General features: G+C 42.2%; 3 protein-coding genes across 3 annotated transcripts; 2 read left to right on the plus strand and 1 right to left on the minus strand.

Moving 5' to 3' along the window:
- The first annotated feature begins 10966 nt into the window (after nucleotides 1-10966).
- Nucleotides 10967-16311, plus strand: LOC108705340 (respirasome Complex Assembly Factor 1). Its single transcript, XM_041578582.1, has 5 exons — nucleotides 10967-11245; nucleotides 13468-13597; nucleotides 14649-14778; nucleotides 15453-15503; nucleotides 15608-16311. The coding sequence occupies exons 1-4, from the start codon at nucleotides 11203-11205 to the stop codon at nucleotides 15492-15494; spliced, it is 345 nt and encodes a 114-aa protein (XP_041434516.1). The 5' UTR covers nucleotides 10967-11202; the 3' UTR covers nucleotides 15495-15503; nucleotides 15608-16311.
- A 12486-nt stretch (nucleotides 16312-28797) lies between these two features.
- Nucleotides 28798-50276, plus strand: ggt7.S (gamma-glutamyltransferase 7 S homeolog). The gene is made up of 15 exons (XM_018242189.2): nucleotides 28798-29009; nucleotides 37836-38062; nucleotides 39027-39178; nucleotides 39415-39532; nucleotides 39617-39684; nucleotides 39774-39847; nucleotides 41681-41874; nucleotides 42714-42801; nucleotides 43064-43191; nucleotides 44750-44838; nucleotides 45232-45384; nucleotides 45733-45850; nucleotides 46279-46416; nucleotides 47117-47216; nucleotides 48542-50276. Exons 1-15 carry the CDS (start codon nucleotides 28853-28855, stop codon nucleotides 48703-48705), a joined length of 1968 nt encoding a protein of 655 aa, XP_018097678.1. The 5' UTR covers nucleotides 28798-28852; the 3' UTR covers nucleotides 48706-50276.
- Nucleotides 50277-58835: 8559 nt separating this feature from the next.
- On the minus strand, nucleotides 58836-70188 carry rab5if.S (RAB5 interacting factor S homeolog). Its single transcript, NM_001091883.1, is given in 4 exon segments — nucleotides 58836-59574; nucleotides 59970-60099; nucleotides 67484-67587; nucleotides 69951-70188. Coding segments are annotated over 4 exon segments (384 nt in total). The 5' UTR covers nucleotides 70059-70188; the 3' UTR covers nucleotides 58836-59532.
- Between the last annotated feature and the right edge of the window lie 1502 nt (nucleotides 70189-71690).

Raw genomic sequence — 71690 nt, forward strand, 5'->3', positions numbered from 1 at the left:
ACACTCACATGCTCAGTGGGCTCTGAGCAGCTGTTGAGAAGCTAAGCTTAGGGCTCGTCACTAATTATCCAGCAGAAAATGAGGTTGGTCTGTAATATAAGCTGATGCTACAGGGCTGATTATTAACCCTTTAAGTGCCAGCAGAATTTCACATTTTGGTTACGCGAAATGCCAGCCGTTTTTGAAACATTTTGTGCTCTCTCACTTTAGGGGCATTTTCTGAGGGGAAACCTATAGTTTACCTAGGAAAACTATACATTGTTTTTTTCGGTAGAAACTGAGCTTTCTAAATCTGCCTGAGTTTTCATGTATTTCCACCTGTGCAAAAAAATTTATAGTGCTAAATACCAAAAAAAAAAGAAAAATTACCATTTTTCATCGTATATCAATTTATACCAGAAAAATATTTCATTTTACGGATGAAAATCCAACTGATTTGGAAAGCCTTATGTCTCTCGAACGTGCCAATACCAGATATGTATAGTTTTAGGGAGATTTAGGACTTCTGTACCTCAAAAACTCCCGGCAGTATATTGCCGAATTTTGAAAGCACTAAGGCAGAAAACGGCATGCTTTAGATTCCAAGGCAAAAACTCCTGAAACCGTAGGTTTACCCCAGAAAACCATACATTTTTGAAAAGTACACATTCTGCCGATTACAAAATGGGTAACTATGTCTCTCTACTCCCAACTACCAAACATAAAAGCTTGTCTGAACATAGCGGTTTTTCAAAAAAAAATTCAAAATTCTGAAAAATCATTTCAAAGGTTTTATTTTGCTGCTCCGCATATCCCAAACTATATTAGGTACCAAGAAAAAGCACCTGAAATATGATTGCCAGGGGTCCACTGAACAGTTTGATACCCATTATGCATAGGTTTACCAAAGTATCTGGCATTTAGAGACACCAATATGAAGTTAGCACATCCAAATTGATCAGGACTTTACTTCAGCTACTGAGAAATCAACACATTGACTGCATTTTTTGTGGGGTAAAAACACAGAAATATATGTTTACCCCCCAAACCCATATATTTTTGGAAAGTACACATTCTACCGAATCTAAAATGGGTACCCATGCCTTTCTGCTCCAAACTACTGAGTCGCAAGGCTTTCCCAAAATTGTCGGTTTTGGTGAAATATGTGAAAATTGCCTCAAACCTTCAACTTCCCAGCACCATATCACCCATGTATCATTATGCACTAAGAAAAAGCACCCTAAATATGATTGCCATGGTTCCTCTGAACATTTTGGTGGCCATTGTTCATGGGTTTACCAAAGTATCTGGCATTTAGAGGCCCCAAAATGAAGTTAGCGCATACAAACAGTCCCGTGGGTAACTTCAGCTAATGAAAAATCAACACATTGACTGCATTTTTGTGGGGTAAAAACACAGAAATATATGTTTACCCCCAAAACCCATATATTTTTGGAAAGTACACATTCTACCGAATCTAAAATGGGTACCCATGCCTTTCTGCTCCAAACTACTGAGTCGCAAGGCTTTCCCACAATTGTCAGTTTTGGTGAAATATGTGAAAATTGCCACAAACCTTCAACTTCTCAGCACCATATCACCCATGTATCGTTATGCACCAAGAAAAAGCACCCTAAATATGATTGCCAGGGTTCCTCCAAACAGTTTGGTGGCCATTGTTCATAGGTTTACCAAAGTATCTGGCATTTAGAGGCCCCAAAATGAAGTTAGCGCATACAAACAGTCCCGTGGGTAACTTCAGCTAATGAAAAATCAACACATTGACTGCATTTTTGTGGGGTAAAAACACAGAAATATATGTTTACCCCCAAAACCCATATATTTTTGGAAAGTACACATTCTACCGAATCTAAAATGGGTACCCATGCCTTTCTGCTCCAAACTACTGAGTCGCAAGGCTTTCCCACAATTGTCGGTTTTGGTGAAATATCTGAAAATTGCCTCAAAGCTTCAACTTCTCAGCACCATATCGCCCATGTATCGTTACGCACCAAGATAAAGCACCCTAAATATGATTGCCAGGGTTCCTCCAAACAGTTTGGTGGCCATTGTTCCTAGGTTTACCAAAGTATCTGGCATTTAGAGGCCCCAAAATGAAGTTAGCGCATACAAACAGTCCAGTGGGTAACTTCAGCTAATGAAAAATCAACACATTGACTGCATTTTTGTGGGGTAAAAACACAGAAATATATGTTTACCCCCAAAACCCATATATTTTTGGAAAGTACACATTCTACCGAATCTAAAATGGGTACCCATGCCTTTCTGCTCCAAACTACTGAGTCGCAAGGCTTTCCCACAATTGTCGGTTTTGGTGAAATATCTGAAAATTGCCTCAAAGCTTCAACTTCTCAGCACCATATCGCCCATGTATCGTTACGCACCAAGATAAAGCACCCTAAATATGATTGCCAGGGTTCCTCCAAACAGTTTGGTGGCCATTGTTCCTAGGTTTACCAAAGTATCTGGCATTTAGAGGCCCCAAAATGAAGTTAGCGCATACAAACAGTCCCGTGGGTAACTTCAGCTAATGAAAAATCAACACATTGACTGCATTTTTGTGGGGTAAAAACACAGAAATATATGTTTACCCCCCAAACCCATATATTTTTGGAAAGTGCACATTCTACCGAATCTAAAATGGGTACCCATGCCTTTCTGCTCCAAACTACTGAGTCGCAAGGCTTTCCCACAATTGTCGGTTTTGGTGAAATATCTGAAAATTACCTCGAAGCTTCAACTTCTCAGCACCATATCACCCATGTATCGTTACGCACCAAGAAAAAGCACCCTAAATATGATTGCCAGGGTTCCTCCAAACAGTTTGGTGGACATTGTTCATAGGTTTACCAAAGTATCTGGCATTTAGAGGCCTCAAAATGAAGTTAGCGCAGACAAATAGTCCTGTAGGTAACTTCATCTAATGAGAAATCAACACATTGACTGCATTTTTGTGGGGTAAAAACACAGAAATATATGTTTACCCCCCAAACCCATATATTTTTGGAAAGTACACATTCTACTGAATCTAAAATGGGTACCCATGCCTTTCTGCTCCAAACTACTGAGTCGCAAGGCTTTCCCAAAGTTGTCGGTTTTGGTGAAATATCTGAAAATTGCCTCAAAGCTTCAACTTCCCAGCACTATATCACCCATGTATCATTACGTACTAAGAAAAAGCACCCTAACTATGATTGCCAGGGTTCCTCTGAACATTTTGGTGGCCATTGTTCATAAGTTTACCAAAGTATCTGGCATTTAGAGGCCCCAAAATGAAGTTAGCGCATACAAACAGTTCCGTGGGTAACTTCAGCTAATGAAAAATCAACACATTGACTGCATTTTTGTGGGGTAAAAACACAGAAATATATGTTTGCCCCCCAAAACCCATATAGTTTTGGAAAGTACACATTCTACCGAATCTAAAATGGGTACCCATGCCTTTCTGCTCCAAACTACTGAGTCGCAAGGCTTTCCCACAATTGTCGGTTTTGGTGAAATATCTGAAAATTGCCTCAAAGCTTCAACTTCTCAGCACCATATCACCCATGTATCGTTATGCACCAAGAAAAAGCACCCTAAATATGATTGCCAGGGTTCCTCCGAACAGTTTGGTGGCCATTGTTCATAGGTTTACCAAAGTATCTGGCATTTAGAGGCCTCAAAATGAAGTTAGTGCATACAAATAGTCCTGTGGGTAACTTCAGCTAATGAAAGATCAACACATTAACTGCATTTTTGTGGGGTAAAAACACAGAAATATATGTTTACCCCCCAAACCCATACATTTTTGGAAAGTACACATTCTACAGAATCTAAAATGGGTACCCATGCCTTATTGCTCCAAACTACTGAGTCGCAAGGCTTTCCCAAAGTTGTCGGTTTTGGTGAAATATCTGAAAATTGCCTCAATGCTTCAACTTTCCAGCATCATATCACCCATGTATCATTACGTATCACAAAAAAGCACCCAAATTGTGATTGCCAGGGGTCCTCCAAACAGTTTGGTGCCCACTGTGCATAGGTTTACCAAAGTATATGGCATTTAGAGGCCCCAAAATGAAGTTAGCACATACAAATTGTCCTGTGGGTAACTTCAGCTAATGAAAAATCAGCACATTGTCTGCATTTTTGTGGGGTAAAAACACAGAAATATATGTTTACCCCCCAAACCCATACATTTTTGGAAAGTACACATTCTACAGAATCTAAAATGGGTACCCATGCTTTTCTGCTCCAAACTACTGAGTCGCAAGGCTTTGCCAAATTTGGCGGTTTTGGTGAAATATCTGAAAATTGCCTCAAAGCTTCAACTTTCCAGCATCGTATTGTCCATGTATCATTACCAGCATAAAGCATCCTAAATATAAACATACGGGTCTACTAAATAGTTTGATGCCCAATGTGCATAGATATACCAAACTATGTGGCGCACAGAGACCCCCAAATGACAATATGTATAGACATTTTCACGGCTGACGCGCTGGCTGCTGCAACATAACCACCCGGTGTGTGTATTATGCGACATTAGACCACCTAACAGTACAGAGACCCCAGAAAACCATATATTTTCAGAAAGTACACATTCTGACGAATCCAATATGGGTAAATAAGTGTTTCTACTACAAACTGCCAAACTGCAAAGCAATGCTGAACATAACGGTTTTTATCAAATTTCTGAAAATCGTCACAAAGCTTGAATTTTACCCCATTATATGCCCCACATTTCGTAACTTATCAGCATAAAACATCCTAAATATGAACGCCAGGGGTCTACTGAACACTTTGATGCCCAATATGCATAGATATACCAAACTATGTGGCGCACAGAGACCCCCAAATGACAATACTGTATATACATTTTCACGGCTGACGCGCTGGCTGCTGCAATATAAGCACCTGGTGTGTGTATTATGCGACATTAGACCCCCCCTAACAGTACAGAGACCACAGAAAACCATATATTTTCAGAAAGTACACATTCTGACGAATCCAATATGGGTAAATAAGTGTTTCTACTACAAACTGCCAAACTGCAAAGCAATGCTGAACATAACGGTTTTTATCAAATTTCTGAAAATCGTCACAAAGCTTGAATTTTACTCCATTATATGCTCCACGTTTCGTAACGTATCAGCATAAAGCATCCTAAATATAAACATACGGGTCTACTAAATAGTTTGATGCCCAATGTGCATAGATATACCAAACTATGTGGCGCACAGAGACCCCCAAATGACAATATGTATAGACATTTTCACGGCTGACGCGCTGGCTGCTGCAACATAACCACCCGGTGTGTGTATTATGCGACATTAGACCACCTAACAGTACAGAGACCCCAGAAAACCATATATTTTCAGAAAGTACACATTCTGACGAATCCAATATGGGTAAATAAGTGTTTCTACTACAAACTGCCAAACTGCAAAGCAATGCTGAACATAACGGTTTTTATCAAATTTCTGAAAATCGTCACAAAGCTTGAATTTTACCCCATTATATGCCCCACATTTCGTAACTTATCAGCATAAAACATCCTAAATATGAACGCCAGGGGTCTACTGAACACTTTGATGCCCAATATGCATAGATATACCAAACTATGTGGCGCACAGAGACCCCCAAATGACAATACTGTATATACATTTTCACGGCTGACGCGCTGGCTGCTGCAATATAAGCACCTGGTGTGTGTATTATGCGACATTAGACCCCCCCTAACAGTACAGAGACCACAGAAAACCATATATTTTCAGAAAGTACACATTCTGACGAATCCAATATGGGTAAATAAGTGTTTCTACTACAAACTGCCAAACTGCAAAGCAATGCTGAACATAACGGTTTTTATCAAATTTCTGAAAATCGTCACAAAGCTTGAATTTTACTCCATTATATGCTCCACGTTTCGTAACGTATCAGCATAAAACATCCTAAATATGAACGCCAGGGGTCTACTGAACACTTTGATGCCCAATATGCATAGATATACCAAACTATGTGGCGCACAGAGACCCCCAAATGACAATAGTGTATATACATTTTCACGGCTGACGCGCTGGCTGCTGCAATATAAGCACCTGGTGTGTGTATTATGCGACATTAGACCCCCCTAACAGTACAGAGACCCCAGAAAACCAGATATTTTCAGAAAGTACACATTCTGACGAATCCAATATGGGTAAATAAGTGTTTCTACTACAAACTGCCAAACTGCAAAGCAATGCTGAACATAACGGTTTTTATCAAATTTCTGAAAATCGCCACAAAGCTTGAATTTTACCCCATTATATGCTCCACGTTTCGTAACGTATCAGCATAAAACATCCTAAATATGAACGCCAGGGGTCTACTGAACACTTTGATGCCCAATATGCATAGATATACCAAACTATGTGGCGCATAGAGACCCCCAAATGACAATAGTGTATATACATTTTCACGGCTGACGCGCTGGCTGCTGCAATATAAGCACCTGGTGTGTGTATTATGCGACATTAGACCCCCCTAACAGTACAGAGACCCCAGAAAACCAGATATTTTCAGAAAGTACACATTCTGACGAATCCAATATGGGTAAATAAGTGTTTCTACTACAAACTGCCAAACTGCAAAGCAATGCTGAACATAACGGTTTTTATCAAATTTCTGAAAATCGTCACAAAGCTTGAATTTTACCCCATTATATGCTCCACGTTTCGTAACGTATCAGCATAAAACATCCTAAATATGAACGCCAGGGGTCTACTGAACACTTTGATGCCCAATATGCATAGATATACCAAACTATGTGGCGCACAGAGACCCCCAAATGACAATAGTGTATATACATTTTCACGGCTGACGCGCTGGCTGCTGCAATATAAGCACCTGGTGTGTGTATTATGCGATATTAGACCCCCCTAACAGTACAGAGACCCCAGAAAACCATATATTTTCAGAAAGTACACATTCTGACGAATCCAATATGGGTAAATAAGTGTTTCTACTACAAACTGCCAAACTGCAAAGCAATGCTGAACATAACGGTTTTTATCAAATTTCTGAAAATCGTCACAAAGCTTGAATTTTACCCCATTATATGCTCCACGTTTCGTAACGTATCAGCATAAAACATCCTAAATATGAACGCCAGAGGTCTACTGAACACTTTGATGCTCAATATGCATAGATATACCAAACTATGTGGCGCACAGAGACCACCAAATGACAATAGTGTATATACATTTTCACAGCTGACGCGCTGGCTGCTGCAATATAAGCGCCTGGTGTGTGTATTATGCGACATTAGACCCCCCTAACAGTACAGAGACCCCAGAAAACCATATATTTTCAGAAAGTACACATTCTGACGAATCCAATATGGGTAAATAAGTGTTTCTACTACAAACTGCCAAACTGCAAAGCAATGCTGAACATAACGGTTTTTATCAAATTTCTGAAAATCGTCAGAAAGCTTGAATTTTACCCCATTATATGCCCCACATTTCGTAACGTATCAGCATAAAACATCCTAAATATGAACGCCAGGGGTCTACTGAACACTTTGATGCTCAATATGCATAGATATACCAAACTATGTGGCGCACAGAGACCACCAAATGACAATAGTGTATATACATTTTCACAGCTGACACGCTGGCTGCTGCAATATGAGCACCTGGTGTGTGTATTATGCGACATTAGACCCCCCTAACAGTACAGAGACCCCAGAAAACCATATATTTTCAGAAAGTACACATTCTGACGAATCCAATATGGGTAAATAAGTGTTTCTACTACAAACTGCCAAACTGCAAAGCAATGCTGAACATAACGGTTTTTATCAAATTTCTGAAAATCGTCACAAAGCTTGAATTTTACCCCATTATATGCCCCACATTTCGTAACGTATCAGCATAAAACATCCTAAATATGAACGCCAGGGGTCTACTGAACACTTTGATGCCCAATATGCATAGATATACCAAACTATGTGGCGCACAGAGACCCCCAAATGGATATATAGTAGATAAAATTTACAAGGCAAAACAAAATAAGGCAGTAAAGAGTGAAATGAAAAAAAATCCAATAAAACCACAAAAATCAATGTTTTTTTTCCAGAATAGTGTTATCGGCCATCAGAATCACAGTTTGAATATTTTAGCTGGGCCAAACAGGTTATAGGGCTAGAAACAAGTGAACACAACATATGCAGAGCTGAAAATGCAATAAAATGGCTAAAAATTCAATAAAATGGCTAAAAATGCACCAAAATACCCAAAATTGCAATATAATCACCGAAATAACATACAAAAGATATTGCACAGTACGGTTAGCGAATACGCTATTCGTAATGGCAATAAAACATTTTTTTCAGCAAAAAAAAGAGACGATGCGATAAGAAAAAAAAAAAAAAGCCACAATGCCATGTATGTGCGTGTGCGTGTGTACAAATGGTAAATTACATGTTATGTGCGCGTGTGTGCGTGTGCACGTGTGTGTAAGTGCAGTGAGTGTAAGTGACCCCCCCAATCCCCAAAAATGTATGTGTAAGTGTGTGTAAGTGTGAATCTAAGTGTGTATTACTGTAATAAGTGTGTGTTGGTGTGTTTGTGTGTGTAATTGTTGCACTAACCTGAAAAAGTCGCTGAAGACTGTTGCACACGATGTGGAGGGGTCCCAGGAAGACATCTGCGACGATCTGCGTGTCTCTGTGCTGTGGGGGCGGAGCTGGATGGTGCAGTGCAGGCTGCAGCAGCAGGACACGTAAGGAACACGTGCCTGCTGCTGTTTTTGGGCCCCTGGGCGATCGCGCCCCAGGGGCCACTCGATCCCCTGCTCTGCTCGTTGCCTAGGGGCAGGGGATCGAAGCGGAACGGAGCGAGCGGCTCTAACAGCCGCTCCTCCGCTCCAGAACCCGGAAGTGCTGCAGAACGTAGAATCTACGTTCTGTGGCATTTCAAGTTACTTTTCCACAGAACGTAGATTCTACGTTCTGTGGCTCTTAAAGGGTTAAATTCTGATGATAGTTGCACTGGTTTCTGTGCTGCCATGTAGTAATTATCTGTATTAATTACTAATCAGCCGTATATTGTGACATTTCTATTCTATGTGTACTGTATATTGTGAGTGGGTCCCTAAGCTCAGCACAGTGACAGCAGCACAGAGCATGTGCAGTGAATCAGCAGAAAAGAAGATTGTGAGCTACTGGGGCATCTTTGGAGATACAGATCTTTACTGCTAAAGGGCTGGGGTTGCCTTGGGCTGGTACAGAAGCACAAAACATAATGTACAACATTTCTAGCTACTTCTTTAGTTAAGCTCTTTAGTTACTTTGTGTTATGCGCCCTCCTAAAGACATCTACCTGTACCACTACCTGCACCTGTGTGCAAATGCAAAGCTGAACAGTGGGGTTGGAGGCTGCCATTTTTGGTGGGTCACTTCCTGTCACATGTGCCAAAGTGGATTACTAAGTAGAAGAATGCTCACTGGGTGCAGGAAGAAGGAGCTAAACATATTGTCAGTTTTCCAGGTGCCCCATCATGTGACTTGTGCTGATAAACTTCAGTCATTCTTTACTGCTGTACAGCAAGTTGGAGTGATGTCACCCCCAGAAGCCCATCAGCAGGACAATGGGAAGGTAACCAGATAAAAGCTGCCTTTTAGATATATCAACAACACTCAATAGTAAAAACCTATTGACTCCTTCAATTACATTGAGTAGGAGAAACAATAGCCTTCCTGAAAGCAGTTCCATACTGAAGTGCTGGCACTTTCTAAAAGCACATGAGCAGGGCCGCTCCTGCCATGAGACATGGTGAGAACCTTGCCTCAGGTGGCAGCAAGCGGGCAGATACGAGGGGCAGCAAAAAGCCGCCTCTTGTAATTTTAAGAGCCAAATTTCCGGGTTTTAACCTGGAAATTCGGTTACGATAATACAGAAACCTGTATTGTGCTCAATGCACTAGCGATTCTGCCCCCCTTTGACCCGCTCCGACGCTGCTTTTTAAGCACGCATCGGGAGAGGGGGGCGGCATTTGGGCTGCTGTCTCAGGTGGCAGCAGCCCCATAATCGCCCCTGCTGCCAACACAATACCTCCCAACTGTCCTGCGAAAACCCGATTTTGACAGCTCAGCCCGCAGTCCCGGGTTTGTTACTGAAATTTCCCCACTTTCTATTTGCTCTCCTGCACTGAACAGCCAGAAAATATATATCCGCCCCTTTTAGCGTCACGGCTGCCCCATTTTGGTGCCCGCCCCCCACTGGCCAGTAAAATTTTTTAATAAAGGTGGCAACCCTAATGCCTATACACCATACCTCCCAACTGTCCTGTTTTCAGCAGGACAGTCCCACTTTTGACAGCGACTTTCTATGCTCTGAACAGCAAGAAAAAGTAACAACGTTTCTAACTTAATTGGCTTTTGGCAGAGAGCCCAGAACATCCACAGCTGCAGATGAGATACTTTTGTAACAATATTGAGATAAGCAAATAAGTAATTGTAACAATATAAGATAACAGGTCCCATGGGAGAAGTTAGACTCATAGCTTAAAGGGCAATGCACCTTCATTATCAAAACTGTAATAACTGGAAAAAAACACAGAAATATGTTCAAACTTTCACAACCTGCCAAATGTTGTAAAATGAACATGGTAAGTAGGGGGTGTGGGCACAAAATGGGCGTGGTCAAAAATGTTGTCGCTCTTTTTTATTTCCAAAATGTTGAGAGGTAGGAGTCACACCAATATTGCAACTAAGAAAAAATACAATTGTTGGGTTAGGAATCAAATGTGACACGGTAGAATGAATTATCTGTGATGTAAATAGTGTAATTTAGTAATAGAAACTCCATTATAAAATCATGACAGAATCCTTTTAAAGCTTTATCTGCTCTAGCGCATAGACCCTGCTACTCTCCTCCTACTACAGCGTGTCCCCTCGCACGTGACGCATACGTCTCCTCCTCGCGCATTACTTATACGTTTACGCCTTCTTTGACGCTGACGTAGGATGCGCCGCGACGCTTTGACAGCGCGTTTGAGGTCACTTCCGGAGCGTGCTTGTGCTATAGTCAGCTAAGTAGCTGCTTGTGATTTCTCAGCTCTTAGGCACGGGCAACCCACCCTCACATAGGTTCCCTCCATCAGCAGGATGAGCGGCAAACGGAAAGAAGAGCAGCCCGTGTCCAACGGGGGAGTGAAGGTGAAGGGACCCATATGGAGCAAAGCCCTGCGGGGAGACTCTATATGGGAGGACAAGGTAATGGCACAAGACGTGTAGGAGCGCAGATCCCATGGTTGGACAAGGACTTCGTCTCCCAGAAGCTTTCTAGGTCGCAGGATGTGGGAGTTGTAGTTGAATGATTTCTGCTGGCCTGGTTATTAACAGTATGGGTCGTTGTAACCAGGAGAGCCATGAGAATAATGTCACCGGGAGATTCACATTTACACTGTAGTCGGTGGGAATCCCTCGCTTTACTGCAGTGTTGTGACTATTGCCTTTGCGCTGCCTGGTTGGGACGAGTCACTATAAGCGAATTCAGGACAATGCACTTTGTTTATCACTGTGACTGTTCCCAGGACACGTTTCATGTTCACAGGCCTTAAATAAGCCAGTGTTTTAGATCTGACGTTACTGTATGTGCCATTGATTATTCACTACAGTGTTGTGGTGCCCACACTATATCCGTGTAGCTTCTGCTCTTGTGTTGCATTACACTTTATGTTCTATTTAAATGAACCCATTTCCCTTACTGATTCATATAGAGGGGATCTATTTATAGCACACGATCTACCCTATAGGCTCTCCTACCTCAACCTCACAGAAAGAAAATCTTCAGTGCTGTAGATACAATTACTGGGATATCATTTGTAGCTAATATAGTAATTCCATATTAGTAATTTACTATTGCAGCTCCTTGAAATCTTCTTAGTGCAGATTAAGGATTAGTGTGGCTGTGAATGCTGACTGTGTGTGTGGGGCCAGCCTTGTATGTAACACCTGTGCTGACACTAGGCTAGACATTTACAGTTCTCCAATCCCCTATACTTATCCTGCCTTATTTAAAGGGCAAGTCAACCCCAAAATAAAAATATGCCTAATAAAAGAAACCATAATTCTTAGCAACTTTCCATTATACATTCATTAAAAATGGTCAGTGCTTTTAAAGTTATATGTCAAAATGTTTGCTATTTAAAGTAGCATTTGCTTAACTCCTGGTTGTTACTTTTTAAACAATGTTGCAAAACTTTTGGTTCCCCAGCATAGTCAGGTCAGTTAATCAGCTGCCTTGTTTTACATTGTATCGACAGTCTTAGCCATCAAGGCAGAGAATAGAAAGGGACAGACAAACACTGCTTTCCATAGCAATATTTTTACAAATAAATTAAAGGAAAAGAAAAGGTTAAAACTAAGTAAGCCTTATCAGAAAGATCCATCTAAATACACCAGTAAACCCTCAAAGTAATGCTGCTCTGAGTTCTTTGTCAAAATAAACACTGCATTTCTTTCTTTTTATTGTGTACACATGGGCTTCTGTATCAGATTTCCTGTTTTCAGATTAAACCTCCTTGCCCCGGGCGTTCGCATGCTCAGTTTGCTCCTCTTCTCTCCCCCCCCCCTTCTCTGCTGTAATCTGTGCCCAGAGCTATAAGTGAGCAGGGAGAGACTCAGGCGGTAAGTGATTGACACCAAGCAGCTGCTTTCCTAAACAAACAGAGAGCTTCTAGAGCTTTTTACTCAGGTATAGTAAAACATTCTACAGAATAAATATAGCATTTTAGCTTGCATTAATGCAGCTAATCTATTGGCAATAAAATGCCTCCATAGCTTTCCTTCTCCTTTAAAAACCATAGAAAATGTGTAATGAATGTATATTGCAAAGTTGCTTAGGATCATTTTCTTCTATTGGGCAAATTTTTATTTTGGGGTTAACTTGCCCTTTAAGCATTTGATCAGGATTGTCTGGCCTAGGGATCACCAGTTGCAATTCCAATACACATCCTGGAAAGCTGTAGACTATGATTTCCAATTGTAGATACAAAGAGTTAATTGCTGCCTCTGCTTTTGTGTATGAGTAAGACCTGTGTCTGCATCAGTAGTAGATACTGTAGTTTCCTCCTATGCTTCAAACACATACAGGCAGGTTCATTGGCTCTTGTTAAAATCACCCATAGGGAATGTGATATGGACCTTAGATTGTAATTCCACAGGGGTGCGGATTGAAGGGAATGATGTATAATCTCTGTGAAGCGCTGCAGTACTTTAAGTAGTAGTGTTTCAGTTCTATTGAACTGCATCTCCCGTCACTTATTGTTTTAGCTTGCAGTGATTGTGGGTCTTAAAGGACCGGTAGCACCAACATTTTTTTATATTTTTATTACTTTAAAACACAAATTTTTTGATGTTACTGTTTCTTTAATTGGATACTGTCGTCATTTTTTTGAATCCCTTTAAAATTGTGGTTTTACCTTTTATTGTAGGGGATGTCAAACCCATTTTCTACCAGTCTGAGTTCCTGGATGTGATCTACTGGTTCAGACAGATTTTGCCCATCATTTTGGGGGTGATATGGGGTGTTGTCCCTTTGAAGGGTTTTATTGGAATAATTATGTAAGTATTATATGTGCTTTATTAGTATTATAATTTCTTTCCAGAACCCTCCAATATAATGTGACAGGTATTCTCTATAGTCTTATCCCTGTGGTATAATAAATACATTTCTGATGTTATACAAGTAGACAGGTCAGCTCTTTAGCAGTCAGGAGGCCATAAAAACCATTGGAGGACCACTTAATGGCCTTGAGCCTTTTATTATTAGAAGGCAGGTGACAATATATAGTTTGAAAACATGGTATTGGAAATGGTAATTGTTACACCCCTTTAAAATGTAGGTTATTTTTCTATAAAGGTTTCTTTAAATAAGAAAAACAATTCATATTTGTGTTTGTTATATCTGTGGTAACTTGGTAACTGCTGATTTTTCTGCTATTGTGTTATTAAATATGATACATAGATTTCTATAAAACAGACTACAGTGGCTATTTAGCCAATTAAATATATATATATATATATATAAGTGGCAGTGGCAGGAAACTTATACTTATATACGAGTTCAATCAAAAGGACTTGTTCTGAACATAGATATGTCATAATTTAACAATAGACAGTAGGTTATTGAAGATTAAGGTGTAAAAGCTTACCAGCAGTATTTAACCTTCTTTGCTACTGCTGGAAGATCATAGTTCCCAGCATTCCATACAGCAGAGTTGGTGAGAGATGCTGGGAGTTTTATTGGTTTGATATATATTTATATATTCCAAGGCTACTGCACACACTTGTAGTTCAGCTACATACCCTGGTGCTCCCAGAAGTTCCAAAATATAGTTAAGTAAATGCTGGTGCACACAGGGATTTTTTTCTTCAGAGTCTGTTTTTTTTTTAATCAACGTTTCGATCCACCGCTGGGACCTTTATCAAGGTTAAAGATCTTGATAAAGGTCCCAGCTGTGGTTCAAAACGTTGATTAAATAAAAACAGACTCTGAAGAAACTCATGTATAAGTTTCCTGCCACTGACACTAATGAAACCTAATGAAAATTAGATACAGGTTTGGTTGACTCTTTCTTTCAGAATTTCTCATATTTCTGCTTTTCTTCCACAGTTTTTGCCTGATCAATGCCGGCGCACTCTACTTGTATTTTAGCAGCTTCCAGCAAATAGATGAGGAAGAGTATGGAGGAACATGGGAGCTAACAAAGGAAGGATTTATGACGTCATTTGCACTCTTTATGGTACCTATAAACATTTCTGCTGATCACTGTAGTACATGTATATGTTGCTATGTATAACCTATTGGTCAATACTTTATATACTACTGTACGTATACCTACTGTATATACTAAGGCACCCCCCAAAGTTATTCAGCTTTCCTCTGTTGCCTTATATTCTATCCATTAGGCAGCAGCAGTACATGAAGTCATTCTGTAAAGAAACAGAGGGAAAGGACAACTGCATGTTGGGAATGTTAAACATTTAAATATAATCTTGCATTTATACTTAAAGTCTCTAACATAAAAAAAAAATGAAAACATTTTTTTGTAGATAATGGAAAAAAAACCATCAAGACACATTTAACTTTAAATTATTAAGAAATAACTTACTGATACTCGATTACTCCTTACTGATACTCGATTACTCCTCCAAGGTTATCTCATATAAAAGGCAGGGAGGAGAAATCAAGCGCCGCACGATGGAGCATCGCCCTGTCACCTTTTCTGAAGACGAGCGCAAGCAGAATATCGATAAGTTATTTCTTAATAAAGACTTTGCTAAATGTGTCTTGGTGTTTTTTTTTTCGTTATGTACAAAGTAGCCATGGAGGGGGTGTTTTATATATTTTTTTTTTTTTCTGTGCAACATCACGGTTCTGCTTCTAACACTCTTGTCATTTGTTTTCCTTTTCCAGGTGGGCTGGATCATTTTCTACACAGCAATTCACTTTGATTGATGATGATTTATATATATATATATATATATATATATATATATATATATATATATATATATATATATATATATATATATATATATATATATATATATATATTATATATATATATATATATATATATATATATATATATATATTTATTTATTTTTTAACATAATGAAGCCTAAGGGGGAAAATGGAGGAGTGGGACTGTCTTTTTAACTGCAGCACAGAACTGAACCTTTATGGGAACTATGGCTGGTAACTAATCCACTGATTGGACCCCAGTTAGATTGGACACCCTAACATGAGACCTTGATCACCATGGCTGGTAACTAATCCACTGATTGGACCCCAGTTAGATTGGACACCCTAACATGAGACCTTGATCACCAGTCTCTCTCGTCTTCCTTGTAATTGTCGTACTTGTCTGGGAGCAAGCGGCAAACCCGATATCCTACAAATAATTCTGCTGCTACATCCATACTGGACCAACAATATAACTTCACTACACCTCAGCCTTGGCACGGCAGCTATATTGGAAATGGACAGCAGAAAAGGGCTCTGCTAATTCTTCTAATTGCTTGAAATGATCTTCTGTGCTTTATGGTGAGAGGATGGCTGCATTTTCTGTTCCAACCTACCACACACTCTAACCCGTTTGCTGTAGAATTATCTACAGCCATTAACTATGAGTGATGCAGCTGCCCTCCCAGCATGGAAGGAGTGAACTTGGACCTGACTTGTTTCTCACTTCAAGCTACACAGTATTTAAACAAAAGTCGTATTTAAGCTGATGTGAATGTGTTTTACAATTATAGTTCCGATTTATTGAGTCATCTTCTCTTCTTCATGCACAGAACTTGGAGTTCAACTTTATACAGGTTATTTATAATATTGATAATATCTATAATGATAATAATGATATCTTCTGGGCTAAGTAGATGGCTGTTCAGACAGACGGACGTCATCACTCATTATGTGTCCTATTACTGTGCCTTTTTTACACACCTTTCTATGGGACTTTCCTTTCTAAGATGGACCACAAGGGAACTTAATCACCCAGTTAAACACAGATTCAGATTTAAATGCAGCATGCAGAGATAATTGTCTTACAAGAAACACATCTTTCATGTGGTGAATTAATAACCCTGGAAAACAATCTGATGGGCTGGAGCTACTATTCAGCTTTTTTAACTTGCACAGCAGGCACCTCCATTGTAGTTTAAAAAACTACATGCTTTCAGCCCCTTACTATTCAAGGAGAAGGAAAGCTACATGGGGCATTTTATTGTCAATAGATTAGCTGCAATCGTGTAAGGTAGAATGCTATATTTATTCTGTAGAATGTTTTGCCATACCTGAGTAAACAGCTCTAGAAGCTCTCTGTTTAGGATAGCAGCTGCAGTATTAGTGGTGTAACATCACTTCCTGCCTGAGTCTCTCCCTGCTCACTCATAGCTCTGGGCTCAGATTACAGCAGAGAAGGGAGGGAAGAGGAGCAAACTGAGCATGCTCAAGCCCTAGCCATAGAGGTTTAAACTGAAGGCAGGAAGTCTGATACAGAAGCCCATGTGTACACAATAAAGGAAAGAAATGCAGTGTTTACTTTGACAGAGGACTCAGAACAGCACTACTTTGAGGGTTTACTGGTATATTTAGGTGGACCTTTCTGATAAGGCTTAAGGTGGCCATACGCGGAGAGATCCGCTCGTTTGGCAACGTCACCAAACCAGCGGATCTATCTCCGATATGCCCCCCTTGAGGTGGGCAATATTGGGCTGGTCCAATCATGGGCCCTAGGGCCCAATGATCGGATCCTAACGATTGGGAAAGGGCGGTCAGATCGCGGGACTGCATCAACGAACAGATGCGGCCACGATCCAACGAGATTTTTTGTCGCATCTCAATCGGGGAAGCCCGTCGGGGGGGCCCCATACACGGGCCAATAAGCTGCTGACTTGGTCTGTCGGCAGCTTTTATCGGCCCATGTATGGCCACCTTTACTTAGCTTTAACCTTTCCTTCTCCTATAAATGTGATCCATGGGGTAGGTTTATTGTTGTACACTGTTGCGTCAATGAATCTCATGCATTGTTTGTTTGTGCAGAAGATTTTAATGCAGTACTCCATGTCCAATTGGATAGACTTGGCAATCGTCCTCCGGGTACTCCCTGCACCTCCATTTTTGTCTTGAGATGGCTCTAAGCGTGGCTTAAGGATGCTAGCTACTTACTCAGACCATGCCCCACTCTTAACTACTTGGTACACTCAAATACCTACTGAAAGCAAGAGATGGTCCCCAAATCCAACTACACATATACCCTATACATTATGATAAAAGGCAAAATTTATTCAAAAAGACAAGCTAAAACTAACCCCTAGAAAATTAGTCAGAAGAAGTGCCCCTGTATCACATTACCAAAATCAACAATCCTAACATCTCAAGTTCATCCACTCTAATTCACATATATGTTCTAATGTCACAGTAGAAGGTGTTATGCACAGTATAAGGTTGTGTCTCATGGATGAAACTTGATATCCTATATACACAATATAAAATTCACAGCTGTTTGTATGAAGCAGGCCAAAATTGGAAAAGTTTTCCGTATTACACTATTGAAAATGTGCATTAGGGGGCAGCAATGGTTTATTTTGCTTTGCTTAAAGGAACAGTAACCAAAAAAATTAAAATGCTTTAAAGTAATTAAAATATAACGCAGTGTTGCTCTGCACTGGTAAAACTGGTGTGTTTGTTTTGGAAAAACTATAGGTTTATATAAACAAGCTGCTGTGTAGCCATGGGGGCAGCCATTCAAAGCTGAAAAGAGGAAAAGGCACAGGTTACACAGCAGATAAGCTGTTTAGTCTACAATGGGATTCTTCAGAACTTATCTGTTATCTACTGTGTGTCCTGTGCTTGATTGGCTGCCCCCACAGCTACACAGCAGCTTGTTTATATAAACTATAGTTGTGTTTCTGAACTAAACACACCAGATTTACCAGTGCAGGGCAACAGTACATGATATTGTCATTAATTTTAAACACTTTCAATTTTTGATGCCTACACCTTTATGCTCATCAGTAGTTGAAATATTCTTAACCGTTAGGGTAATTGTACATGTATTGATTCTATGCTTTTTGATGCCCAGGCAATTCATAGCTTGTTCTTGCTGTAATGTCATTCCATATTCCTGCATTCACTATTCCAGACATTTGCCAGTGAGAATCAGGGACAATTAATGTTTTTTTTTTTTTTTTTGCACCCTTCACCTGCCTCAGCAGCAAAATGCCCATTAGGGTAAAACTACACAGGAGATTTTTATCAGATTATGTGGGTCAGATTGTATCTGATCACCCAATAGCACACATCAGCACAAAATGTGATCCTGCTATAGCTAGAATGGACAGTCAGATCAGATAAAGCCAAATTGTGCAGTTTGTTCATGCATCTACTGTACAGCAATTTATTTCAATGGAAAAAAAGACAGTCAGACGCCATCAGAATTTATGTCGTTGGATTAAGATGCAGCATACAAGGTTCCCATCCGACCGTTGCGTTGAATGAAAACATTTCCATGTAGTTTACACATCAGATTTTTGTATCAGTCCCACTATATACTGCACCCAACTTGTCGGATGTGTTTTGTGTCGATCTGACACCATCCTACAAGACTTCTCTTAAGGCTAACCTTCACGAGTGCATTTGTCGGATGGTGTCAGAACGACAAAATGCATCTGGCCCCATCTAAAGGTGGCCATATATGGGCAGATCAAAGCTGACGATATCGGTCCTTTAGACCAATTTGGCCTCTTATCTGCCCATATGTGGGGGTTCCGGCCGGGTCCTCCCGAACAATGTCATGCCGGAAATCGGCCAGATATGGGTCTTTAAAGTTTTATTTTTTCCACGTTCCAGGACCGCATCGGCTAGTTGATGCAGTCCTGCGACCCATTGGTGTCCATTCGTAGCATTGTAATCCGAAGGGCCGAACGTTCAGATTCACCTATCGCCCAGCCATTAGTGGGCATATCTGTTTAAGATCCGCTCATTTGGTGACCTCTCCAAATGAGCCACCTTAAAATAAAAACATTCTTTGTAAGGATACACGTAACCCCTACACCCTAACCCTAAAAAGCTAAATAACGTAAAAAACACAAATAATAAAATATTAAAACCAACTGCAAATTGTCTTATAATATCAGTCTCTACATCATACTAAAAGTTACTGGATATACAATATAATAAATAAACATTTAACCCCAAATTAGCCCCCCCAATGGGTGTGGATTTAAGTCCCATTAGGAATACCACTGCACAGTGTGGGGACCAATGGTCTAGATTACTGGGGTAGAAAACACGAGAAACAATTTAAGACCAAGTGATCAGCAGAGGGGGTTAGCTACTTATACGGGTATCTGGCAGAGAGCGCATTGGCTTCTTGAGGAAATGACTAGTCTGAGTCACGAAACGCGTCAAGCCATGCTCTCACCCTGCCTGCTTTTCATTTCAGACATTTGCGTAATGGAAGACAATGCTTCTTCTACACAGGTGGGCAGGGTGGATTGCATGAGCGCTGTTTTAAGCAATATGGATTTGAGAGAGAGGCAGGCTGCTGATATATTTTCGGACACTAATGAGGGCATTTCTCTGTTTCCTGGCTTCTGAGGATTCATTAGATTTATGCAAACAGCTGGAGCGCAATATGATAAAGGAAATGCGTTTGTGGTGGGACATATCCACACTAGAAAATTATATAAAAGTCGGCCGCATACCTAGGGGCCTCCGCATTAAGAAATTTCCAGCTTTTTCTGATGTATCTCGCCAGTTTGTTGAGTCGTGGAATAATGTACTATCCTCATGTTCATTCAAACTGATGGAACTTATTGTAGATTTTCACTCCAAACAACACAAGCTAGTTCAAATGAACATTAAGGAAATACAATCAAATTTACTCCAATGAGCTGAATCGTATTTATGATTGGAACTACCGCAGTACCTTCCAATCTTCTTCCAACAAATATCGTCCAAGGAATGTCACACGCACAAATAAAAAATCTGACAGGAAAGTGCGTTTCAAGGACACTGACCCCCAGATAGTGGGGTGTCATCCTCATCTTTTTTATACACAGAGGGGGATTTGTCTCAAGGCGAGGCCGAGGGTGCTATATGAGGGAAAACCCAGAAACGCACCCAATTCAACAGAGAACGAGTGAAGACGAGGAGCCAATTGGATACCGACGATCCACGAGATGTGGAGTGGGCACGGAGAGAAAATGTGAACAAGGAGAACACCAGACGGGTATAGTCTCTGATGGATCAGGGGCAGTGGCTAAGGAGGGACCACTATTTCATGTGAATAACGTTATTAATCTTTCCAGTCATCAACTTACGGAGGTGGAATCTAGAGTACTGAACCTGGGCTTGAACTTTGTTCCTGACAGGGGCATGCAAACATTTGACACTTTTGTAGATATTAATAAATTTATCCGCAGACATTTTGAATCTCAGTCCCATGAAACCGATATGAATGTAGACTTTGATGGTAGTAATTATGCTTCTGATTCTCATAATGAGTATGATTCAAATACTATTGAGTTTGAGGAAGGGGGCACACTGTCTTTTGCATATGATCCATCCATGTTTATTTTTGAGGATATATGTGCTATTACTATGCTACAGGATCTACAAGAAGAACATTTTAGTGGAGATGAATTGTTTAGACCCATTAAACATACAGGCCTGAAAGATAAATCTGATTTTTATCCCATAGAAAGTAGGGGTCCATATATAGAGCTATTCCAAATATTGGTTACTGCAGATCTATGTAGATTAAAAACATCTGGCCGTAGGGATAGGGCTAGAAATAACCTCAGCAACCAGGAACGACAGGCGTTGTCTGATTTGGCTAAACTAACTAGACTAACAAGTCTATAATAATCAAGAATGCAGACAAGGGGGGTTCTGTGGTGGTGTTGAATGCGGACTACTATCTGTCAGAATCTCTACGACAACTTCACGATGACACCACTTATCGTGCTTTGGACCGTGACCCCACTAGGGAGTTTCAGAGTAGATTTATACATTTGTTAGATTGGGCGAGATTTAATCATATCATTGATGAGAATGAGTTTACATACCTTAACAGATTGAGTCCCCGCATACCAATTTTCCATTGGCTACCTAAGGTCCATAAAAGTTTAATCGAGGTACGGGGCAGACCAATTGTTTCAGGTATTGGATCCCTCAATGAACCCCTTTTGGAATATGTGGATCGTTTGTTATTACCTATTGTAACCTCATTACCCAGTTATTTGAGAGACAGCATAGACTGCATCAATAAAATCCAGGGGACATTTTGGCATAATACCTACATTTGGGTCACTTAAGATGTAACCGCTCTATATTCCTCTATTGACCATGATAAGGGTTTGTCGCCCATTTATTTTTGGCTCAAACAATCTCGTTTGTATGATGACCTGCAGAATGAGTTCCTGGTTCAAGTGTTGGAATATTTGTTAAGTACCAACTACTTCATGTTCAATTCCATCTTTTATTTACAGAAGCGGGGTGCGGCTATGGGGGCACGGTTTGCACCATCATACGCCAACCTCTTTATGGGCTTATGGGAGCGTATACATATATACGATGTCAAAAATCCTTTCCGCACGCATATCGTCAAATATTTTAGATATATTGACGATTTGATCTTGATATGGGATGGGGATCCCAGTACAGTGCATGCTTTCGCTAGTTACTGTAATGATACCGGCTGGGGTATTAACTTCACCATGGAAATGAACTTACTGTCAATCCCCTATTTGGATATTGTCTTCATTGTGAAAGGGGACTATATACATACTGAGCTACTGTATATCGTAAACCCATAACCAGGAACACCCTTTTACATGCTAGTAGCAGTCATCCTAAACATGTTATAAGAGGGATACCCACTGGACAGTTTTTACGTCTGAGACGGATCTGTACCACTTGGGACTCCTTTAACAAGGAGGCGATGTCCCTTTGGGATCGTTTCTTGGTGAGGGGTTATGCCCAAACAGACATCAAAAAGGCATATGATAGGGCGGTGGGTGCGAACCGTAATGATTTATTGACCAACAAAGCCAGACGTACTTGTTCCAATACCCATACAGGGCAATATACAGCGATTCACACTGGATCACGATATCCCCGTGTAATTACTACTTACTCACCTGATACCCCCCACCTCCAAAAGATAATACGTAAACATTGGAGTGTCTTGAGGCAGGATCCAGTTTTGAAAAAACTTATACCTACCCAACCAGGTTTTATATTTAGGAAAGGAAAAAGCCTAGGTTCACAATTATCACCTAGCTTCTATTCAGAGGCTAGTAACAAGTCTAATTGGCTGAGTGTCAAGGGATGTTTTAAGTGCGGGAGGCCACGTTGTCATTCATGTGGTTTTATGAGGCCCTCGAAGGAATTCACCTCCAGGTCAGGCACCCGTTCTTATAAGATTAATTTTTTTGCTAATTGTGGCGCAAAGCATGTGGTCTATCTCATTACATGCAGGTGTGGTATACAGTATATTGGTAAGACCATTAGACCGGTCAGGAAACGGATCTCTGAGCACTTAAGATGTGTTTCCAAGTACGATAAGAGATCAGCAGTGGCAAAACATTTATTAGAGAAACATGATGGTAATACATGCATCTCTTTTTAAATCATTGATCTAGTAAACCCAGGTGCTAGAAAAGGAGATATGGAGAAACGACTCCTCAAGAGGGAGGCTTACTGGATTTATACTCTAGATACTATTATGACTAGCGGTCTGAATAGGGAATGGGAAGTCAGTCTCTTTGTAGATTGATTGAGTTATATGATCTGACAACTTTCCATTTTTTATGGCCATTTCCTTTTTATGGCCATTTCCTCTCTTTCTCTCTGGAGACTGTATTCTAGGTGTGGATACATCAGTACAATTATATATATATATATATGTATTATTTTCTATCTATTATAGTTATTATCATGTATTTTGTATACTGTATCGTTTACTCATATGTATCCTCAATGTTACAGTCTCTTCCGAATTGCATTCTATCATTATATATATTAAGCATCCAAAGAAAACTGTAGCACACCGATCTTTTCTTTGGATGTTCGAGTTATTTGGACCTTGAGCAGGAGGTCCTGTGGACTGTTTAGCACCCGGCACCCGAGAGGGTAATTACGTTCAGGTGAGCACTCTAATTCTGTGTATATATATTAAGCACACAAGAGTATATATTGTGTATACGGTCCTCATTATATTATGTATATCAATCTATATTAACCAATGATAACTTTGTATATTAGGGTGTAAAGTAAGTAATTTTTAAGGGCCGTATTCACAGATTTCATATTTATATTTATATTCACTTATGATGGGTGACAGTAGTGACTGTGTGTTTTTAGGTATTCGTTTTTGTAGCATTTAACTTAAATTTAATTACTATATGACTTCATTTTTATTAATTTCCCTAAGTGATCAGCAGAGGGGGTTAGCTACTTATACGGGTATCTGGCAGAGAGCGCGTTGGCTTCTTGAGGAAGTGACTAGTCTGAGTCACGAAACGCGTCAAGCCATGCTCTCACCCTGCCTGCTTTTCATTTGTATTTGCACCATGTTTTTACTGCAATATTTGGAATAAAATTGGAAACTTTTTAAACAGTATTGGCCTATGGATCCAGTGTCTTTGGTAGCCTGTCAGTGTGCTTTCCTATTTGTTGCTTAAGACCAATTGGAAAGCTAATGAGATGTAACCGAGATGTAACGATCTGAAATAGAAGCCGTCCATGTTTGTGTTGAGTGATCTCCATAGATCTGTGGTTATGGATAGAATAGATAAACCATCCTAAACTGTTGGACACTGGAAGAGGTTAAGGTAATGGCTCATAATGTGGAATTTAGAAGAGAATAAAATGTAACTGGCGAGCCCTCTAATTAATCTGGGTGCAGTTTTACAATTTGGTGATCATATTACTGTTGACCTGCGTTTTACCCGACCATAAGAAATCTCTTGTGTAAATTCTGATTCTCTCCTTACAGATTATAAAATTAAGTCTGTTTTTTATTTATCACTTAGTACTTAAAATTCCTGAGCAATATATATATGCCCTTCATCACCCTATTGTCTCATTTACATACTATATACCAATTAATTCCATTGGCCCGTCCATTGCTCCACTGCATGTACCATATGGCAAGAGCCACTTTCCTCACTTTTCACTTCATATTTTTTTTTTATTTCTCCCTCTTTCTTTTCTCTCTTCTCCCTCCCTTCTATTGTGTCCCTCAACCCCTCACTGCCATCTCTTCTTTTCTCTCAATATTTTCAGGAGGGGGTCAAGGGTTGAGGTGGACAGAACATCTTCTACCTATGGCTGCTGTCCACAGGATTAGATACAGCAGCCCTGTGCATTAATAGTACAACCTTTTTTGCCCTTTAAGGGCACACAATGGCTGATCAACAATCAATTTACTCACCTTCAGAATTAAAGCCGCACCTTGTGTATCTGAAATAAGGCTGGAACTGTATACAGCCAGGATTTCCCTTAATTAAGTTTTAGAAACTTTGCACCTTTTTCTGGCTGTTCAGTACAGGCGATCCAAGAGCAAGTCAGTGCATTTCATAAACAAACCCGGGACTGTGGGCTGAGCTGTCAAAATCGTGACTGTGCCCATACAGTTGGAAGGTATGCAGTCCCCCTCCAGGTTGGCCCCACCACCATGTTGGATCCTAGGTTTACGTCTGGTTTGCAGCATACTACACCCTTATTCTGTAACACTTAACGGAAGCTCCCACCATGATGTCTAAATACAGTACAAGAACAGAAAGAAATATTCTGTGCACACAACAAGCCTTTACCTGATGATATCCTTTTTTGTAAAAAAATACAAAAAGGACAAAATAATGCTTGTGAGAGTCCCACCAAATTCTGTCTTAATACTCCTCCCCCCAACCTCAGGGTCCCCAAAACAGAAACACACCATCTCCTCCTGTGCCCATAACTCACCTCAGTATGATCTGTTAGCACATGGCATGGTCCTGTGCAACTACACTTAGCGGCTGCTTGCCCTGTGCTCCTCTAGATTTCTGACCCTGTACAGACGTCATATGCTAAACGCATCTGCTGCTTGCATCAGTTTGGAAGTAATGTTCCACTAATGATGCCAACAAATTATTGTGTAATTAATAGACTAAATAGTGGATCATCTGGTCAGATAAAGTCATTGTGTCTAACGATGAATTACACAAACAGAGTAGGATATACAGGAACACATTTTACAACCCCGTGTGAAGGTTTGTATTAACAATTGCCAGCCATCACTGTAATGTGAGTATATATAGTGAATAAAGTACCCCCTCTTGTAAAATATAAGGATATTATAAGTTACAGAGGAGTTTCATGACCATATAAAAACACGAGGCCGAAGGCCGAGTGTTTTTATACAGGTCATGGAACTCCGAGGTAACTTCTAATATCCTCATATTTTACAACTCGGGGTACTTTATTTATTATAATACACAAATTTCAATGAGTCATGTGACAGAAATGACATCAGAACTCACCGTTTATAACTGATGACATAAGAACTCACAGTTTATAAGGATATAATTTACAGGATATTCATGGCTTTTGTGTATTATATACAAATATGCCTGCGAGCAGTGTGTGTATAAACACAGCCACACTCATTACACATAGCGGTGACATGTCTACACACATACACCAATTATCTGTCTGTATGACTAGTTATCAAGCCCCTGCCCCATCCCACAATGGAGAAGTATATACACAAAAATTGGCAGTTACGACTGCAATTACAATGTACAAAGTCAAATCAAGTGCAAATTAACATTTTTCCCCCCCACAATGCAGCATTCCCCCCATAATTTAGGCCTAATTGCAACCAGCAACACAGTAGCTGTCCCCCCATATGTACACTACAGGTACTAAAACAAAGAAAATATGGTAAAAAATATAGTCGCTCCTATTCATAGGTATTATTTACAAATATAGAGAGAAGGAATGTTCCATTCATACATACCCTCATCTGTTGTCTAAGGAAAAATAGCAGTAACCCCTGAGGCTAGAGTGTTAGTAACTCCTCTTCTTGCTATGAACAGTTAAGTTACAGATTGTTTTCCCAATTACATGCACCTTTGTAGAGGATAGCACATTTTTTACTTTATTTTGCGAGTCTGTTTTTCTGAACTTCTAACCTATTTTATTGTTGTTTTTGCTCAAACAATACAATTTCCAAACTAGCAGCTTAGGTAAGGACATGCCATACTAAATAATCATTTATATTTATGCCTGCTTTATTTTTGGGGCACATGGTAAATCAGAAAAATCAAGTCCAAATTGAATTAACGTTTTTACCAATACCAGAGTGTATACCCACTGCTACTATAGGCACCACCTCTCCCTACTATACCTGCTATCCCACAGCCACAGTCCATTCCCAGAGACTATTATCCCACTGTTACTATAGGCACCATCTCTCCCTACTATACCTGCTATCCCACAGTCACAGTCCATTCCCAGAGACTATTATCCCACTGTTACTATAGGCACCACCTCTCCCTACTATACCTGCTATCCCACAGCCACAGTCCATTCCCAGAGACTATTATCCCACTGTTACTATAGACACCATCTCTCCCTACTATACCTGCTATCCCACAGTCACAGTCCATTCCCAGAGACTATTATCCCACTGTTACTATAGACACCATCTCTCCCTACTATACCTGCTATCCCACAGCCACACTCCCTTCCCAGAGACTATTATCCCACTGTTACTATAGGCACCATCTCCCCCTACTATACCTGCTATCCCACAGTCACACTCCCTTCCCAGAGACTATTATCCCACTGTTACTATAGACACCATCTCTCCCTACTATACCTGCTATCCCACAGTCACACTCCCTTCCCAGAGACTATTATCCCACTGCTACTATAGACACCATCTCTCCCTACTATACCTGCTATCCCACAGTCACAGTCCCTTCCCAGAGACTATTATCCCACTGTTACTATAGACACCATCTCTCCCTACTATACCTGCTATCCCACAGTCACAGTCCATTCCCAGAGACTATTATCCCACTGTTACTATAGACAACATCTCTCCCTACTATACCTGCTATCCCACAGCCACACTCCCTTCCCAGAGACTATTATCCCACTGTTACTATAGGCACCATCTCCCCCTACTATACCTGCTATCCCACAGTCACACTCCCTTCCCAGAGACTATTATCCCACTGTTACTATAGACACCATCTCTCCCTACTATACCTGCTATCCCACAGTCACACTCCCTTCCCAGAGACTATTATCCCACTGCTACTATAGACACCATCTCTCCCTACTATACCTGCTATCCCACAGTCACAGTCCCTTCCCAGAGACTATTATCCCACTGTTACTATAGGCACCATCTCTCCCTACTATACCTGCTATCCCACAGCCACACTCCCTTCCCAGAGACTATTATCCACTGTTACTATAGGCACCATCTCTCCCTACTATACCTGCTATCCCACAGCCACACTCCCTTCCCAGAGACTATTATCCCACTGTTACTATAGGCACCATCTCTCCCTACTATACCTGCTATCCCACAGCCACACTCCCTTCCCAGAGACTATTATCCCACTGTTACTATAGGCACCATCTCTCCCTACTATACCTGCTATCCCACAGTCACACTCCCTTCCCAGATGTTATTAATCCCATTTCTAGAAGAATATTGTTTTTTGTAATACTTAAGGCTTAAGAAGTCGTGTGACACACAGGATGGCATCATTAACCACTAATTGTAAAGATTTATGTTACAGGATATTTGGATTTGTGTATTGTTAACCATTTGAGGTATATGCCAGAGTTTTTCTTTCCCGCTCATCCTCCCCACTGGATCCCCTTAATCCCCCCCAGGGTTGTTCTCTTTATTTGGGATCCCCACCAATAACATGTCTCCCCCTTACAGCTGTCCTCATAAGCAGCCTACTTAGTGACAGCAAATAAACAACATGCTATTGGTAACATGATGTCAGCCTTTGCACTACTTCTTCTACTACTTCTTCACGCATATTCTAAATATATACATTAACAAAGCTAGATCTGTGACATAATTGGGCTGAGCAGGACCAGGCCAGTGGCATGACTCTATCTATACTATATACTATATACTCCAGCCAGCCTGACTAAATACCGCCTGCCTGTGACGTCACCCCCATTCCCACCCCGGGCATCTCCTAGGCAGAGATCCAAGCCACGCCCCCGTTATTTTTCTGTCCAGCCCCCAAACCGTGTCGGTGACGCCGTAGCCCGGAGAGATGGCGGAGCAGGGTTCGGGGCGCTCCTTGGGTTCCTATTCTCCCGTGGATTATATGAGCATTACCAGTTTCCCTCGCCTTCCCGAGGAGGAGACCGGGGTAGAGCCGGGGCCAAGGGCCGGAGAGGAGGATACATTCCTGGGGGAGCATGACTCGGGTAACCCACCGTATAGCAAACGTGCATGTGTGTGTGGGGAGATGGTGATGGAATGGCGTGGGCTGAGATCCATGTCCGTCTGGGATGTCTGCCATGTGTACCACTCACACTATTATCTGTCCCTGATACCTCTATAATTGGTACTAAACTAGTGCATCTCTCCATCCTCCTGGGTACCACTGTATATCCCTTCATCCTCCCATCCTAGGTACCACTGAATATCCCTTCCATCCTAGGTACCACTTTATATCCCTTCATCCTTCCATCCTAGGTACCACTGTATATCCCTTCATCCTCTCATCTTAGGTACCACTGTATATCCCTTCATCCTCCGATCCTGGGTACCACTGTATATCCCTTCCATCCTAGGTACCACTGTATATCCCCTCATCCTCCCATCCTGGTTACCACTGTATATCCCTTCCATCCTAGGTACCACTGTATATCCCTTCATCCTCCCATCCTAGGTATCACTGTATATCCCTTCATCCTCTCATCTTAGGTACCACTGTATATCCCTTCATCCTCCGATCCTGGGTACCACTGTATATCCCTTCCATCCTAGGTACCACTGTATATCCCATCATCCTCCCATCCTGGTTACCACTGTATATCCCTTCATCCTCCCATCCTGGGTACCACTGTATATCCCTTCCATCCTAGGTACCACTGTATATCCCTTCATCCTCCCATCCTAGGTACCACTGTATATCCCTTCATCCTCTCATCTTAGGTACCACTGTATATCCCTTCATCCTCCGATCCTGGGTACCACTGTATATCCCTTCCATCCTAGGTACCACTGTATATCCCCTCATCCTCCCATCCTGGTTACCACTGTATATCCCTTCCATCCTAGGTACCACTGTATATCCCTTCATCCTCCCATCCTAGGTACCACTGTATATCCCTTCATCCTCTCATCTTAGGTACCACTGTATATCCCTTCATCCTCCGATCCTGGGTACCACTGTATATCCCTTCCATCCTAGGTACCACTGTATATCCCCTCATCCTCCCATCCTGGTTACCACTGTATATCCCTTCATCCTCCCATCCTGGTACCACTGTATATCCCTTCCATCCTAGGTACCACTGTATATCCCCTTCATCCTCCCATCCTAGGTACCACTGTATATCCCTTCATCCTCTCATCTTAGGTACCACTGTATATCCCTTCATCCTCCGATCCTGGGTACCACTGTATATCCCTTCCATCCTAGGTACCACTGTATATCCCCTCATCCTCCAATCCTGGTTACCACTGTATATCCCTTCATCCTCCCATCCTGGGTACCACTGTATATCCCTTCCATCCTAGGTACCACTGAATATCCCTTCATCCTCCCATCCTAGGTACCACTATATATCGCTTCATCCTCGCATCTTAGGTACCACTGTATATCCCTTCATCCTCCGATCCTGGGTACCACTGTATATCCCTTCCATCCTAGGTACCACTGTATATCCCCTCATCCTCCCTTCCTGGTTACCACTGTATATCCCTTCATCCTCCTATCCTGGGTACCATTGTATATCCCTTCCATCCTAGGTACCACTGTATATCCCTTCATCCTCCCATCCTAGGTACCACTCTATATCCCTTCATCCTCTCATCTTAGGTACCACTGTATATCCCTTCATCCTCCGATCCTGGGTACCACTGTATATCCCTTCCATCCTAGGTACCACTGTATATCCCCTCATCCTCCCATCCTGGTTACCACTGTATATCCCTTCATCCTCCCATCCTGGGTACCACTGTATATCCCTTACATCCTACGTACCACTGTATATCCCCTCATCCTCCCATCCTGGTTACCACTGTATATCCCTTCCATCCTAGGTACCACTGTATATCCCTTCATCCTCCCATCCTAGGTACCACTGTATATCCCTTCATCCTCTCATCTTAGGTACCACTGTATATCCCTTCATCCTCCGATCCTGGGTACCACTGTATATCCCTTCCATCCTAGGTACCACTGTATATCCCCTCATCCTCCCATCCTGGTTACCACTGTATATCCCTTCATCCTCCCATCCTGGGTACCACTGTATATCCCTTCCATCCTAGGTACCACTGTATATCCCTTCATCCTCCCATCCTAGGTACCACTGTATATCCCTTCATCCTCTCATCTTAGGTACCACTGTATATCCCTTCATCCTTCGATCCTGGGTACCACTGTATATCCCTTCCATCCTAGGTACCACTGTATATCCCCTCATCCTCCCATCCTGGTTACCACTGTATATCCCTTCATCCTCCCATCCTGGGAACCACTGTATATCCCTTCCATCCTAGGTACCACTGTATATCCCTTCATCCTCCCATCCTAGGTACCACTGTATATCGCTTCATCCTCTTATCTTAGGTACCACTGTATATCCCTTCATCCTCCGATCCTGGGTACCACTGTATATCCCTTCCATCCTAGGTACCACTGTATATCCCCTCATCCTCCCTTCCTGGTTACCACTGTATATCCCTTCATCCTCCTATCCTGGGTACCACTGTATATCCCTTCCATCCTAGGTACCACTGTATATCCCTTCATCCTCCCATCCTAGGTACCACTGTATATCCCTTCATCCTCTCATCTTAGGTACCACTGTATATCCCTTCATCCTCCGATCCTGGGTACCACTGTATATCCCTTCCATCCTAGGTACCACTGTATATCCCCTCATCCTCCCATCCTGGTTACCACTGTATATCCCTTCATCCTCCCATCCTGGGTACCACTGTATATCCCTTCCATCCTAGGTACCACTGTATATCCCTTCATCCTCCCATCCTAGGTACCACTGTATATCGCTTCATCCTCTCATCTTAGGTACCACTGTATATCCCTTCATCCTCTGATCCTGGGTACCACTGTATATCCCTTCCATCCTAGGTACCACTGTATATCCCCTCATCCTCCCTTCCTGGTTACCACTGTATATCCCTTCATCCTCCTATCCTGGGTACCACTGTATATCCCTTCCATCCTAGGTACTACTGTATATCCCTTCATCCTCCCATCCTAGGTACCACTGTATATCCCTTCATCCTCTCATCTTAGGTACCACTGTATATCCCTTCATCCTCCGATCCTGGGTACCACTGTATATCCCTTCCATCCTAGGTACCACTGTATATCCCCTCATCCTCCCATCCTGGTTACCACTGTATATCCCTTCATCCTCCCATCCTGGGTACCACTGTATATCCCTTCCATCCTAGGTACCACTGTATATCCCCTCATCCTCCCATCCTGGTTACCACTGTATATCCCTTCATCCTCCCATCCTGGGTACCACTGTATATCCCTTCCATCCTAGGTACCACTGTATATCCCTTCATCCTCCCATCCTAGGTATCACTGTATATCCCTTCATCCTCTCATCTTAGGTACCAATGTATATCCCTTCATCCTCCGATCCTGGGTACCACTGTATATCCCTTCCATCCTAGGTACCACTGTATATCCCCTCATCCTCCCATCCTGGTTACCACTGTATATCCCTTCATCCTCCCATCCTGGGTACCACTGTATATCCCTTCCATCCTAGGTACCACTGTATATCCCCTCATCCTCCCATCCTGGTTACCACTGTATATCCCTTCATCCTCCCATCCTTGTTACCACTGTATATCCCTTCCATCCTAGGTACCACTGTATATCCCTTCATCCTCCAATCCTAGGTATCACTGTATATCCCTTCATCCTCTCATCTTAGGTACCACTGTATATCCCTTCATCCTCCGATCCTGGGTACCACTGTATATCCCTTCCATCCTAGGTACCACTGTATATCCCCTCATCCTCCCATCCTGGTTACCACTGTATATCCCTTCATCCTCCATCCTGGGTACCACTGTATATCCCTTCCATCCTAGGTACCACTGTATATCCCTTCATCCTCCCATCCTAGGTACCACTGTATATCCCTTCATCCTCTCATCTTAGGTACCACTGTATATCCCTTCATCCTCCGATCCTGGGTACCACTGTATATCCCTTCCATCCTAGGTACCACTGTATATCCCCTCATCCTCCCATCCTGGTTACCACTGTATATCCCTTCATCCTCCCATCCTGGGTACCACTGTATATCCCTTCCATCCTAGGTACCACTGTATATCCCCTCATCCTCCCATCCTGGTTAACACTGTATATCCCTTCATCCTCCCATCCTGGGTACCACTGTATATCCCTTCCATCCTAGGTACCACTGTATATCCCTTCATCCTCCCATCCTAGGTACCACTGTATATCCCTTCATCCTCTCATCTTAGGTACCACTGTATATCCCTTCATCCTCCGATCCTGGGTACCACTGTATATCCCTTCCATCCTAGGTACCACTGTATATACCCTCATCCTCCCATCCTGGTTACCACTGTATATCCCTTCATCCTCCCCTCCTGGGTACCACTGTATATCCCTTCCATCCTAGGTACCACTGTATATCCCCTCATCCTCCCATCCTGGTTACCACTGTATATCCCTTCATCCTCCCATCCTGGGTACCACTGTATATCCCTTCCATCCTAGGTACCACTGTATATCCCTTCATCCTCCCATCCTAGGTATCACTGTATATCCCTTCATCCTCTCATCTTAGGTACCACTGTATATCCCTTCATCCTCCGATCCTGGGTTCCACTGTATATCCCTTCCATCCTAGGTACCACTGTATATCCCCTCATCCTCCCATCCTGGTTACCACTGTATATCCCTTCATCCTCCCATCCTGGGTACCACTGTATATCCCTTCCATCCTAGGTACCACTGTATATCCCTTCATCCTCCCATCCTAGGTACCACTGTATATCCCTTCATCCTCTCATCTTAGGTACCACTGTATATCCCTTCATCCTCCGATCCTGGGTACCACTGTATATCCCTTCCATCCTAGGTACCACTGTATATCCCCTCATCCTCCCATCCTGGTTACCACTGTATATCTCTTCATCCTCCCATCCTGGGTACCACTGTATATCCCTTCCATCCTAGGTACCACTGTATATCCCTTCATCCTCCCATCCTAGGTACCACTGTATATCGCTTCATCCTCTCATCTTAGGTACCACTGTATATCCCTTCATCCTCCGATCCTGGGTACCACTGTATATCCCTTCCATCCTAGGTACCACTGTATATCCCCTCATCCTCCCATCCTGGTTACCACTGTATATCCCTTCATCCTCCCATCCTGGGTACCACTGTATATCCCTTCCATCCTGGGTACCACTGTATATCCCTTCCATCCTAGGTACCACTGTATATCCCCTCATCCTCCCATCCTGGTTACCACTGTATATCCCTTCATCCTCCCATCCTGGGTACCACTGTATATCCCCTCAGCCTCCCATCCTAGGTACCACTGTATATCCCTTCATCCTCCCATCCTAGGTACCACTGTATATCCCCTCAGCCTCCCATCCTAGGTACCACTGTATATCCCTTCATCCTCCCATCCTAGGTACCACTGTATATCCCCTCAGCCTCCCATCCTAGGTACCACTTTATATCCCTTCATCCTTCCATCCTAGGTACCACTGTATATCCCCTCAGACTCCCATCCTAGGTACCACTGTATATCCCTTCATCCTCCCATCCTAGGTACCACTGTATATCCCCTCAGCCTCCCATCCTAGGTACCACTGTATATCCCTTCATCCTTCCATCCTAGGTACCACTGTATATCCCCTCATCCTCCCATCCTGGGTACCACTGTATATCCCTTCCATCCTAGGTACCACTGTATATCCCTTCATCCTCCCATCCTGGGTACCACTGTATATCCCTTCCATCCTAGGTACCACTGTATATCCCCTCATCTTCCCATCCTGGGTACCGCTGTATATCCCTTCTTCCTCCCATCCTAGGTACCACTGTATATCCCTTCATCCTCCCATCCTAGGTACCACTGTATATCCCTTCCATCCTAGGTACCACTGTATATCCCCTCATCTTCCCATCCTGGGTACCGCTGTATATCCCTTCTTCCTCCCATCCTAGGTACCACTGTATATCCCTTCATCCTCCCATCCTAGGTACCACTGTATATCCCCTCATCCTCCCATCCTAGGTACCACTGTATATCCCTTCATCCTTCCATCCTAGGTACCACTGTATATCCCCTCATCCTCCCATCCTGGGTACCACTGTATATCCCTTCCATCCTAGGTACCACTGTATATCCCTTCATCCTCCCATCCTGGGTACCACTGTATATCCCCTCATCCTCCCATCCTAGGTACCACTGTATATCCCCTCATCCTCCCATCCTAGGTACCACTGTATATCCCTTCATCCTCCCATCCTAGGTACCACTGTATATCCCTTCATCCTCCTATCCTAGGTACCACTGTATATCCCTTCATCCTCCCATCCTAGGTACCACTGTATATCCCTTCATCCTCTCATCTTAGGTACCACTGTATATCTCCTCATCCTCCGATCCTAGGTACCACTGTATAACCGTTCATCCTTCCATCCTTGGTACCACTGTATATCCCTTCATCTTCCCATCCTAGGTAACACTGTATATCCCTTCATCTTCCCATCCTGGGTACCACTGTATATCCCTTCATCCTTCCATTCTAGGTACCACTGTATATCCCTTCATCCTTCCATTCTAGGTAACACTGTATATCCCTTCATCTTCCCATCCTGGGTACCACTGTATATCCCCTCATCCTCCAATCCTAGGTACCACTGTACATCTCTTCATCTTCCCATCCTGGGTACCATTGTATATCCCTTCCATCCTAGGTACCACTGTATATCCCTTCATCCTCCAATCCTGGGTACCACTGTATATCCCTTCCATCCTAGGTACCACTGTATATCCCTTCATCCTCCCATCCTAGGTACCACTGTATATCCCCTCATCCTCCCATCCTAGGTTCCACTGTATATCCCCTCATACTCCCATCCTAGGTACCACTGTATATCCCTTCATCCTCCCATCCTAGGTACCACTGTATATCCCTTCATCCTCCTATCCTAGGTACCACTGTATATCCCTTCATCCTCCCATCCTAGGTACCACTGTATATCCCTTCATCCTCTCATCTTAGGTACCACTGTATATCCCCTCATCCTCCGATCCTAGGTACCACTGTATATCCGTTCATCCTTCCATCCTTGGTACCACTGTATATCCCTTCATCTTCCCATCCTAGGTAACACTGTATATCCCTTCATCTTCCCATCCTGGGTACCACTATATATCCCTTCATCCTTCCATTCTAGGTACCACTGTATATCCCTTCATCTTCCCATCCTAGGTAACACTGTATATCCCTTCATCTTCCCATCCTAGGTACCACTGTATATCCCCTCATCCTCCAATCCTAGGTACCACTGTATATCGCTTCATCTTCCCATCCTAGGTACCATTGTATATACCTTCATCTTCCCAAACCTAGGTACTAATGTATATCCCTTCATCCACCCATCCCAGGTACCACCAGTCCCGGACTGGCAATCTGCGGGTTCTGGCAAGTGCCAGAGGGGCTGCTATAAGGTACCATAGAAAGTCAGTATTTAGTGGTCTTGTGTGAGCTGATTGGGCCTCTGTGTACCTTAAATGTTAGGGCCTATTTTAATTCTCAGTCTGGACCTGGGTTCCACTGTATATCCCTTAATCCTCCCATCCTGGGTACCACTGTATATCCCTTTATCATCTCATCCTCCCTCCTTGGTACCAGTGAATGCTTTTATCCAGTTGTCCCACTTTTCCCTCCATACTTCTACAACCCAGGGTACCAGTGTGTCTTTCCATCCCAAGTACCAGAGATATCCCCTTAACCTGGGTAACAGTGTAATCCTCTGTATGCAGGTAAAACCTATCTTGGGTGGCAAAGTGTACCTACATGTTGTATGCACTAGTGTATTCCATTCTGCATAGTAGTTCCTACACTTTCATTCTATTGTCATGATATATAGAGCTAGTCCCAGTAACACATCAATATATCAGGTGCCCTGAATGTTCTCTGTCACTCCATACACCTCTATATATCTCTATATAACTGTGTGGGCACCACAATTATGTCTGCACTCATGATCTTACATCCTCATAGATATATGTACATGGTATGTCATCTAAATTATATTAGTTAAAAATTTATTTTATTGGACATTTTTGTATTAACCAAAGAATGTGATGTTTATAGTATGTTAAAACCCTTTGTATAGACTTTTACAATATAGTAAATCTTTATATTCTTATACACTTATCTGAGTGAGATAAGATATAATGTGTACCCCTGATCTGTGTATAATCTAGATACACACTGTACCAAACACTTTGAATATAATATGGGATTTTCAGATGTGGCTAGACTGATTATTGGGGATTAAAAGCAGCATTTTGGCACACATAGTAGAACAGGGAAAACTGATACTCCCCTGTGCTCCATTGTTAGTCTTGGGATTTAAGGCTTTCAGTTTTAATCTGACAGACAAAGTGGTCATGTACAGAAGCACCTGTGGCTGGGAACGGTTCATATGCACTGGCTGGCTACAACTTGCTTTGGATAGAAGACTTGGGTTTATTGGTTTTCTGTAATAGATTAGGGTCTTTGCCTGCAGAATTGTGCTCCAGATCCTTTGAATGAACCACGTTGGGAAACTAATTCTTAATAATTTGAGCAATGAAAGATATCCATTAGACTAGTGTCTCTTCAGCTGCTGCTGAACTACAACTGCCACCATCCTCTAATGGTCTAAATTTGTTTGTCACCCAGTTAGAGGTGGATTTTTTACTTTTCAAAGTGATTGGAAGTTTATACTAAGCTACTTTTCACTTCTTCCCTCCCAGACCCAGACGCCTTCCTTAAATCAGCTCGCCTACAGCGGCTTCCTTCTTCCTCCTCTGAAATGGGGAGCCAGGATGCTTCACCCCTCCGAGAGACCATCAAGGACCCTTTCAGCTCAGACTGCAGTTGTAGACAGGACGATCTTACAGTTATCATTACTGCCTGCGTGACTTTTGCTCTTGGGGTTACTATAGCGCTTATAATGCAGATCTATTTTGGAGATCCACAGGTGAGAGCACATATAAGGGGGGTTAAAGGGTCTTTAAAGAGATGTATCATGTTTATAGTTATTTATGGATATAATAAATATGTCATGTTAGATTTCTATGTACTTTAAGGGATAATGTATCCCCTACTGTAAATTATAAGGATATTAGAAGTCACTGAGGGGCTATGTGACCATATAAAGGCACAAGGCTGCAGACTGAGTTATACAGGGAACTGTGAGCATCACTCGTGTATTATAAGGGATATTGTACCCCCTACTTTAAATTATAAAGATATTAGAAGTCACTGAGAAGTTCTGTGACCATATAAAGACACAAGGCTGCAGACTGAGTTATACAGGGAACTCTGAGTATCACTCATGTATTATTAGGGATAATGTACCCCCTTCTGTAGATGATAAGGATATTAGAAGTCACTGAGGGGATATGTGACCATATAAAGGCACAAGACTGCAGGCTGAGTTATACAAGGAACTCTGAGTATCAGTCATGTATTAGAAGGGATAATGCACCCCTAATGTAAATAATAAGAATATTAGAAGTCACTGAGGGGATATGTGGCCATATAAAGGCACAAGACTGCAATCTGAGTTATACAGGGAACTCTGAGTATCACTCATGTATTATAAGGGATAATGTACCCCCCTACTGTAAATTATAAGGACATACTTAACCTGCCTGTGAGCCTGTGTACATTCTGCTTTATGTAACTCCTGGCTCCTTACTTTAAGGTTCAGGCAGGGGAGCAGGTCTGCGTCGGTGGGGGCCCATGAGGGTGGGCCCACCAAGTTTTCTCCCCGTGTCACGCTGGCCCAGTCTGACCCTGTCTAAATTTGTATCAGCATGTCCATATGGTCATTCAAGTTTTCATCAGCTTCCTGACCTTTGGGCATTCTGCCAACATGTTATAATAAATCTATATACATATATATATTGGTTATATATATTGGTGCCTTCTTCTTCCAGATCTTCCACCAAGGGGCAGTGGTGAGTGATGCTTCCAGGTGTACTGCTCTGGGCATCGAGGTTTTAGAGAAAAGGGGCAGCTCTGTGGATGCCGCCATAGTGACTACTCTTTGTCTTGGAATTGTTAATCCTCACACTTCTGGTATTGGTGGGTGAGTACAGACAATGATGTTATCTGATGTATTAGCTACAGGGCTGTCTGTGCGGGGATCCCAGGAGTTGCAGTTCAACTACAGCTCTGACCTCCAGGCATAAACCAAAGTATTCTAATATATTTGCTGTTAAATAGTGTGTATAAACATGCCTTTGTTTGCTGTCACAATGTATCAGAGTTGAGTGCTTGTTATGAATGCTAATTTACAATACGAGCTCATTCTGTTAATAACAGTGGCGGAGTGATGCTTATTCATGACATCAGAAACAATGTATCAAATGTTATTGATTTCCGAGAGACAGCTCCATCTGCTATCCATGAAGAGCTGGTGAGACGCTATTGGAAAGAGAGGGTAAGGATCTGTTTGTATGTCGCAGTTTCCCCCATTGTTTGGTCAAGCAAGCCAAGTCTTATGCTTTTATCTGCACTCTTGTAGCCTGGGATTTTGGTTGGAGTTCCTGGAATGCTGAAAGGCCTTTCTAAAGCTCATGAGATGTATGGGAAGTGAGTACATTAATGAGTTTGTCCATTACAGACACTGGCTGCTCACAGCAGAGATCCATTACTGATTCTTATTCATTCTTCTCTCACAGACTTTCCTGGCAGGATGTCATTTCTATGGCAGCTGAAGTGGCACGCGGTGGTTTCAATGTTACCCATGATTTGGGTAAGGAGAATAATTGAGCTTTCAGTTTTTTTTACGGGTGAACTAGCAAAGGTGTTTCAACTTTAACATAACAGAAAAGCAGTATTTTTGGTAGTGGCTTAAAGGGGTGGTTCACCTTTAAGGTAATGTTATAGAATGGCCAATTCTAAGAAACTTTTCAATTGGTCTTCATTATTTATTTTTTATAGTTTTATAATTATTTGCCTTTTTCTTCTGACTCTTTCAAATGGGCGTCACTGACCCATTCTAAAAAAATAAATGCTCTGTAAGGCTACAAATGTATTGTTATTTCTAATTGTTATTACTCATCTTTGTATTCAGGCCTCTCCTATTCAATATTCCAGTCTCTTCTTTAGATCAATGCATGGTTGCTAGGGGAATTTGAACCCTAGCTACCAGATTGCTTAAAATGCCAATTGAATAGTTGCTGATTAAAAAGCTAAATAACTTAAAAACAACAAATAATAGAAAATGAAAACCAATTGCAAATTGTCTCACAATATCACTGTCTCATACTAAAAGTTATCTCAAAGATGAACAACCCTTTTAACTATAGCCCTACAGGCCCTGGAGGTATGTTCAGGGTCATATTAATAGAAAGGCACTTTCTATCAGGGGGATAGTCCTCAGATGCCCATATTGAAAATAAATGGCTAGGGTGGGGTAACCTCTATCACACAAGATCGGCAAGCAGACTGAACCACACAGAAGGGGGGGGGCAGGAATCAGAGGTCTGGTGCCTGGGTACATGTTTTATCAATGCTCTGCTAAGTACTTCTATACTAATACAGCACAGCACAGTCTTATTGGTCAGAAAAGCAAGCCTGTGATATTGGAGTAGAAGGGTGGTGTATTAAAGCAGCTATGGAAACCCCTAGATACATGTTATTTTCCATATGGCTGTATTGTATTTAATGGCAATAGCTGAATGGTAAGATAGAGTGGCAGGCTGTTATGGACGGGGAGACGGTAGTTAAAATAAACCAGTGTTCTGTGCAGTTTCACTCTATGTATGAGAGAGAGTAAGACGAAGGAGAAAGTATTAAAATTTAATACAGGTATGGAAACCCATTATCCAGAATGCTCCGAATTATGGAAAGGCTGTCTCCCCTAGACTCCATTATAATCAAATGATCAAAATTTTAAAAAAATGTATTTCCTTTTTCTCTGTAATAACAAAACAGTACCTTGTACTTGATCCAAACTAAGATATAATTAATCCTTATTGGAAGCAAAACCAGCCTATTGGGTTTATTTAATGTTTACATGATTTTCTAGTAGACTTAAGGTATGAAGATCCAAATAACGGAAAGATCCATTATCCAGAAAACCCCAGGTCCTGAGTATTCTGGATAACAGGTTCCATACCTGTACTTTATTAAAGTATTAACGTTTAGTTTTAGCATGTTAAAGAATGGCTACTTCTAAGCAACTTTTCAATTGGTCTTTATTTTTTTCTTTTGTATAGTTTTGGAATTATTTACCTTCCCCTTCCGACTTTCTCCAGCTTTCAAATGGGGGTTACTGACCCCATCTTAAAAGAAATGCTCTGTAAGGCTACACATTTACTATCATTGCTACTTTTTATTACTCATCTTCCTATTCAGGCCTCTCCTGTTCATGTTTCAGTCTCTTATTCATAGCAAAGCATGGTTGCTAGGGTAATTTGGACCCTAGCAACCAGATTGCCGAAATTGCAAACTGGGGAGATGCTGAATAAAAAAGCTAAATAACTCAAAAACCACAAATAATAAAAAATGAAAACCAATTGCAAGTTGCAACAGTTAATTTAAAGGTGATCAACCTCTTTAATGTGTTCATGGACTTTTTCAGCTAAAGCAATAAACGAGTCAATGGGTCAGACTTTCTCAAATGCCTTCTTGGAGACTTTCCTACCAGACGACAAACCGCTTATGGCTGAAACATTCATCCGGCGGCCTGACTTAGCAGCCATTTTGTATTCTGTAGCAAAAGAAGGGGTAGAAGCTTTCTATAGCAGCAACCTGACTCAGGAAATGGTTTCAGAGGTGAGTGGGACAAAATGTCAGCTCTTTAATTTTCTTCTTATTTCAGTGTATGCATTGTTTCTTCTCCCCCAAATGCTTTATTTTGCTTTCTATAGAAAAAGTAACCATTTGGGATAAAAAAAATGCATTTTCCAGTTGTTTCTTGCACAATATGTACCAGAAATGGCCTTATATTGATATATTAACAGTCTTTGAAAGTCATTGAAGTTTCAGTTAAAGGGGATTTAAACTAAAAACCAATCATGTAAATGGATTTTAATGATTTCTGAGATATTGGAAGTTTTAGACTAATTGTGAGAACTGGAGAGTAGTGATGTACAGGTCGGAAATGTTCTAACCCACCCTAAACGGTTTCTCAACCCTGGCCAACCCTGGAGAAGGTGGGCTCCAGGGTTACTGTCCCACCAATAAAGGTATAAGCTATTGGGAGCCCAACCACAGCTCACAAATGGTCAGTTCTGTGCTCTGTACTGTAGTTGGCAGTTGCGATCAGCACCTGAAGTTGGGGCTCAAAATGGGGCCCAAACCAGATCCTTGGGTTTCAGGCCAGCCATGCATCAGAACTAGAGAGAATGCCTGTTTGCTATCACTGATACTCCTGGAATTTATCTTGATGGTGAGTAAGATAAAGAGAGAGATGAACATGAAAACATGAAAAGCATGACCTCTTATTTGCTATACAACAAAGGCATTCAGGTGTACTGTATTAGAGCCATAATGCATCTCATTCCTAAATTGTAGAGGCTATTTTAAATACTATAATATCTGGAAAGCAGTAATCATGACTTAAGACAAATGCTGTATTTCTGAACTCATCTAATGTAATGTTGTGTCCGCAGGTAAATGCATATGGGGGTGTCATGGCAGAAGAAGATTTCAGCAACTACAGTGTTCTAGTAGAGAAACCAATGGAGACCGTTTACCAAGGTATTCACCATTGTGACAAAACAAATTGGGCCTTAGGTTTAGCGCTGAAGTAAAGACTGCGGCCTACTATTAGTCAGTAACGTACAGTCGCTTATTCTGAATTGATATGGGGCAGGATCAAGAATGCCTATTGGGATTTAGTATAGGTAAATGAGATTTACTGTTTTCATGTATCACATGACTGAAAGGGTTTACAAAAAGCAACAGTTGGGAAATTTGTTACATGGTTCATATTTTGCTGTTTTGTTGTTTCACTCAACAGGCCACCTTGTGTTTGTACCACCAGCTCCAAATGCCGGGCTTGCCCTGATAACTGCCCTCAACATCCTAGAAGGGGCAAATCTGACCAAGCAGACCCCCCGCGCAAGTGCCCTTCACTGGATAGCTGAGGTGACATAAGGGAAGTAGCCTCTAGGGTAGGAAAAGCTATGGGTTTGGGTGGTGGGCGGTAACAAATATGCTGTCAGCCCTTAAAGGAACAGTAACGTCAAAAACTAAAAGTGTTTCAAAGTAATAAAAATATAATGCAGTGGTGCCCTGCACTGGTAAAACTGGTGTGTTTGCTTCAGAAACACTACTATTGTTTATATAAATAAGCTGCTGTGTAGTAATGGGGCAGCCATTCAAAGGAGAAAAGGCTCAGGTTACACAGCAGATAGCAAATAAGCTCTGTCTGTCTAATGGTGTTATCTTTTATCCATTAGTTATCCTGTGCCATTTAGCCGTTTTTCAATTTCCGCCATTGCTACACAGCAGCTTGTTTATATGAACTATAGTAGTGTTTCTGAAGCAAACAGATCAGTTTTACCAGTGCAGGGCAACACTACATGATATTTTCATTACTTTAAAACACTTACATTTTTTGGTGTTACTGTTCCTTTAAAGGAGAACTAAGTAAGCCTTATCAGAAAGGTCCACCTAAATATACCAGTAAACCCTCAGGTAGTGCTGCTCTGAGTCCTCTGTCAAAAGAAACACTGCATTTCTTTCCTTCTATTGTGTACACATGGACTTCTGTACTTCTGTATCAGCCTTACTGTTTTCAGCTTAAACCTCCTTGCCCCGGGCGTGAGCATGCTCAGTTTGCTCCTCTCCCCCCCTCCCTTCTCTGCTGTAATCTGAGCACAGAGCTATGAGTGAGTAGGGAGAGACTCAAGCAGAAAGTGATTCCACACAGAAATGGAGCGCTCAAACCTTGTGCACAATACTTTCGGATCAGGTGCTCAGCAGTGATTAGCCCAACCTGCCAAGGGGATACTATGCATTATCCAGTGACTGCAGCACTCTGATAATTGTAGGGATATTTCAGCGTTGTAATTTTATTGGCTCATTAGCTCATGTAGACAAAAAAGTGGCAATGTTTCGGCCCGTTAACAAGCCTGTAATTCTACACACTGTTCCATGTTATATAGTGAAAAATAAGGGTGGAGAAAGGTTAGGGGGTGGGGGAAGTGCTGGGCGGGAACATCTGTGATAATTAGTGAACGTTTGTAATCATGTTGATATTGTGTCCAAATCTATTGATAAGATATTGATATAAAGTCAACTGCGAATATTCCATAAGTAAATAAAATCCATATAAAAATCTGTGTAAAAAGTTCATATCCATTCTTCAATAAAGTGTCCATATCAAGCAGAAAGTGATGTCACACCAAGCTAATATGGCAGCTGCTATCCTAAAGAACCACATAGAACTAGAGCTGTTTACTCTGGTATGGTAAAGCATTTTACAGAATAAATATAATGTTCTAGTTTGCACTATTGCGGCTAATCTATTGGCAATAATCTGCCTCAGTAGCTTTCCTTCTTTAAAAAACAGACAGTGCTGAACAAGTTTTAGAATGATGTAGGCAGGAATACTGTACTTGCCGTCCTAGGTTACAGATCTCCTAATTTTGGGTATGTTTGAGAGCCAAAGTTAATTTCTCCATGTTTCTGATTTATACAGACCCTCAAAATTGCCCTTGCCACAGCTAGCACTCTGGGAGACCCCACGCATGACCCATCTATGCCCGGTTTTGTAAAGGAGATGTTGAGGTGAGTGTTTATACACAGAGCTGCTGCTGCAGAAATATAGGGGCCCTGTCATGATTGAAAATGAACGTATTTTAGGAATGTTATTATGCAGCTGTTTAACTGTAATTACCAGCATCATCATAATGCCTTTCATCTCATGCTATAATAGTAGGAGAAACGGCTGGGGCTAGAAATACACTAAGAACCTGATTTCGGACCAAACACCTATCTTACCACAAGTTATTAAACAAACCGCTCTATATTTTCCAAGAACAGAATGTCACACTGTGAAATAACCTCTTCATTTTTCTTTCTCTGATGACAGATGAAATTATTTGTGCCCTATTTGACCCTTTTAGTGGTTGCATTCCCTGAATATACTGAAATTCTGAATAATATCTTTTCTTCTCACAGAGAGTCTGAGATCAATTTTCTCCGGCAGCGCATCAATGAGTCCCACGCTGCCCCTGCAGAACATTACATGCCCTTCTACAACCTGGAAACAGGATCTGATTCCAGCCAAGCCTTGGTGGTCGGACCAGATGATTTCATCGTGGCCGTGGTGAGGTGGGTGCACTAGCTTTGTCAGTACACTTTTATTGTGATAATAATGTTATTATATTTGTTTACTGAGGGGTTCCTAAAAAAATATTTTAGGCTTCCTTGCCCTTTAATTTTAAACCAAAGTGTTTATTTGGTTCACACACAAATGGCTTCAGTACTTACCTGAATTCCTGCAGTGTCTCTGCTGTGCTTATCAGTTGTTATATCCTGTTGTAAAGCAACAACAAGAAGTTATAAATATGGCAGCCTCTGTCCCTTGAGACAACAACAATTTCGTATTGGTTAATGGCACATAGGTGTTCTGTTGCATCAATTGTATAACATATGTTACATTGTCTCATTTCTGTTCAGTTCCCTGAATCGTCCTTTTGGCAGTGGTATTATGACATCCTCTGGCATCCTTCTTAACAGCCAAATCCTTGATTTCTTCTGGAGCAACAGAAGCAACAGAACCTCTTTCCCCAGCCCCGTAAGGCCTTTTTTCTTCCTCTTCCGTTGCCTACCCATAGTTTCCTATATTCATTTCATTGTTCATAGTCAGAAAAGTTTCATCGCAGGTTATTTTACATAGGGAGTCTTACACAGATGCTTAATTTATGTCCCATATGTTTAACCCATTAACTTCTTTTAGAAAGCTCATTTGGTTTACCAGTGTACCAGTTAAACCATAATACATGTGAACCTATATAGCGTTAACAGAATAAATTTAAGCATAAATGGGAAAGAAATTGTACTTTGTCATTTGTCACTTTTCACTTTTGAGTTCTGGGATATGTGGATCCCATTAATTGAGTTGCTGCATCAAAGTGATTTTCTGTACCAAGCGCAGAGTTCGCCCATTCCCTATTAATCGTTTTCTGTACTTTGTCATTGCTGTCTTGTATCATTTTTCCGCAGAGTAATACAGTTGAACCAGGGAAAAGGCCTTTGTCCTTCCTGCTTCCCACGGTGGTACGCCCAGCTCATGGTCTGTGTGGGACCTACCTCTCTCTTGGGGGATCAAATGGGGACCATGCATTGACAGGTATTACTCAGGTAAGTTGGGTACAATCTTTTTAAGGCAGAAGAATTATATTTTGTTTGGCCATTGATGATGCAGTTAGAGATGTTATTTGCAGTAGATACAGATCTATGTGAAACTGTCGAATCAGAATGCAACTCTTGTCAATATCCCCTGCCTCCATCACATGTGACACTTTTCCATCACCTGTCACTTGTAGCCTGTAGGTTTCACTGCCAGTAGCCTATAGTTGCCACTGGCTGCTAGCAGCCCATAGATCTCGCTTGTCTAAATGGCTGAAGTTAGCATGTCATTCCTAATATATGATGGAGCCATTTGTGTGGCTGTGTTCCAGCTGTGCTTCTTAAAGGAAAACTATACCTCCCGAACAATGTAGGTCTTTATAACAATATATTCAGTGGTGTAACTAGATATTTCTGGGCCCCACAGCAAATTATTTTTCAGGCCCCCAAAATGTCTAGAGGTTGACCTGTTTTACTAATATTTATTGAAACTGTATATGAATTAGGGCCTCATGGGGCCCCCTACACCTCCTGGGCCCCTCTGCAACCGCAGGGTCTGCATCCTCTATAGTTATGCCCCTGAATATATTGCATAAAAACAAAATCTGTTGCTTAAATATTCATTTTGGGGGTTTTCCTTTAATGACTCTGTATTGCCCTATGTTAATATTGTTACAACAAACTGTCACTTTTTCTGTCACCTCTGCCCCAGGTCCTGCTTAATGTTCTGTCCTTTAACAAGAACCTGAGCGACAGTGTGTCCAATGGGAGGCTGCACCCTGACCTCCAGACCAGTCTTCTGGAAGTGGATGGTAAGTAGCCAGTATGCTCCCCTGTTATAGCTTTTTATAGGGGAGGGATCCCCAAGACCAGGAGTTCACAACGTTTTTTTACCCATGAGCCACATTAGAATGTGGCGGAGTTTGGGAGCAACACAAGCATGAAAAAAAGTCCCTGGATATGCCAAATAAGGACTGTCACGGGAACAGGCAGCCTACAGGGGGCTCTGTTTGGCAGTACACCTGGTTTCTATGAAACCAAAACATGCCTCTAAGCCTGGAATTGAAAAATAAGCACCTGCTTTGAGGCCACTGGGGGCAACATCCAAGGGGTGAGCAAAGTCACCCTTTTTTCTAAATATAACTTTTTATTGAGTTGTTCAAACACGGGAAGTACAGATCATGTGTACTTGAAAGGAAAAGAAGAAGATGCAATAACCATCACAAAAACAGCCATCATCAAATCAAATTATGTACAAAAGCTGAACTGTTAAATAAAGTGTTATAGATTATTTTATGTATATATCAACTGTACCTCTATAAAGAAACACCATCATCGTAAGGAAATGGCAATAGTATGTTGCACTGATCAGCTCATTGGCCAATCTTTGGTAAAGCGCATACAATGGTTTCATAGCATCAACCCTAGTTCGGGTTGCCACCTTCTGTCCTGTGGAACTTCAGGCGGGGGGGCGGAGCCTTGACGTAATAGGGGCAGGTCTGTGATGCGGCGGGTCCGTGACCCGGTCAAGGTGGAGCTATGATGTGATTGGCCGACCGCCTCATCAATCATAGGAAATCCTGCCTGGTTTTCCTAATTTGGAAAGCCAGGCAGGCAGTTTTGACTCGGACAGCCCTTTAAAAAAAACAGGCTGTCCGGATCAAAACCAGACAGGTGGCAACCCTAACCCTAGTCCAGTTTTCATTGGGGCTGAAGCATGTTAAGGTGGCCATACACAATAAAATCTGCTCGTTTGGTGAGGTCACCCATTATTATCTGATCATTGGGCTGAGATACAAAAGATCAGATCAGCCCGATTTGTAGATAACCCAAAATGTAGATTAGATTACTTGATCAGATTATAGTGGGCGATTATGCAGGCCCATTGTGAGAGGACCACATCAACGTGCCAATGTGATCCCTGCCCAATGGGATTTCCAAACCTACACAATAAATACTGTACAGTATCTGGATGATTTGTGGCCACATAGCAGTCAGGGAGGTAGTTTGGAAGGGCCTCAACACTGGCAGATAAGCTGCTGACTCTTTATGGAGGGGCCAAATTGGCAGCCTAAATCTGCCCCTGTATGGACACCTTAACTTCCATCTAACAATATCTTCATCCTTTGCTCCTCAGGAGACTTCTCAGAGAATGATACCCTGGGCCTGGAATCTAAGGGCCATCTCCTAAGGAAGATACCAATTTTGGGCTTAGTTCATGGTTCACGGAGAAGCAACGACCTTATCATTGGGATAAAGGATCCACGCAGCAAAGACGCTGGAGCATCCACTATCTTGTAGATCCTTGCAAGGTGTACGTACCGGCACCATTCTGTAATGCACCTGTTTTTGGGAAGCTCATCTGGCTTATTGGAGGCACTTAATTTAAGGAACAACCCAACATGAATAGGGCTTGAGTCTTCTCTAGCAGAAACATAGTGTGCTAAAGGAATATGTGTTTGATTAATTCTCCTAGGATACAAATCTGTCTAAGGGTAGGACTACACGGACGTTTTCGTGGCGCAATCCGACGCGATGTGGCAAAATGCCGGCGTCAAATCGCATGCAACAGAAATAAGATAAGAGATAGAAATGTCGGATGAAGTCGCAGCGTAGCGTGCAGCGTCTGCATCCAACAGTCGCGTCGTGTCGGATCAATGCTGCGACTTCATCCTCCGACAATGCATTCACTTACCTTATTTCCGTTGCATCCGATTTGACGCTGTTGTTTTGTCACATTGCGTTGGATTGCGCCAAAAACGTCCATGTAGTCCTACTCTAAATGTCACCACCTTGTTCAGATAATGTAGACTTATCTTAATTATGAGAATGGGCTATTCTGTCGGCAGACTTGCAGCTGAAGATGGCTGGATTTATACATCTGATGCATAGCTACACGCTTTTTTGTGTATTAGGTTCACCAGATCATTAATAAAGTCTCTTCAACCTGCAAAACCACTGCCCTTCTACTTTAATCCTAATGCAATGAATAATAAGGTGATCAAGCTCATGTCTAAAAAACCAACACACAGCTTCAAAGGATAGGAGAGATTTTTTTTTCAACCCTCCCATCAATTTTATGCCAAAATAGTTCCATTAGTTATCGATGGAAATTCTATATGCAAGGCAACTAGGTGTGTCCATTTGCAGGCTGAACAAATGGGAAAGGCGTTTTCCATCCTGGGAGTCCTCGGCTATTGCTCAGCTGCATGTTTCAAATTGCCCAGGTTGGTGAGCACTGAGAGATTGTGATTGATATATAATATTTTTCAAACCTTAGTTAAGGGGTTATTTATCAAAATCTGTTTTTTTAAGTAAAAAAAGGTTGACCAAACTAGAATCCACAATTCGACCTTATTTATCAAAAACTCGCTAAAATCAGTTCGGAAAAAACAGAAAAATTGCATAGAAAACCCTGAATTTTTCGGGTTTCATGCCCCAAACGGTATAATTTTTCGTCACCTCGATTGAAACCCACGATTTTTGCCCCGACACTCAGCGCAGACCATGATATCTTTAAATGTTTGGTATTTCCCACATTTCTAGCTTTTGAGACAAAAAGAAAGGAGAAAGTCACCTTTTTCCCTGTATAACCTGTGGGAGGAACCATCGCCGTGCTTTATATTGTACGTGTAGGAAAGTATCTGCATCATGTAGAATATTTTGTGCCAAATGTATACTTGGCATGAGTCCAAAATGTGATCACTATTTGTCTTAAACCTGCTGTGATATTAAACTGGTTTACTCAAAAGATTTCACTCTTGGCCCAGGACAGAGACTGCCAAATTGTTAACATGTGACTCATTTTGCCTTTTAATAGTGGCAAGTCTGTGATTCACAAACTGCATTTGAAAATAAAATTATTTTCCTGATTGGAGGACACTGCTGTCCCTTTTTTTCAGTAGAGATTAGATTTAGTAGATAAATGAAAATGAGTACAACTATGGGATTTTTTATCCAGAAACCCATTATCCAGAAAGCTCTGATTTACAGAAAAGCTATCTCTCACAGACTCCATTTTAATCAATTTTAATTTTAAAAATGATATACTTTCTTTGTAGTAACAAAACAGTGCCCGACTAAGATATAATTGAGCATTATTGGGAGCAAATCAATCCTACCTATACAAATTAAATGCAGTTCCTAACAGTGGTGTAACTACCAGGGGTGCAAAGGGTGTGACTGCACCAGGGACGTGGCCCCTGCACCCCTGATGGGGCCCAGGCCAGGATTTGTGCTAAGCTACTGTAACTCTTTCGCCTCTAGGTTCCAATTTGGTACGCATTATTCGAATGTGTGGGAATACCGGGGGTAAACGTGTGGCTGCCTCGAGGTTGCACGCTGATCTGGATGCTGTGTACTGTACTGAAAAGCCAGGACTGCAGCTGATGATGTCTGACATCCTGTTTCTGCCCACAGGGTTCCGACCCCCCCCCCTCTACCTGACAGTCTGTGGGTGTAGCGGGAAATTCTATAGGTTAGTTGGCAAGTCCCTACATTTTGCCCCTTCCTCCCAGCGGATTGGTAGAGGCAACTCACAAAGCACGTGGTGAGATATTTATCACAATGCTCGGGGTTCTAACCAATCGCATGAGAAAACATTTGGCCAGCTCTCATACTGGTTTAGAGATTTCATCATATCTTGGATAACAGGTCCCATACCTGTATTTAGAAAGTTTCAGTATGATGAAGCTTATATTAAAATTGTATTTTCGCAATAGTTCCCCTTTGAAGACGTCTTATTCCCAAAGTATTGAGGAGCCCTACAATGATGTTGCAATGGGAACAGTAATCACTTGTTATACTACTGATAAGAAGCAAGGTGCAGTTTGCCCAGGTTCATGTGAGCCTTGTACCTCCCTTGCTGTTAAATACAGGCCTTTTTCTGCGTATCAAACCTATAGCAGATATGTCAACTCCACAGTATTTGTCAGGAGTCTACTGACTTGAAGTCCCTCTTGCCTGGTCTCCTGCAGTAGATGTCTGTTTCTTGCTGTCAGTAATTTCTCTGAAAACCTAACTTACCCACACCAACAAAAATGCATTGGATTGTCACTTAAAATCCTTTGATAACATCCAAAGCAGTGCCACAGGGGCCAGGTGCATCCAAGTTAGTCCCGAATTACTTTGGATTGGGATTGGGACCTCTGCTAATAGGCAGTTGAATAGTGTGCAACAGAAGGGTCTCTATGAAAAAAATTAAAAATCCTTACACCGTAGGTACAAAATACACCCAAATGCTCAGGTGTCATTGGGAGCAAATACAATGAATTGTCAGAAAGAGTAAAAAGGTTATCGTCATTGCACTTTTTTGCTGCTGTAAGATTCCATGGACAGTCAGTATTTATTAAGCCTGTAAGGGCAACTTGTGTACTTGAAAAATCAGGGCCTATTTTGAATCTGTTAGGACCAGGCACGGTTATCCATAAATCACAGCTCCCCAAATATTAAGAGCAATAACTCCCAGCTGGGCCGCCATCAGGGGGGCACAGGGGCTCACCAGGGGATTTTCAGGGGTTTTTCGCCACCCTGAGATGGCCTTTTGGATGCTGTCGCCAGTGCTTAACTTTCCGTGCACTGGAGCGGGTCGAGGGGGGCCGCATCGCTAGTGCAATTGCGCTCTCTGTACTAGAAGAGCTGAAATTCATATTTAAAAATCTGAATTTCACCTCTTTAAATTACCAGGAGCAGCATTCTGCGGGCTGCTGCTGCCTGAGGTGAATTGAACTACTTGCTTCATGACAGCAATGCCCCTGGCTCTCACACACACTAATAAATACAAACATGCAGATTAATATTGCTATTTATAAACATTGTATTTCATTCTGTGCACTTGAATCAACTTTAGTTCTCCTTTAATAGGGAGCCTTCTCGCTATACTGTATTTAGTTTGTGTGTGCTAACTGGTCCCTTATACCAACAGCTAGCTATTGGTGTCTGTGGCATACCCAGGTGATATTTATTTATTTTGCCAGCCCTAACTCAGGGTGGGGCTATTTGAGCTGAGAGTCCCAGGTCTATGGAACTGAAGCATTTAATGGGCGGCAGAGGGGGAGGTTAATTTCATTGCACTTGTAGATTTACTAGAATAGCTATATACAGATATATACAGATAAACAGGCAGATGCATGAGCACTGGATGTATACAGTATAAAGATATTATAGACATTATCAGACAACTCCGTGTTCCTAATTTGATAACTGTTCTATATTATTACTAGTGCTGAACCAGAGAAGTAACTATGGGGGCCCAGACCCCGCTGCAACATTTTTTCCGCAGCCTCCAGCCAAAATTGTGGTTGACCGACAATGCCCACAAATGCAAAAAAAATGCAGATGACCTGTAATAATATGTAACATTGTGTGCATTGTGTAACCCATGGGTCCCTCTACAAAGAAAGCAGATCTGCTTCTCCCCCACGCAGTCTGGTATACCCATTGTCTTTACCCCCAGAATGTACCACTAATAGAATAGGCTTCAGTTAATGGCTTCTTATGCTAGTAGTGCCCCTGGTGGTATGAGAGAATTCAAGATGATGTCACATTCTCAGCTTGGAATAGAGTTAGGATGGAGATTGGGATTGTTGCTGCCTGGTAATGAAAACCAGTATTCTCTTCTCCAGCTCTGCATAATGGTTAAAACTGCTCCCTTGAACTGCTAGGGTCTTAGGTTTGATTACAGCCATGTCAATATATGTAAGAAGTTTGTATGTTCTCATGTAGTGGGGGTTATTTATAAACACTGGGCAAATTTTCACCTGGGCAGTAACCCATGGCAACCAATCAGATGATTGCTTCCAGTGTTCAACCTACAGCTGGCTGAAAGGAAGCTAATTACTGATTGGTTGCTATGGGTTACTGCCCAGGTGCAAATTTGCCCAGTGTTTATAAATGAGCCCCACTAGTGCAACAAAATGTTCTACTTAATGGTAACCAAGGTAGCAGGTATTATCCAAGAAAAAAAGCAGGGCCGACCGGCACTCAACGGATCCACAGGACCAGAGAAATTAGATTAAAAGAATATTTTATTTGTAGTTAAAACTATATAAATCTGCATCTCCATTCACCCTACACGTTTCGCACCCATTCAATCTAATTTCTCTTGTCCTGTGGATCCGTTGAGTGCCGGTCGGCCCTGCTTTTTTCTTTGCTGTACTGCTCCCTGAAGCTGGGGGTCTGGGGCTGGTGCACCTGGACCACTTTCACTACTCAGTGAGTCATTTACAAGTCATTCTGGAGCACCTTGTCCTTTTATAATTACCAGCAGATATTATCCCCCAAGTCATGAAACACTGGGGGCATGGGGACAAAGAATCAGATGCTGCCACCACAGAACAGCCATCTTCAACCTGTGGATCTCCAGCTGTTGCTGAACTACAATGTAGGGTTCATTTATGTGCATTCCACTTCTCTTTTTAGCATAAATGAAGCGAACAGAAGAGCCTAGGACTTCTCTTGTTGGACAAAGGGACAGATTGTGCTCAAAGCAACTGCACAATGGGGACCACTGTGAAGTCCAGGCAACCTTTCATTGTAATGCAGCATTTCATAGCTGGCACACACATAATAATCTCTGGTTCCATAGGTTTGTTTTTTGGATCATGAACAAACCCGTGGACTTATTCTGGATCTCCTTCCTGACCTGAAGTTCCACTGAGGAAGAACCAAGTAAGAATCCTGGGGAAGAGAGAATATCCAGTATAAGCTACAGACAAGGGTTGCCTACGCTGTCCCATTTTCCCAATGATATTGAGAATATAATATAAATTGTTTCATTTTCAATGAGGGTTAGTATCACCTTTTCTTGTTAATTGGTACTTTTATATTTAATAGCGTTGTTACATAACAGCCAACTTTACATGCACCTGTTGCAGGACGGGGGATACAAACAAGAAGAAGAACCAAACAAGTTAAAAGTCAATGCAGGGGAAATCCTGGCTGTGTACAGTTCAAGTCATATTTCAGAGACACAAGGCCCGGCTTTAATTCTGAAGATGAGTAAATTGATTGGTGATCAGCCATTGTGTGCCCTTAAAGGGCAAAAAAGGTTGTTCTATTAATGACAGGCCTGCTGTATCTAATCCGGTGGACAGCAGCCATAGGTAGAAGATGTTCTGACCACCTCAACCCCCAACCCCCTCCTGAAAAGATTGAGAAAAAGGAACAGAAGATTAAAGATGGCAGTGAGAGGTTGAGGGACACAATAGATAGGAGGGAGAAGAGTTAAATGTAAAGAAAGGGGGAGAAATATAAAAAAATTAATGAATAAATAAGTGAAAGTGAAGAAAGTGGCTCCAGCCATATGGTACATGCAGAGGAGCTAGGGACAGACAGGCCAATGGAAATAATTGGTATATAGTATGTATAATGAGACAATAGGGTGATAAAGGAAATATATATATTGCTCAGGAATTTTAAGCACTAAGTGATAAATAAAAACCAGCCTTAATTCAATCATCTGTAAGGAGAGAATCAGAATTTAGCTTTAGCTTAACCTCTTCCAGTGTTCAACAGTTTAGGATGGTTTATCTATTCTATCCATATCTACAAATCTATGGAGATCACTCAACACAAACATGGACGGCTTCTATTTCAGATCGTTACATCTCGGTTACATCTCATTAGCTTTCTAATTGGTCTTAAATTGTTTCTCGTGTTTTCTACCCCAGTAATCTAAACCATTGGTCCCCACACCGTGTAGTGGTCTTTCTAATGGGACTTAAATCCACAGCCATTGAGGGGGCTAATTTGGGGTTAAATGTCTCTTTATTCTATTGTATATCCATTAACTTTTAGTATGATGCAGAGGATGATATTATAAGACAATCTGCAGTTGGTTTTAATTTTTTATTGTTTGTGGGTTTTATGTTATTAGGCTTTTTAGTCAACAATCCAGTTGCTATGGTTTAAATTACGTGTATCCTTACAAAGGATGTTTTTATCTTGGATGGGGCCAGATGCATTTTGTCGATCTGACACCATCCGACAAAAGCGCTCGTGAAGGTTGGCCTTAAGAGAAAAACATGGGAGATCTTGTAGGATGGTGTCAGATCGACACAAAACACATCCTACAAGTTGGGTGCAGTATATAGTGGGACTGATACAAAAATCTGATGTGTAAATAACATGGAAATGTTTTCATTCAACACAACTGTCGGATGGGAACCTTGTATGCTGAATCTTAATCCAACGACATCAAATCTGATGTTGTCTGACTTTTTTTTCCATTGAAATACATTGACTGTCAGATGTACAGTAGATGCATGAACAAACTGCACCATTTGGCTTTATCTGATCTGACTGTCCATTCTAGCTATAGCAGGATCACATTTTGTGCTGATGTGTGCTATTGGGTGATCAGATAAAATCTCACCCACATAATCTGATAAAAATCTCCTGTGTAGTTTTACCCTAATGGGCATTTTGCTGCTGAGGCAGGCGAAGGGTGCAAAAAAACACCATTAAGTGTCCCTGATTCTCACTGGCAAATGTCTGGAATAGTGAATGCAGGAATATGGAATGACATTACAGCAAGAACAAGCTATGAATTGCCTAGGCATCAAAAAACATAGAATCAATACATGTACAATTACACTAAGGGTTAAGAATATTTCAACTACTGATGAGCAGAAAGGTGTAGGCACCAAAAATTGAAAGTGTTTAAAATGAATGACAATATCATGTAATGTTGCCCTGCACTGGTAAATCTGGTGTGTTTACTTCAGAAACACAACTATAGTTTATATAAACAAGCTGTGTGTAGCCATGGGGGCAGCCATTCAAGCACAGGACACACAGTAGATAACAAACAAGTACTACTATAGTTTATATAAACAAGCTGCTGTGTAGCCATGGGGGCAAATTGTAGTAATAGACGGCACCAGTCATTGGGGTCAGAGCCTATGTCCCAATAAGGGCTAGTCCACACGGGGAGATAGCCACGCGTTTGCGGTCGCGGCGACCGGCGCAGGCGACAGTTTTGTATGGGCGCCTATGTAAAAACGCCTGTGCTAACCACACGAGGCGATGCGCTTTTCAACAGTCGCCTGAAAATGCCTGGCGAGGCATTTTCAGGCGACTGTTGAAAAGCGCATCGCCTCGTGTGGTTAGCACAGGCGTTTTTACATAGGCGCCCATACAAAACTGTTGCCTGCGCCAGTCGCGGCGACTGGCGCGGCGCTTTGTCGCCGCGACCGCAAACGCGTGGCTATCTCCCCGTGTGGAATAGCCCTAAAGGCATTTTAAGACAACAAATCAATGACTGGTGCCGTCTATTACTACAATTTGAATTGATGAACGGATTGAGATTGGGAACCGTTGGACGTGCATCACATTAAAGTACTTTGGAGGTGAGGGTGCTGACTGGGAAAATTGTGAAATTGATTAGCCATGGGGGCAGCCATTCAAGCACAGGACACACAGTAGATAACAGATAAATTCTGAAGAATCCCATTGTAGCATTGTAGACTTAACAGCTTATCTGTTATCTGCTGTTTATTTTTCTTTGTTATCAAAAATTGTTTAACCTTGTTATCAGATGTTGCAAACTATATATAGTGTATGCTTATTCCTCCCCTTTCTTTAAACTGACCTTTGTTACCAATGTGGATAATCAGCTTTTCCCTAAAGTGTACTTAATCTTTGCTTTCTTTGCACAATGTCTTTGGTTGCAATTCATAAGTCTGAGGCAAATAAAATTCCAGCAATTTAAAAAAAAAAAAAACTATAGTTGTGTTTCAGAAAAAAACACACCAGTTTTACCAGTGCAGAGCAACACTGTGTTATGTTTTAAAAACATTATAATTTTTTTGGTTACTGTTCCTTTAAGTAAAGCAAAAGAAACCATTGCTGCCCCCTAATGCACATTTTCAATAGTATAATACAGAAAACTTTTCCAATTTTGGCCTGCTTCATACAAACAGCTGTGAACTTTGTATTGTGTATATAGGATATCAAGTTTCATCCATGAGACACAACCTTATACTATGCATAACACCTTCTACCGTGACATTATAATATATATGTGAATTGTGTATATTGATGAAAGAGTGGATGAACTTGATATGTTAGGATTGTTCATTTTGGTAATGTGATAGAGGGGCACCTCTTCTGACTAATTTTCTAGGGGTTAGTTTTAGCTTGTCTTTGTGAATAAATTTTGCCTTTAATCATAATGTATAGGGTATATGTGTAGTTGGATTTGGGGACCATCTCTTGCTTTCAGTAGGTATTTGAGTGTTCCAAGTAGTTAAGAGTGGGGCATGGTCTGATTAAGTAGTTAGCATCCTTAAACCACACTTGGAGCCATCTCAAGACAAAAATAAAGGTGCAGGGAATACCCGGAGGACAATTGCCAAGTCTATCCAATTGGAGTACTGCATTAAAATCTTCTGCACAAACAATGTGTACAACAATAAAGCTACCCCATGGATCACATTTAAAGGACAAGGAAAGGTTAAAACAAAGTAAGCCTTATCATAAAGGTCCACCTACATGAACCAGTAAACCCTCAAAGTAGTGCTGCTCTGAGTCCTCTGTCAAAAGAAACACTGCATTTCTTTCCTTCTATTGTGTACACATGGGCTTCTGTATCAGACTTCCTGCCTTCATCTTAAATCTCATTGCCCCGGGCGTGAGCATGCTCAGTTTGCTCCTCTTCCCCCCCTTCTCTGCTGTAATCTGAGCCCAGAGCGATGAGTGAGCAGTGAGAGACTCAGGCAGGAAGTGATGTAACACCAAGCTAATACTGCAGCTGCTATCCTAAACAAACAGAGAGCTTGTAGAGCTTTTTACTCAGGTATCGTAAAACATTCTACAAAATAAATATAGAAAAAGAGGAAAGTGTTAAAAGATCGGAGCAGTGAGTGCACTCAGGCAATCTGCCTGCTGGTGCGTCTACAGAATCCGCTCTGGCCGCGGCAACAACAATCCAAAAGTAGTAGTTGCGGACTCCACCAAATGACATTATTTTAACACTCCGGTTCGCACTTTGATGTCATGTGGTGGAGTCCGCAACTACTACTTTTGAATTACAAAATAAATATAGTATTCTACCTTGCACTATTGCAGCTAATCTATTGACAGTAAAATGCCTCTGTAGCTTTCTTCTCCTTTAATAGTAAGGGGCTGAAAGCATGTAGATTTTTTTTCAGGGTTATAAATTCACCGCCTGAAAGATGTGTTTCTTGTAAGAAAATTATCTCTGCATGCCGCATTTTAATGTGAATCTGTGTTTAACTGGGTGATTACGTTCCTTTCTTGAAAGAAAAGTCCCATAGAAAGATGTGTAAAAGAGGCAAAGTCATAGGACACATAATGAGTGATGGCGTCTGTCTGAACAACCATCTACTTAGCCCAGTCGATTGTCAATATTAAATATAACCTGTATAAGGATGAATTCCAAGTTCTGCGCATGAAAAAGAGACGATGACTCAATAAATCGGAACTTTAATTGTAAAACACAGTCACATCAGCTTAAATACGACTTTTGTTTAAATACTGTGTAGCTTGAAGTGAGAAACAAGTCAGGTCCAAATTCACTCCTTCCATGCTGGGAGGGCAGCTGCATCACTCATAGTTAATGGCTGTAGATAATTCTACAGCAAACGGGTTAGAGTGTGTGGTAGGTTGGAACAGAAAATGCAGCCATCCTCTCACCATAAAGCACAGAAGATCATTTCAAGCAATTAGAAGAATTAGCAGAGCCCTTTGGGGATTTTCTGCTGCCCATTTCCAATATAGCTGCCATGCCAAGGCTGAGGTGTAGTGAAGTTATATTGTTGGTCCAGTATGGATGTAGCAGCAGAATTATTTGTAGGATATAGGGTTTGCCGATTGCTCCCAGACAAGTACGACAATTACGAGGAAGACGAGAGACTGGTGATCAAGGTCTCATGTTAGGGTGTAAGGTAACTGGGGTCCAATCAGTGGATTAGTTACCAGCCATAGTTCCCATAAAAGTTCAGTTCTGTGCTCAATGCAGATAAAAAAAAAAAAAAAACAGTCCCACTCCTCCATTTTACCCTTAGGCTACATTTTAGTTTCATTCTGTTAAAAAAAAAAAAATGGGTCCGTAAAACAAAAGAAAAAAATGAGAAGTTTTTGGCAAAGGGGGAAATAAAATCATCATCAATCAAAGTGAATTGCTGTGTAGAAAATGATCCAGACCACCTGCAAAAGGAAAACAAATGACAAGTGTTAGAAGCAGAACTGTGATGTTGCACAGAAAAGAAAAAACAAAAAATAAAACAGCACCCCCCTCCATGGCTATTTTACCATGCAAGTATAAATGCAAGATTATATTTAAATGATTAACATTCCCAACATGCAGCCGTCTTCAACACCTTTCCCTCGGTTTCTTTACAGAAGGACTTATTAGAAATAATTCAGGTACTGCTGCCTAATGCATAGAATATAAGGCAACAGAGGAAAGCTGAATACCTTTGGGGGGTGCCCTAGTATATACAGTAGGTATAGGTACAGTAGTATATACAGTATTGACCAATAGGTTATACATAGCAACATATACATGTACTACAGTGATCAGCAGAAATGTTTATAGTTACCATAAAGAGTGCAAATGACGTCATAAATCCTTCCTTTGTTAGCTCCCATGTTCCTCCATACTCTTCCTCATCTATTTGCTGGAAGCTGCTAAAATACAAGTAGAGTGCGCCGGCATTGATCAGGCAAAAACTGGGGAAGAAAAGCAGAAATATGAGAAATTCTGAAAGAAAGAGTCAACCAAACCTGTATCTAATTTTCATTAGTATCAGTGGCAGGAAAGAGAGATTTTTGTACTTACCGTTAAATCTTTTTCTCTTGTCCTATATTGGGGGACACAGGCACCATGGGGATGAAGATCCTGCAGCTGGAGACTGGACACTAAATAGTTAACTTTAAACTCCTCCTCCTCCTCCTGCTCTGGGCTTCATCCCCTGCCTCCTCCTACAATCTCCAGTTTCGAACGAAGAAGGAGCATGATGACCAAAAACAGAAGAGGAGGACCTCTACCCCCTCCAAACCTCTTAAAAACAAGGTTGAAAAAACATATAAAAACCAAACCGAACTCCAACGGGAGTCGGGAAAACCACAAGTAAACCAGTGTCGGTACAGGGAGGGAAGGCCTGTGTCCCCCAATATAGGACAAGAGAAAAAGATTTAACGGTAAGTACAAAAATCTCTCTTTCTCTTGCCTAATTGGGGGACACAGGCACCATGGGGACGTCCCAAAGCAACCCATGAGGGTGGGACACTGTAAGCCCCAGGAGGCGTTTAAGCAATGACAGCCTGTAACACCTTCCTCCCAAATGCTGCTTCGGCTGAAGCCTGTGTGTGTAGCCTGTAGAAGCGCGTGAATGTGTGAAGGGACACCCAGGTGGCCGCTCTGCAAACTTGTTCCGCCGATGCTTGATGCCTAACTGCCCAAGAAGTGCTAATTGAGCGAGTAGAGTGCGCCCTCACTTGAAGTGGAGATTCTTAACCCTTAAGTGCGTATGCTCTGATGATGGTAGCACGAAGCCACTTGGCTAGTGTAGACTTAGCTGCTTTGGCACCACGTTTGGGTCCATTGGTAATGACGAACAGGGCGTCAGTTTTTCTGACCTCTTTGGTGGCGTGTAGATATGTGTTGATAGCTCTAACAACATCCAGGTTGTGAAGTTTGCGCTCTCCTGGATTCTTGGGTTCTGGGCACAAGGAAGGCACTACGATATCTTGGTTAAGGTGAAATTCCGACACCACTTTCTGTAAAAAATCTGGAGTAGGTCTGAGGACCACCTTGTCCTTGTGAATGATGGTAAAGGGTGACTTGCAGGAGAGCGCCGCCAATTCCGAGACTCTGCGAGCTGATGTGATGGCCAGAAGAAAAAACACTTTTTTAGTAAGGGTATACAGAGGAATGATGTCTATGGGTTCATATGGATCCTCTTGGAGTACTGAGAGCACCAGGTTGAGGTCCCAAGGTGGTACCGGATAGCGATACGGTGGTATTAACCGGATAGCCCCCTGAAGAAACGTTCTGATATTACTCTTTAGGGCTAGTTTCTCCTGAAGAAGAACGGACAATGCTGATACCTGCACTTTCAGGGAGCTCAAGGCCAACCCTTTCTTCAAGCCCTCCTGTAGGAAGGAGAGAATCTCAGTCTCCGTAGCCTTCTGTGGGTCAGTACTTCTGCGTTCGCACCAGGTGATGAAAGTCTTCCAGACTCTATGGTATATCTTGGAAGAGACTGGCTTGCGTGCACGGAGCATGGTAGGTAGTGCATCCGATGGGGCTCCCGCTCTTCGCAGCACTAGGGCTTCAAGAGCCATGCCGTTAAAGCCCACTGAAGAGAATTCGGGTGGACGACAGGGCCTTGAGTCAGCAGATCGTGCCGTAGAGGAAGGGAAAAAGGAGCGTCCTTTGCGAGTGTCACAATGTCTGCAAACCAAGGTCTCCTGGGCCAGTATGGAGCCACCAGGATAGTCTGGGTGCCTTCTCTTTTGATCTTTTTGACAACCTTTGGAAGCAGTGCCAGAGGAGGAAAGATGTAAGCCAGAGAAAAACGCCAGGGAATCACTAGGGCGTCTGTTGCGAGTGCAAGTGGGTCCATGCTCCGAGCCACAAATCGAGGGACCTTGCAGTTGCTTCGGGATGCCATCAGATCTACTTCCGGTAGTCCCCATCTGTCCACGAGGAGTTGGAAAACTTCCTGATGCAGACTCCACTCCCCCTGATCTAGAGTTTCTCTGCTCAGGTAGTCCGCTAGCCAGTTGTCTACCCCTGGTATGTGTACCGCAGAGATTGCCGGAACATGTTTTTCTGCCCACAGTAGAATGTGTAGTGCCTCCCTTAGGGCTGCGGGGCTTCTTGTGCCGCCTTGGTGGTTTATATAAGCGACTGCTGTTACATTGTCGGACTGGATCCGGGTGGCGTGGCCGCGGAGGAGGGGCGTCAAGCGTTCCAGTGAGTAGCGAATTGCCCTTAGTTCTAAAAGATTGATGGGGAGAGAACGTTCCTCCTGATTCCAAAGACCCTGCACTGTCGTCTGGCCCAACACGCCTCCCCAGCCCCGTAGGCTGGCGTCCGTCGAAAGAACCGTCCAGTGGAGAGGAGGGAAGGGACGCCCCCCTGTTGTCCGTAGTGGCTGTGTCCACCAGGTGAGAGAGCGTTTGACCCGTTCCGGAAGGACTATCCGGCGGTCTAGATTGGTTCGATCTGTGCGTTGGTGCAGCAGAATTGCATGTTGAAGGGCTCTGGTGTGGAATTGTGCATAGGGGATTGCTGGGAAGGATGCTACCATAGTGCCTAGGGTTTGCATGGCTGTCCGGAGAGGGACCCTGAATGACCTCTGTAGGGTTCGAATCCTGCCCTGGAGGGTGCTGGTCTTGTCTCTCGGAAGAAAGGCTCTCCCTGTCCTGGAATCCAGTATCAGCCCCAGGTATTCTATCGTTTGAGTCGGGATGAGCTTCGATTTGTTGAGGTTGACAGTCCATCCCAGTTCTGTCAAAGTCTTTAGGACCTGAGACGTGTGGTGAAGGGCTTTTGTTGCCGACTCGCCTTTTACGAGAAGATCGTCCAAATAAGGAATGACAGGAATGCCCTGTAGTCTTAGTTCTTCTAGTGCTGCCGCCATCACCTTGGTGAATGTGCGGGGGGCTGATGACAGTACGAATGGGAGTGCGACAAACTGCCAGTGGTGACCGTTCACAAAGAATCTGAGAAACCTGTGGTGGGCTGGGTGGATGGGAATATGGAGGTAGGCATCTTTTATGTCGATGACCGTCATGAACTCCCCGTCTTCCATGGATGCCAAAACAGATTGGATTGATTCCATCTTGAAGTGGCAGCGCCTGACGAAAGGGTTGAGATCTTTGAGATCCAGCACTGGTTTCAGGGAGCCGTCCTTCTTGGGGACCATAAAAAGGTTGGAATAGTACCCTCTTCCCCTGTCTGATTGTGGAACTGGTTGTATAGTTCCTGTTTTGACAAGGTCTTGGATGACCAAGAGAAATTTGCTCTTGTTGTGTAGTTGTCGGGGTAGTCTGGATACGAAAAATCTGTGGGGAGGAGGTTGGGTAAAATCAATTAGTAGTCCCCGAGTGATGACTTGGAGAACCCAATGGTCCCGAATCTTGAGTTCCCACACCTCCCGAAAGGATTGGAGGCGGCCTCCTAGTGGGATCCCTTCGGGGGTGGGCACCCCTTCATGCGGAAGTGGACTTGTCCTGAGAGGACTTGGCCGGTGCTTTGTTGGACGACCAACTGGACCTTTGTTTATTTTGGTAGCGAGAGCAGAAATTGGAGTTGGGTTTGTCTGACTGTGTCTTTGACCTTTGGCCTTGCCGAAAGGGTCGAAAAAAGGGGCGTCTCTTGAAGGCTGGTCTTTTGGTTCTGGCCTGTGGGAGTAGCGTGCTCTTACCGCCAGTTGCTTGTGAGATTATTTTGTCTAATTCTGCCCCGAAGAGTAATTTTTCCTTGAAAGGGCAGGCTGACTAGGGAGCGTTTGGATGTGAGGTCGGCCGACCATGTCTTCAGCCAAAGGAAACGGCGAGCTGCCACCGACTGGGCTGAGGCCTGTGCCACCATCTTTGCTGCGTCGATAGCCGCATCTCCAATGTAGTTGGTAGCGTCAGCTATTTGAGAGAGGAGATTATCGGTGGTGGGGTCCTCGGACCCGAGAAGTTGCGCAACCTGTTCTACCCAGACCTCCATAGCCTTGGCGACTCAGGCAATAGCAAAGATAGGTCTAAAGGCGGATCCGGACGCTGTGAAGGAAGATTTGCAAAACCCTTCCAGACGCTTGTCAATAGGGTCTTTGAATGCTGCTGCGTCCGCCACCGGAATGGTGGTATTCCTGGAAAGTCTGGAAACTGGGGGATCAACTGCTGGGGGTGAAGCCCAGAGCTCAGTGCACTCCTGAGGAAAGGGATAAGTTTGTGAGAAGCGCCTTGATATTTGCACCCTGTGGTCTGGATGTTTCCACTGGGCCTTGATGAGGTCGTCCAGCTGTTCATAAACTGGGAAGACGTAAGAACTCTTCTTTTGTCTCTTAAAGATATTTTTCGCTGGCTCAACAAAGACGGGCTCTTCTATGTTAAGAGTACTAAGCACCGCTTGTATAAGGCCTTCCACCTCCTTTTGGGTTCTAGGGGTGTCTAGATCTGGATCAATGTGTTCCTGATCGGAGTCATCCTGTGATAGGACTTGGCCTTCCTCATCGGAGGGAGAAAATGGTTCCCTAGGGGAATCAGGTGGCGAAGGTGCAAGGCGTTTGGAACCTGAGGGGAGGTCGGTAGTTCTAGCGGGTTGAGAAAGGTGCTCTAGGACCTTGTCTAATGTCTCTGGGATGCGGGCCAGGTTTTGGATGCCTGCAAGTGAGAGGGAAAGGGCCCTGATCAACTCAGACTCAGATGTACTGGCCAAAGGTGGTGGCGAGGAATCTGAAGGTCTGCAGGCCATACACACGGATTCAGCCGATGCCGAATGAAATTTAGCCTTACATTTGGTGCAGGCTAGAAAAGTGATTTGAGTATTTTGGCGTGTGTGAGCTGAGGACTTAGAGGTCCTGGGCTCTTCTGTCTTATCTGCCATGATGCTCTTTCTCCTTCCTGAGAAAAAATCTCTCTCTTTTTTTTTTTTTTTTTTAAATTATTTATTTATTTATTTTGCTGAGGCAGGGGAATATGGCAGATGCAAGGATAAGAGCCTCCTAATAGTGAAGGTGCTGTGGAGACAGAGAATAGAGGGTTTAGAGTCCCTGGGGAAACCCATGTTTACCAGGTGTAGTGCCCCTTTAAGAGAAGGAATACTTGCCTGTAAATGTCTGCCTGGACTAGAGGAGCACGGTCGCTGAAGACTTAGGAAGCAGGGGCCCAAGTAGAAGCAGTGTGCACCGAGGTGCTGGGATAGGAAGCAGCAGCCGTTAGGGTGAGAGGGCTTTTGGCGCCAGAAGAACCGTCTCAGTGCGGGAGCGGGAGATCCTATTGCGCATAAGGTAGAGACTGGGCGGAAGCGCGTTCCAAGGTGGAACGCACGTTGGCGCCGACGGCAGAGCAGGGGAAAAAAGGCGCGAGAAGAGCATCGATGCGCATATTGGAAGGTAGGCGATACAGAGAGGGCTACATAGTGTGAAAAGGAACAGAGAGCAAGGGGGCCTATTTAGAGAATAAAGAGAGGGTAGAAGGGTGGAATGTACTCACCACCGTTGCCAGCTGTACTGTGCCCTTTGAATAGGTTTCCCTGTCACAGACACAAACAAGAATATATGTGAAGACTCACGTATATAATTGCCTGTGTAAGGATATACACCTAAGAGGTGTAGAGCGCTGCTGCAGGCCTCCGCGGAGCGGGAAGACAGCGTAGGGAAAAAAGGAGCGAGCCTGCAGACCTCCGTAGAGCGGGAAGGCTATAGGGTAGAGTAGTTATCTGCTGGAGAGGCTCTTTGAGTGATGTCAGTGGCCCCCATAATGTGGCATGATCCTAACACGCAGTCCTGATCAATTGCTCCAGCCACTAACTATGTGTCTTCTCCTTCTGAGGACACTAACGAAACTGGAGATTGTAGGAGGAGGCAGGGGATGAAGCCCAGAGCAGGAGGAGGAGGAGTTTAAAGTTAACTATTTAGTGTCCAGTCTCCAGCTGCAGGATCTTCATCCCCATGGTGCCTGTGTCCCCCAATTAGGCAAGAGAAAGTTATATTTATATACGAGTTCAATGAAAAGGACTTGTGCTGAATATAGATATGTCAAAATTTAGCAACAGACAAAAACTATGTTTTTATTATTTCATGAACTTAACAGTGAGAGGGTGGTATATTAATCACATTATCTAACTCACAAAGACCAATCATAGAGGAGTGTCAATTTCCCTTTAAAGGGGTGGTTTACCTTTAAGTAAGCTTTTAGTATGTAATAGAATGGCCAGTTCTAAACAACTTTGCAATTGGTTTTCATTATTTTTATAGTTTTAGAATTACTTGCCTTTTTTCTGACTCTTTTCTGACCCCACTAAAAAGCAAATGCTCTTTAAGGCTAGACATTTATTGTTATTGCTAATTTTTATTTCTCATCTTTCTAGTAAGGTCCTCTCCTATTCATATTCCAGTATCTTAATCAAATGAATGCATGGTTGCTAGGGTAATTTGGATCCTAACAACCAAATTGCTGAAATTTCCAACTGGAGAGCTGCTGAATAAGAAAGCCAAATAACTCAAAAACCTTAAATAATAAAAGCTAAAATCGCAAAATGTCTCACAATATAACTCTCTACATCATACTAAAAGTTAACTCAAAGGTGACCAACCCCTTTAAAGCATAAGAAATAACAAAAACCATTGATTTTTCATATTTAAAACAATAGGCAAAAATAATGTTGAAGAAGGGATGTACTACCTCTTTAAACTTTAGGTAGGTTTTTGAAGATTAAGGTGTAAAAGTTTACCAGCAGTATATAACCGTCCCCTCAGTGAAAAAAACAGCGTTCAACGGACATTGATTACAGGTAATGCTAGAATGCACATAAAAAATAAAACAAGTTAGGGACCGCCATTCGGGGTTTACTTGACGTGGTATGGTGGCTTATCAATTTTATGATCATAACTTTGTAACAAAATAACCCCTATTTGGGTACATCTGCAATAGCATTTATTATACTTATATATATACTTTAAAGCCTTTAGAGTGCTCCCACAACCCCCCTGTTTTGATAATAAATATATATATATATATATATATATATATATATATAAATAAAAATCAGTATGGCAGTTAGCACAGACACAAACATGAACTTTTTTTTAAAGAAACCTTGATAGAAAAATAACATAAATTTTAAAGGGGTATGGCAATTACCATTTATACCATGTGTTCATACTTTATATTGTCACCTGCCTTCTAATAATAAAAGGCTCAAGGCCATTATGTGGTCCTCCGATGTATTTTATGGCCTCCTGACTGCTAAAGAGCTGACCTGTCTAACATCAGAAATGTATTTATTATATCACAGGGATAAGACTATAGAGAATACATTATATTGGAGGGTTCTGGAAAGAAATGATATTACTAATACAGCTACTAATACAGCACATATAATACTTACATAATTATTCCAATAAAACCCTTCAAAGGGACAACACCCCAAATCACCCCCAAAATGATGGCCAAAATCTGTCTGAACCAGTAGATCACATCAAGAAACTCATCCTGTAAAGAGACGGGTATAGATGGTAAGAAAATGGGTTTGACATTCCCTACAATTAAAGCTAAAACCACAATTTTAAAGGGATTCAAAAAGTGACAACAGTATCCAATTAAAGGAACAGTAAAGGTGTTTTAAAGTAATAAACGTATAACATTTTTGGGTGATACTGTTCCTTTAAGGCCCACAATCACTGCAAGCTAAAACAATAAATGACAGGAGATGCAGTTCAATAGAACTGAAACACTACTACTTAAAGTACTGCAGCACTTTACAGAGATTTCCCATCAGTCCACACCCCTGTGGAATTACAATCTAAGGTCCATTTCACATTCCCTATGGGTGATTTTAACAAGAGCCAATGAACCTGCCTGTATGTATGTGTTTGAAGCATAGGAGGAAACTACAGTATCTACTACTGATGCAGACACAGGTCTTACTCATACACAAAAGCAGAGGCAGCAATTAACTCTTTGTATCTACAATTGGAAATCACAGTCTACAGCTTTCCAGGATGTGTATTGGAATTGCAACTGGTGATATCCAGGCGAGACAATCCTGATCAAATGCTTAAAGGGCAAGTCAACCCCATAATAAAAATTTGCCTAAAAGAAGAAAATGATTCTAAGCAACTTTGCATTACACATTTTCTATAGATTTTAAAGGAGAAGGAAAGCTATGGAGATATTTTATTGCCAATAGATTAGCTGCATTAGTGCAAGCTAGAATGCTATATTCTATAGAATGTTTTATCATACCGGAGTAAAAAGTTATAGAAGCTCTCTGTTTGTTTAGGATAGCAGCTGCAATATTAGCTTGGTGTGACATCACTTCCTGCCTGAGTCTCTCCCTGCTCTGGGCTCAGATTACAGCAGAGAAGGGAGAGGGAGGGAAGAGGAGCAAACTGAGCATGCTCAAGCCCTAGCCCTGGAGGTTTAAGCTGAAAACAGGAAGTCTGATACAGAAGCCCATGTGTACACAATAGAAGGAAAGACATGCTGTGTTTATTTATTTTTTTTATTTTATTTTATTGAGAACTCAGAGCAGCATTTCTTATTGGGTTTACTAGTATATTTAGGTGGACTTTTCTGATAAGGCTTACTTAGTTTTAACCTTTCCTTCTCCTTTAATTTATTTGTAAAAGTATTATTATTGAAAGCAATGTTTGTCCTTTTCTATGCTCTGCCTTGGGTTACAAAGTTATGACCATAAAGTTGATAAGACACCATACCATGTCAAGGTAAACCCCTGTTTTGTAAACACATGCACTTGCATATATACTGAATTACTTATGAGACAGAGGACCAGGGAATGTACACTGAAAAGTAGCACTTCCATTCTACTTAAATATACTTGAACTTAGCCTTTTGAGTGCTCCCACAATCCCCCCTTTTTGTAGATTTTAAAAAGTAACAACCAGGAGTCAGGAAAATGCTTTTAAAAGCAAAAATTTTTACGAATAACTTCAAAAGCACTGACAATTTTTAATAACTCTATATTGGAAAGTTGCTTAGAATTATGTTTTCTTTTATTACATATTTTTTTATTTTGGGGTTAACTTGCCCTTTAAATAAGGTAGGATAAGGGAGTGGAGAACTGTAAATGTCTAGCCTAGTGTCAGCACAGGTGTTACATACAAGGCTGGCCCCACACACACAGTCAGCATTCACAGCCACACTAATCCTTAATCTACACTAAGAAGATTTCAAGGAGCTGGAATAGTAAATTAGAGGATCTCATTAGCAACTGGAATTATGATATCCCAGTAATTGTATCTACAGCACTGAAGGCTCCGTTCCCTTTCTGTGAGGTTGAGGTAGGAGAGCCTATAGGGTAGATCGTGTGCTATAAATAGATCCCCTCTATATGAATCAGTAAGGGAAATGGGTTCATTTAAATAGAACATAAAGTGTAATGCAACACAAGAGCAGAAGCTACACGGATATAGTGTGGGCACCACAACACTGTAGTGAATAATCAATGGCACATACAGTAACGTCAGATCTAAAACACTGGTTTATTTAAGGCCTGTGAACATGAAACGTGTCCAGGGAACAGTCACAGTGATAAACAAAGTGCATTGTCCTGAATTCGCTTATAGTGACTCGTCCCAACCAGGCAGCACAAAGGCAATAGTCACAACACTGCAGTAAAGCGAGGGATTCCCACCGACTACAGTGTAAATGTGAATCTCCCGGTGACATTATTCTCATGGCTCTCCTGGTTACAACGACCCATACTGTTAATAACCAGGCCAGCAGAAATCATTCAACTACAACTCCCACATCCTGCGACCTAGAAAGCTTCTGGGAGACGAAGTCCTTGTCCAACCATGGGATCTGCGCTCCTACACGTCTTGTGCCATTACCTTGTCCTCCCATATAGAGTCTCCCCGCAGGGCTTTGCTCCATATGGGTCCCTTCACCTTCACTCCCCCGTTGGACACGGGCTGCTCTTCTTTCCGTTTGCCGCTCATCCTGCTGATGGAGGGAACCTATGTGAGGGTGGGTTGCCCGTGCCTAAGAGCTGAGAAATCACAAGCAGCTACTTAGCTGACTATAGCACAAGCACGCTCCGGAAGTGACCTCAAACGCGCTGTCAAAGCGTCGCGGCGCATCCTACGTCAGCGTCAAAGAAGGCGTAAACGTATAAGTAATGCGTGAGGAGGAGATGTATGCGTCACTTGTGAGGGGACACGCTGTAGTAGGAGGAGAGTAGCAGGGTCTATACGCTACAGCAGAGAAAGCTTTAAAAGGATTCTGTCATGATTTTATAATGTAGTTTCTATTTCTAAATTAAACTATTTACACAACAAATAATTCATTCTACCGTGTCAATAAAAAGAGGGACAACTTTTTGACCACGCCCATTTTGCGGCCACACCCCCTAATTGCCATGTTCACAAAATTTGGCAGGTTATAAAAGTTTGAACATATTTCTGTGTTTGTTTCCAGGTTATTACAGTTTTGATAATGAAGGTGAATTGCCCTTTGAGCTGTGAGTCTAACTTCTCCCAATGGACCTGTTATCTTATATTGTTATAATTACTTATTTGCTTATCTCAAAATTGTTACAAAAGTATCTCATCTGCTGCTCTGGCTGTTCTGGGCTCTCTGCCAAAAGCTAATTAAGTTAGAAACGTTGTTTCTTTTTCTGGCTGTTTAGAGCAGAGAAAGTCGCTGTCAAAAGTGGGATTATCCCACTGAAAACAGGACAGTTGGGAGGTATGGTGTATAGGCATACCTCCCAACATTTTTGAAATAGAAAGAGGGACAAAAAGATTTGGCATGCATAGTGTTGTGAATGTTTTTGACCATGCCCATTTTGTGGCCACATCCCTAATTGCTATGTCCATTTTACAAAATTTGGCAAGTTTGAACACATTTCTGTGTTTTTTATATTTTATTACAGTTTTGCTAAAAAACCCGAAAATTCGGCTCTTAAAGTTACAAGAGGCGGCCTTTTGCTGCCCCTTGTAACTGGCTGCTCGCTACCGCCTGAGGGAAGGTTCTCAGCTTGCCTCATGGCAGGAGCGGCCCTGGTCATGTGCTTCCAGAAAGTGCCAGCACTTCAGTATGGAACTGCTTTCAGTCAGGCTATTGTTTCTCCTACTCAATGTAATTGAAGGAGTCATAGTGGGACATGGATTTTTACTATTGAGTGTTGTTGATATATCTACCAGGCAGCTGTTATCTGGTTACCTTCCCATTGTCCTGCTGATGGGCTGCTGCCGGGGGGGGCACCCCTAGGCCACTCAGACCTAGCAGCCGCCCACACTCGCCACGCGCGTAAGCGCCGGCAAACTGTGCTATTGAATGGGGATGCACAGATCCCCATAATGCGGCTGGGTGGCAGGCCGCCCCTAATTTTTTGCCCCCCTAGGCCACAAATCCGGGCCTGCCAGTACACAAACAAATCCAGCAATCTGCCATATGAGCACCTCCCACAACTGGTAGGGAGATGGGGAGGGGGGTGGGGTGGACAGGGCTGCAACCTAGGGGTTGAAAGGTGAGACTGCTTTAGCTATGAGCAGGAAGTATTTAATTTTTTTAAGGGCTCAACTTGGCCTTTAAGTCAATGCCACACTGGCCTGAAATGTGGCCTGCTG

The sequence above is a fragment of the Xenopus laevis genome, chromosome 9_10S (assembly GCF_017654675.1).
Source record: "Xenopus laevis strain J_2021 chromosome 9_10S, Xenopus_laevis_v10.1, whole genome shotgun sequence".
NCBI classification, from domain to species: Eukaryota; Metazoa; Chordata; class Amphibia; order Anura; family Pipidae; genus Xenopus; species Xenopus laevis.

Coding starts and splice junctions, on each gene's coding strand:
- LOC108705340 (XM_041578582.1), top strand. CDS start 11,203: ATGGAGCAAAGCCCTGCGGGGAGACTCTATATGGGAGGACAAG. Junction 11,246..13,467: donor ACTCTATATGGGAGGACAAG/GTAATGGCACAA, acceptor CTTTTATTGTAG/GGGATGTCAAACCCATTTTC. Junction 13,598..14,648: donor GGTTTTATTGGAATAATTAT/GTAAGTATTATA, acceptor TTTCTTCCACAG/TTTTTGCCTGATCAATGCCG.
- ggt7.S (XM_018242189.2), top strand. CDS start 28,853: ATGGCGGAGCAGGGTTCGGGGCGCTCCTTGGGTTCCTATTCTCCCGTG. Junction 41,875..42,713: donor CTCAGGAAATGGTTTCAGAG/GTGAGTGGGACA, acceptor TTGTGTCCGCAG/GTAAATGCATATGGGGGTGT. Junction 45,851..46,278: donor GAACCTCTTTCCCCAGCCCC/GTAAGGCCTTTT, acceptor ATTTTTCCGCAG/AGTAATACAGTTGAACCAGG.